The 72,089-nt window shown below is 43.1% G+C and overlaps 4 protein-coding genes across 7 annotated transcripts in view; 2 read left to right on the forward strand and 2 right to left on the reverse strand.

Moving 5' to 3' along the window:
• Window positions 1-11,346: 11,346 nt before the first annotated feature.
• On the reverse strand, window positions 11,347-16,215 carry LOC120023762 (cell division cycle-associated protein 4-like). Of its 2 annotated transcripts, XM_038967858.1 has the most exons (3): window positions 16,092-16,215; window positions 13,035-13,813; window positions 11,347-12,728 (listed from the first exon to the last, which is right to left on the reverse strand). In XM_038967858.1, the coding sequence occupies exon 3, from the start codon at window positions 12,717-12,719 to the stop codon at window positions 11,820-11,822; it is 900 nt and encodes a 299-aa protein (XP_038823786.1). In that variant the 5' UTR covers window positions 12,720-12,728; window positions 13,035-13,813; window positions 16,092-16,215; the 3' UTR covers window positions 11,347-11,819. The 2 variants fall into 2 exon arrangements, with proteins under 2 accessions (XP_038823786.1, XP_038823785.1); XM_038967857.1 differs by lacking the exon at window positions 13,035-13,813.
• Window positions 16,216-30,282: 14,067 nt separating this feature from the next.
• Window positions 30,283-54,898, reverse strand: LOC120023250 (1-phosphatidylinositol 4,5-bisphosphate phosphodiesterase beta-1-like). Its single transcript, XM_038967295.1, is given in 32 exon segments — window positions 30,283-30,453; window positions 30,578-30,664; window positions 31,419-31,476; window positions 32,308-32,397; window positions 32,517-32,593; window positions 32,666-32,825; window positions 33,012-33,237; window positions 33,349-33,402; window positions 33,566-33,704; window positions 33,815-33,927; window positions 34,167-34,271; window positions 34,397-34,496; window positions 34,755-34,919; window positions 35,021-35,175; window positions 35,330-35,454; window positions 35,705-35,789; window positions 35,877-35,976; window positions 36,113-36,195; window positions 36,361-36,547; window positions 36,702-36,786; window positions 36,872-36,954; window positions 37,889-38,046; window positions 47,039-47,185; window positions 47,295-47,458; window positions 47,612-47,712; window positions 47,887-47,962; window positions 48,430-48,483; window positions 48,876-48,955; window positions 49,034-49,174; window positions 49,414-49,482; window positions 49,897-49,974; window positions 54,800-54,898. Coding segments are annotated over 32 exon segments (3,615 nt in total).
• An 8,175-nt stretch (window positions 54,899-63,073) lies between these two features.
• Window positions 63,074-71,213, forward strand: LOC120023526 (thioredoxin-related transmembrane protein 1-like). Of its 3 annotated transcripts, XM_038967552.1 has the most exons (8): window positions 63,074-63,329; window positions 63,843-63,958; window positions 64,117-64,162; window positions 64,261-64,389; window positions 68,914-68,959; window positions 69,078-69,179; window positions 69,802-69,865; window positions 69,959-71,213. In XM_038967552.1, exons 1-8 carry the CDS (start codon window positions 63,112-63,114, stop codon window positions 70,078-70,080), a joined length of 843 nt encoding a protein of 280 aa, XP_038823480.1. In that variant the 5' UTR covers window positions 63,074-63,111; the 3' UTR covers window positions 70,081-71,213. The 3 variants fall into 3 exon arrangements, with proteins under 3 accessions (XP_038823480.1, XP_038823481.1, XP_038823482.1); XM_038967553.1 differs by lacking the exon at window positions 69,078-69,179; XM_038967554.1 differs by lacking the exon at window positions 64,261-64,389.
• A 214-nt stretch (window positions 71,214-71,427) lies between these two features.
• Window positions 71,428-72,089, forward strand: part of hao1 (hydroxyacid oxidase (glycolate oxidase) 1) — a 2,725-nt gene continuing 2,063 nt past the window's right edge. The window contains exon 1 of the mRNA XM_038967644.1: window positions 71,428-71,700. Within this exon, the coding sequence (XP_038823572.1) occupies window positions 71,564-71,700 (137 nt within the window). The 5' untranslated portion in view covers window positions 71,428-71,563. The remainder of the gene's footprint in view (window positions 71,701-72,089) is intronic.

The raw sequence follows: 72,089 nt of genomic DNA on the forward strand, positions 1-72,089 counted from the left end.
ACTCACGTTCATCCCAGACACCATATAGAAAATAATTCTGGACTGCACTAATTTGGAGGGATGTCTATGGAAAACTTCCACATTATTTCCAGGATTATCTGCTTCGATAACCGAGACACCAGACCAGCTTGGTGGCAGAGAGACAAGCTAGCTGCATTCAGGTCAGTGTGGGACAAGTGGGTGGACCGCCTTCCCCTGTTTTACAACCCTGGGCCCAACGTTACTGTTGATGAGCAGCTTATGCCATTTAGGGGCCGCTGCACCTTCAGGCAGTACATACTAGAGGTCGACCGATTAATCGGAATGGCCGATTAATTAGGGCCGATTTCAAGTTTTCATAAATAAATGATTTCCGATTGTTATTTTTTTACACCTATATTTAACTAGGCAAGTCAGTTAAGAACACATTCTTATTTTCAATGACGGCCTAGGAACGGTGGGTTAACTGCCTTGTTCTGCCTCTGAACGGCAGATTTTTACCTTGTCAGCTCAGGGATTCAATCTTGCAACCTTACGGTTAACTAGTCCAACGCTCTAACCACCTGCCTCACGAGGAGCCCGCCTGTTACACAAATGCAGTAAGAAGCCAAGGTAAGTTGCTAGCTAGCATTAAACCTATCTTATAAAAAACAATCAATCAATCATAATCACTAGTTATAACTACACATGGTTGATGATATTACTAGTTTATCTAGCGTGTCCTGCGTTGCATATAATCGATGCGGTGCGCATTTGCGAAAAAGGACTGTCGTTGCTCCAATGTGTACCTAACCATAAACATCAATGCCTGTCTTACAATCAATACACAGAAGTATATATTTTTAAACCTGCATATTTAGCTAAAAGAAATCCAGGTTAGCAGGCAATATTAACCAGGTGAAATTGTGTCACTTCTCTTGCGTTCATTGCACGCAGAGTCAGGGTATATGCGACAGTTTGGGCCTCCTGGCTCGTTGCGAACTAATTTGCCAGAATTTTACGTAATTATGACATAACATTGAAGGTTGTGCAATGTAACAGGAATATTTAGACTTATGGATGCCACCCGTTAGATAAAATCCGTAACGGTTCCGTATTTCACTGAAAGAATAAACGTTTTGTTTTTGAGATGATAGTTTCCGGATTCGTCCATATTAATGACCTAAGGCTCGTATTTCTCTGTGTTATTATGTTATAATTAAGTCTATGATTTGATAGAGCAGTCTGACTGAGCGATGGTAGGCACCAGCAGGCTCGTAAGCATTCATTCAAAGAGCACTTTCCTGCGTTTTTCCAGCAGCTCTTCGCAATGCTTCAAGCATTGCTCTGTTTATGACTTCAAGCCTATCAACTCCTGAGATTAGGCTGGTGTAACCGATGTGAAATGGCTAGCTAGTTAGCGGGGTATGCGCTAATAGCGTTTCAAACGTCACTCGCTCTGAGACTTGGAGTAGTTGTTCCCCTTGCTCTGCATGGGTAACGCTGCTTCGAGGGTGGCTGTTGTCGATGTGTTTCTGGTTCGAGCCCAGGTAGCGGCGAGGAGAGGGATGGAAGCTATACTGTTACACTGGCAATACTAAAGTGCCTATAAGAACATCCAATAGTCAAAGGTATATGAAATACAAATCGTATAGAGAGAAATTGTCCTATAATAACTACAACCTAAAACTTCTTACCTGGGAATATTGAAGACTCATGTTAAAAGGAACCACCAGCTTTCATATGTTCTCATGTTCTGAGCAAGGAACTTAAACGTTAGCTTTCTTACATGGCAAATATTGCACTTTTACTTTCTTCTCCAACAATTTGTTTTTGCATTATTTAAACCAAATTTAACATGTTTCATTATTTATTTGAGGCTAAATTGATTTTATTGATGTATTATATTAAGTTAAAATAAGTGTTCATTCAGTATTGTTGTAATTGTCATTATTACAATTTTTTTTTAGATTAAATCGTCCGATTTAATCGGTATCGGCTTTTTTTGGTCCTCCAATAATCGGTATCGGTATCGAAAAATCATAATCGGTAAACCTCTCGTACATACATTCTAAACCCGCTAAATATGGAATCAAGATCTGGGCTGCCTGTGATGCTGTTTCATCATATGTGTGGAACTTGCAAGTGTATATGGGGAAGCCAGATGGAGGAGCCCCTGAGAAGAACCAAGGGATGTGGGTTGTCCTGGACGTGACACAGGGACTCCGTGGCTACAACATCACATGCAATAACTTTTACTTCGCAAAAGCTGGGACAGGAGCTCCTTAAGACGAAGCTGACGGTTGTAGGAACAGTACTAAAAAAACAAGCAAGAGCTCCCAACTCAGGGCCTCCCGAGTGGCGTGGTGGTCTAAGGCACTGCATCACAGTGCTAGCTGTGTCACTAGAGATCCTGGTTCGAGTCCAGGCTCTGTCGCAGCTGGCCGCGACCGGGAGACCAATGGGGCCACGCACAATTGGCCCAGTGTTGTCCAGGTTAGGGGAGAGTTTGGCCGGCAGGGATGTTCGGGCGCAATGCACGCTGACACGGTCGCCAGGTGTACGGTGTTTCCTCTGACACATTGGTGCGGCTGGATTCCAGGTTAAGATTCCTGGTGCAGCTGGAATTGGAGTTAAGCACTGTCAAGAAGCAGTGTGGCTTGGCTGGGTTGTGTTTCGGAGGACGCACGGCTCTCGACCTTCTCCTCTCCCGAGTCCGTACGGGAGTTGCAGCGATGGGACAAGACTAACTACCAATTGAATACCACGAAAAAGGGGTAAAAAAATTTAATAAAAAAGAGCTCCCACCTCAGCTGTTGAATAGATGGAACAGGCCTATCAATTCCTCTAAGTTTGTGTTCACGGCCGACACGTCCCGTGTCCTATGTGCCAAAGGCAAAAATGTGGTACTCATGAGTATGCTGCATAGGGATGGGAGAATCTGCGGCCAGGAACATCAAAAACCAGAAACCATAATGGATAACAATGCCACAAAAGGAGGGGTGTACAATTTAGACAAGCTGGTGACTGGCTACAGCTGCAAAAGAAGAACCCTATGCTGGCCACTTCTGATATTCTTCAACATCTTGGACATCTCGGCGTACAACGCGTTTGTCATCTGGATGGCGTTGAACCCAGATTGGAACAGAGGGAAGCTCCAGAGGAGACGGCTATTTCTCGAGGAGCTGGTCAAAGCATTAGTAAGACCTCAAATCCAGAGGAGGCAACATATGTCAAGGACCCCAGCTTCTGCAGCCATCGTGAGGAGGATTCAGGAGGAGGATGCTGCTGCCCCATCCGCCTGACCCACAGAACCAACTCCAATACTGAAAGTAAGTGTGAGTGATGTTGTTGCATGTGTGTCTGACCTTGGCCTGCTGTAACTATATATGTGAGTGAGATGTTAGAAAAATACCTGAACTAAGTGTTTTCATCATTCTAGATTGCAGCCGGTAGCAACAAGAAGAAATGCTGCAATGTGTGTGGACCCTAGGACAGGAAGACACAGTACACATCAAGTGCAAGAAATACATTTGCAACACAATTCGTCCTTCCAATTTGTTCAGTTCAAAGAAATAAACATCAATAGTGATGAAAACCCTGTTTCATTTGTATAGCTTCAAGATAAACATGATTTATTCCACCCATGTCTTGATTGTAATTGATTTTTGTTTACAAAAATCACATTATCAAAAAACAAATGGTGCTTTTATTGATAAATGTGATCTAGCAGAGGTAAATGGCTAATATTAACCATGTATGCTGTCTATATTTATTGTAACTGATATAAGTCAACATCTAAGTATTAAGTATTTTTTACGTAAATTGTTATGGCTGTATTGTTTTAAAAACCCAATCATGTTGTGGGTCCATCAGACTTGCAAACATTGGGTTAATAACAAAAATATGAAAACCACACAAGGGTTAATATTCATTAACAAAAATCAAGAGGCAAATCTCTGTATTACTTTTACTCATTATTTGTGGGTCAGGTGATTATGTTAAAACAGAATTAAACACAGAAATTGCAATGGGAAGACATCCACTGACGCAAAGCATTGTATAGTTTAAAATGTTATTAAACATAATTTAATTTCAATGTACGTATAAAACAAATACTGACATCTGACTACATGAACCAGGATAATGGCAGAATCTTTTCCAAGTTGATTCATTCCATATCATCATTATTTACAAATCTAAAAAGTTGATATTGCACTTAAAAGCCAGTGAACACATTGACTAGTAGTATTTGATACAGCAGATGTACAAGCCAAAGTTACTATCAGCCTCCTAACAAAACATGAATGAGCTGGAGGAAGACCTGTAACTTGCTAATAAGAGGAGTCATTCTCATGACCAATTGATCTATTTTTGCTACACCTCAAAACAATTATGATCTCGAGAAACATAAAAGCTTACAAAAATGTATGACTGTCCCATTTGTCCATATATTTTGTAAAATACCCATCTCTAAGACTGCGTTTACACACGCAGCCCAATTTGGATCTATTTTCCACTAATTGGTCTTTTAACCAATCACATCAGATATTTTTCTGAGATTTGATCTGAATAGTCAAAAGACCAGTTAGTGAAAAAAATATCAGAATTGGGCTGCCTGTGTAAACGCAGCCTTAGTCTCACTGTAGAAACCTGGCTTGACATCTAGGAGTGCATGGTCCAAATAGAAAAATAAGTAATGATTGGGTGTGTCTTCTTACTGTGGATAGGTGTTGTGGAAAACTGGATTGTTTGTGCTTTAACTAATTATGGAATCACATTATTGGTGTCTTCCATCTCTATCTTTCCCCCATTGTGTTCCTCTGTGTTTTGTTAAACTGCCTAAATACTCTAAACCACAGACATTTTTCATGTGATTGGTCAATGGGGTATGATGGAGCTAATCAGCACAAAGCAGCGTAACAGAGAGGTTATTACATGTGTACAACTCCATCTGAGCCAGTTCTCTTCCATTTCAACCACCAGGATTTGCTTTTCCAGACAGAGAAAATGAGGGGTTGGTGGATGAGAACGCTCCTCCCACATGTCATTTGATTGGCTGGCGGGTTGAGTCTATGAATAGAAATGTAATACTGAGAGCAAAACAATCACCTTTTCACAAGTAGGCCCGTCCTACATGACAAGATATGTAGTCCTACATTTTCCTCCCCCCTCTTATTTCCATCTCTCTCTCATCTCCTCCCAGCTAGTGCACTGGTGGGATGTCAGAGTGAATTAAGATTACATCCCATTGCAGTGCAGGGGCTGAAGAGAGACAAAGGGACATGGAGGAAGGGAGGATGATCCTGGGTTGTATTGAGCCTTTACATGACACTCACATGTGGAGGAAGGCACTCACTGCTCAGCTCTCCACTGGATATATTCTTAACTTTCCTCATTGAAACTCAAATACTACATTTCTACAGAATTATTTTAAGTCTTTAAGGCACTGTTTTTTAAAAGGGAAAAGTGGCTGCTGTAATTTGATTAAATGCAAAGATAATGTACAATTTCAAGAAGAGGCATTATATAATAGCACAAGCACTAAAGGTACAAGTATTTTTTCTTGCATTCTGCTGACTCCCTCAAACTGAACATTGTGTTCTCAGTAGATACACCGTCAAGTCTCTGTCACCTTAATAAAACCGTTATCGTATGACAAAAATACTGATGATGTCCAAATCCTTAACAACCAGGTCATGACCCCTTGATGTGAACAACATGTTTCACGAGTTGACTAGGATCTCCATAATGTGGTCCAGATTATTGAGGTCGGTCAGACACTGCTGTAACGTGCTGGCTGAGGTATAACTAGAGCACATCTTTAGTCCCTTGTCCCCCCAGGACGACACCCCGCACACCCAGGATGGGTAGCCGGCCAAGGCCGAGGGGATATCAGGGTCGTACATGGAGGTGTCAATGTCCTCAAAGATGTCATCCAGGGCAAGGTCCGTGAGGTAGCCCAGGGAGTTTGTCATCTCGCCCTCAAAAGAGCGAAGGTGTGCGGAAGGGCTTTGTGCGCTGGGGTGCCCAGAGGAGCTGTCCTGTGAGGAAGATGTAGGCAACAAAGGGTGGGGCGGCGAGGGCGAAGAGACACCCAGTGTGTTTCCTTCAGCACACCCTGGGCAGGTGAGTGGGCCATCCTCCTCCCAAATACCATCTCTGAGAGAGTCATGGTGGACAGCATTTAAAGGCAAGTCTGAGAGGTCAGTTGTGTGGGTAGGTGCATCAGGGTGAGGGGAGAGTGAGTGAGTGGGCTGACAGGTCAAGACTACCTGGCAAATCCCTCTGCATGTCCTGTTGAATCTGCCTCAGGGTATTCACCAGCAGCACTGAGCGGTGCAGGCTTAGTTCTGCTCCTGTTCGACTGCGCTGTAGCTTGTCCAGGTATAGGCTGAGCACCAGCTGCTGCTGCTGCAGATGAGGCAGGTAAGAAGACCCACCCTGAGCCTGGACCTCAGCCTTCTCTGGCAAATAGATCTTGAGCCCCTCTGCCTCATTACAACTCTTTCCGCTTCATGCCACGACCCAACATAGATCTAGACAGGAAAGACATTGATCACTTTCACTGATCAACATTTGACTATGAAATATACACATCATTTGAGTCTTGTCTTCATATCGTTTTAAATCTAGTTTGTAATGTAAGGCTCTTGTTCAGTGAGTTGATAGGCTACTGTATTGGCCAGGTCTACATGTGCAACATTAGCCTAGACAGCAGATAGTGGGCGCTAATGAATGATGCTTTATGTACAAGCCGGTCCAATGGGGACACTTGAGTGTATTACCGGCTGGGCACATCAATCCTGGACGACAATGCAGCTCTAGCGCCCAATATCGGCTGCCTAGGCTAGTGCAACTTCTGACTCGCTGTTGACAGTGCTCTAATTAACTACTGTATTTATGCATATTTTCATGTGTAAGAAAGCAATAAATATGAGCTTGAGTTCAGGATGAATAATGCATCCCGATATTTTTTACCATTATATTTACAATTTATGAAGTGCTGTTGAGACACGACTATCTAGAAAACGCAAACACAACATGCTCGTAATACTACCAATACAAATCACATAGGCTACTCTACCTGTATTATGGAGCTACTGCATTTGATTCCAACTCCTCGGTTTATAAAATATCCTGCGCATTGTCGATGAGTCGTTGCTCTCTCAGAAGACCGTCATTTACACAATTGAGTTTTCACTGCATCTTATTGAAATGTGAGGAAGGCAAGATCGTACAAATGTTTCGTTCAAAGGCCGTGTCTTTTTTCGTTATGGCTATCCCCCTTCGCTGACCGCTGATAAACGTGTCTGTTTTGCTTGGAGGAGGGCTGACGTCCACTGAAGATGGCGGGACTACAGTGTAAAAGGAAACATGGAAAGGCAGAGACAGTTGCCGGATAGACCCATTATGAAAGCAGTTGGTCGGCGAGACCAAGCCTCCACTAATTGTCATTGGGTGGTCTTTACCACTCACGGGGCTGGGAAATGTGCAACACATTTGAGGCTTGTAACTTTTTACATGCGTTGAAATTCACAGTACCCAGGCTACATCGCAGCGCATCTGACTGCACATCAGAGTTATGTTACTGTTAAAACCATCGAACACGGTTACAGACGCATGGAGTACGAAGTTATATTCATACAATGTAAAGATTACATTTTCCTTATGAGAAAATAACTATTGTGGTGGATTGGCCCATGTACATCCATGCAAGGTCAAAAGTATATTGTAATTGTAAAAGGTGTGTGTGCACATTACAAAAGTAAATTATTACCTTGGGAGGAACAAATTAATTGGAACAAATTTGGAGATCAATGTGTCTTTTTGAATGAGTCGTTCAATATGTTTTGGTCATTTCAATGAGGATTTCGAAGAATATTAATTCTTATAATGGTCTCACTTCATAATATAGTAAAATGTAAGTACCTAATTACTCCATTGTTAATATTTTTGTTACCATGAAAATAGTCAAAAAATAATGTAGTTTCAAATCCTGTGTTAAGAAATGCAATGTTAGTAGTCTCATGGAATACAATTTCTTGAGCACTACAGAAATCAATTGATATTATGGTGTGCATTTACATTTTTGTTGGTTGTACACTGATTGGTATGCACATTACACAGCTTACACTACAAATCAACCACAATACTTTAACTTACCTTTATACTAGCGGTCTAGCGGTTAGGATTCCTGGTTTTCACTCAGGCGGCCCGGGTTCGACTCCCGGTATGGGAACAACTGTTTTGGGGCGACAGGTAGTCTAGTGGTTAGAGCATTGGGCCAGTAATCAAAAGGTTGCTGAATCGAATCGCCGAACTGACAAGGTAAAAATCTGTCGTTCTGCCCCTGAACAAGGGGCAGGCTGTCATTGTAAGAAAGAATTTGTTCTACACTGACTTGCCTAGTTAAAAAAATATTTACAAAAAGGTCCTTAAATAAAAGGATCAATTTCATAAAAAAATATATATATATTTATACTAAGATTAATTTGATCAAATTAATTAAAATTTTAAAAATGACAAGATTTGCACCTTTTATTATAAAAAATATTTACAAAGGTCCTAAAATGTTTTCTTAATATAAAAATGCATATACTTTACAATTGTTAAGGTCTTTGAAATTCTAGCTGCTGTTTGAAGCAGTGACATCATTCAGAGGAGTGTTGTGGTAGTAATGACCAGAGTAATACTGTCAGATTTTACTGGTACGGTTTGCCTGAGTAATCTTTTCATCATGATAAGGAGACATTATGAAAAGAAATCTTTAGAGAAAGAGCTGCTTGTAAAAAATAATAGTTGAATTCTGTACAAAATATATTTTCGCAAATGAAATGCATAGTGAATAGGGGGGGTATTGAGTTGTAATTAAGCAATAAGGCAAAAGGGGGGGTGGTATATGCCCAATATATACCACGGCTAAGGTGTGCCTGGATACAGCCCTTAGCCATGGTATATTGGCCATATACCACAAACACCCGAGGTGTCTTATTTCTATTATAAATTGGTTACCAACATAATTAGAGCAGTAAAAATGTTGTCATACCCATGGTATATGGTCTGATATACCACAGCTTTCAGCCAATCAGCATTCAGGGCTCGAACCACCCGGTTTATAATATATCACATGGGTCTACACGGCTCAGTTTAAAATTCTATGTGGCATGTTTGTATCTGTATTTAATAAATTAAATAAATTAAAAGGAATAACTTAATGGGTCAACCAATAATTCTTAATTTGTAGTAATACAAATATCAGAAAATAAGGCTTCTTAATGCTGATATCAAGCAAGAGTTTCTCTAAATACTTTAACAAATCTAGTCTAGGTTTAAGGGATGGATTCAAATCAAGTTGGGGGGGGAAAAAACTGTGCCCATCTTGAGACCAACTGTGCCCAATGCTTAAAACCAAACCATAGGAAGACATTGGGTGACTCTGGCTACATTAAAATGTATCATATTAAAAATATGGGGGGAAATTATATTAAACCATACTGGTCAATTTCCCAAACTGTATATTGCAAAAAAATATATTTCTATATACATACATACAGTTGAAGTCGGAAGTTTACATATACTTTGGAATCATTAAAACTAGTTTTTCCACCACTCCACAAATTTCTTGTTAACAAACTATAGTTTTGGCAAGTCGGTTAGGACATCTACTTTGTGCATGACACAAGTCATTTTTCCAACAATTGTTTACAGACAGATTATTTCACCTATAACTCACTGTGTCACAATTCCAGTGGGACAGAAGTTTACATACACTAAGCTGACTGTGCCTTTAAACAGCATGGAAAAGTCCAGAAAATTATGTCATGGCTTTAGAAGCTTCTGATAGGCCAATTGACATAATTTGAGTCAATTGGAGATGTACCTGTGGATGTATTTCAAGGCCTAACTTCAACCTCAGTGCCTCTTTGTTTGACATCATGAGAAAATCTAAAGAAATCAGCCAAGACCTCAGAAAATAAATTGTAGACCTCCACAAGTCTGGTTCATCCTTAGGAGCAATTTCCAAACGCCTGAAGGTACCACGTTCATCTGTACAAACAATAGTACACAAGTATAAACACCATGGGACCACGCAGCCGTCATACCGCTGAGGAAGGAGATGCGTTCTGTCCCCTAGAGATGAGCATACTTTGGTGCGGAAAGTGCAAATCAATCACAAAACAACAGCAAAGGACCTTGTGAAGATGCTGGAGGAAACAGGTACAAAAGTATCTATATCCATAGTAAAACGTGTCCTATATCGACATAACCTGGAAGGCCGCTCAGCAAGGAAGAAGCCACTGCTCCAAAACCGCCATAAAAAAGCCAGACTACGGTTTGCAACTGCAAATGGGGTCAAAGATCGTACTTTTTTTGGGGAGAAATGTTCTCTGGTCTGATGAAACAAAAATATAACTGTTTGGCCATAATGACCATTGTTATGTTTGGAGGAAAAAGGGGGATGCTTGCAAGCCGAAGAACACCATCCCAACCGTGAAGCACGGGGTGGCAGCATCATGCTGTGGGGGTGCTTTGCTGCAGGAGGGACTGGTGCACGTCACAAAATAGATGGCATCATGAGGGAGGAAAAGTATGTGGATATATTGAAGCAACATCTCAAGACATCAGTCAGGAAGTTAAAGCTTGGTCGCAAATGGATCTTCCAAACGGACAATGACCTCAAGCATACTTCCAAAGTTGTGGCAAAATGGCTTAAGGACAACACAGTCAACACGCAGTGGTCTAGGGCACTACATCGCAGTGCTAGCTGCACCACCAGAGTCTCTAGGTTCGCACCCAGGCTGGGCTGGGTTCGCGCCCAGGCTCTGTCGCAGCCGGCCGCAACCGGGAGGTCCGTGGGGCGACGCACAATTGGCATAGCGTCGTCCGGGTTAGGGAGGGTTTGGCCGGTAGGGATATCCTTGTCTCAGTATGTAAAAATGTAATAAAATGTATGCACTCTACTGTAAGTCGCTCTGGATAAGAGCGTCTGCTAAATGACTAAAATGTAAATGTATTGGAGTGGCCATCACAAAGCCCTGACCTCAATCCCATAGAAAATTTGTGGGCAGAACTGAAAAAGCGTGTGCGAGCAAGGAGGCCTACAAATCTGACTCAGTTACACCAGCTCCGTCAGGAGGAATGGGCCAACATTCACCCAACTTATTGTGGGAAGCTTGTGGAAGGCTACCCGAAACGTCTGACCCAAGGTAAACAATTTAAAGGCAATGCTACCAAATACTAATTGAGTGTATGTAAACTTCTGACCCACTGGGAATGTGATGAAAGAAATAAAAGCTGAAATAAATCATTCTCTCAGCTATTATTTTGACATTTCACATTATTAAAATAAAGTGGTGATCCTAACTGACCTAAGACAGTGAATTTTTACTAGAATTAAATGTCAGGAATTGTGAAAAACTGAGTTTAAATGTATTTGGCTAAGGTGTATGTAAACTTCCAACTTCAACTGTACGTACATGTTTCACTAATATTTGTTTTACTCTTTAGGAAAATATGCATCTCTTCAGAAGTTTGGATGTTCGGGTCTATGTGTGTAGTGTAATGACATTGTTCTTCAGTCCATACATATTACAATAAATAAAAACAAAACTGGAAAAATAGATTGTATGACAAAAAGAAATATAGAAAAGTATGTAAAATAAGAAAAATCGTAATGGTATAGGTTGTAATCTCTGCCCACTTAGAGATGCACAGCTGCATGTCGTAACACTGAATATGTTCTTGATTTCATAAACCCTCAACATCTGAACATATAATAACACCATATCCATGTACGCACCACGTGCACAGTCTGTAAAGAGTCTGCAAAGTAAGTATGCAATGAAGTGTGTTGTTTCTCAGGAGCCCACTATGATCTCCATGATGTGGTCCAGTTCATTGAGGTCTGATCGGCAGCTGGTGCTGGAACTGAGGGGTGAGGGCCCATGGGAGGACAGGCTCTCCAGGAGGTCATAGGGCCCCATCTTAGGAACACTCTGCATTCCTGTCAGCACTGTATCAAGGTCGTAGTAAGACGCATCCACGTCTGAAAACAGTTCCTCCAGAGCAGGGTCGGGGCTGGGCGCAGGGTTTTTGATCTCGAACGTGCCAAAGACCTGCTCTGCTGTCCTGGTGTCCTCCACCAGGCTGTCACGCTCCCTCTCCTCCCCCTCTGAGCCAGACCCACACTCCTCACTGTCCTCCTCATCATCATCATCTTCACCTGTCTCCTCTTCCCAGCAGGGGTCCATGCCAAAGGTGCCTGGCAGGTAGGAGGTTGGGGCTTGGGGGGAGACAGTGGACATAGTCATTCCCACCTCTGCCGCCGCCACCTCCTCCGCAGGGCAGCCCTCTGACCCCACCACTGGGAAGGGCTTGGGGACCTGCTCCCCCTGGGCTGCCTCTGTCTGCCGACACAGCACCTCGGTGGCCACCAGGCGGTCTGCAGAGCCCTGGGCAGCAGCGTTGGCAGCACTCAGGGCCTGGGTCATGATCTGCCAGGTGCCGTCCTGGGTCATCTCCTCCTGGATCTGCCTCACCGTGTTGGCAATCAGCACCGAACGGCACAGATTAGGCTCCACCAGCATGTGGCACAGCTGCAGTTTGATCAGGGACATGTCCAGCAGGGACTGCCGCTGCAGGCTGTAGGACGACAGCATCCTCACAGCTGCCAAATTCGACTGATTCACATCCTCACCGCCTGCCACAGGTTCCTCCCTGGAGTCGGAAAACTTGCGCTTCGTGCCCTTCGGGAACATTTTGGCTCTCTGGGGTGAAGGGAAACGGAAAGAGTGTTATTGGTGACAAACCGGCCACAAAAACTTCACATTCTAACAAACACACATGATATCATGAAATACTGTGTTGTCTTGATGAATTTTAGTTATCAAAACTACATTCAAAAAATGTATGAATTTATAATGTGTGGTGTTATGTTTGAAGTGTGTGGAATAAGGACAAACTTTTCATTGGTAAGAGAATTTCATGAAGAAGAATCTCTACAGGTTAGCTAAATATTAATGTAATGTGCTACAGTATAAATAGCTTGTTGTTTTTCTGAAAGTTTGCTATACCTTTCCTGTTGAGAGGCACAGGCATTAGCATAGCAGCTTGGTCCCGGCTGCAGCGCTTCAGTACTTTTGTACAAGCAACAAGCAGCTTTTGTTCTGCACCCTTTCTGCCCATTTTAGGCCAGTCTGAAGCAAGGCTCCTGCTGGGCGGAACAACCACACTTTTAACAGACCCACTGAACCACCGAAAATACAGCATGTTACCAACCAACTACCATCACTGCGGTCAAAATCAGGACAGGTCAGGCTTCTCTCAACAACAAAAAACACAATCAGCTCATGTACATACACTATCCCACCCCACTGCCACCTGTCGTCAAACATCTAAATATTGGCAAAAGTTAGTTCACTTCTGTACTACCGGAGTGAAGTTAATAGGACACATACTGGGTGAGAAAAGTCAAAAGAATACCACACAGGTTTAAATGTGATATGTTTGAGATATACACACCATGCTCCAAAAAATATAACTGCTAGAATGTCATTAAAGGGAAAGGAGGAACAGTGAAAATGAACCTTCCTGAAGCAGTATCTCTGTCTGAATGAGAAGATATCAGAAGACTTGCCTCAAAACAACAGGGGACGGCTGTTGACTCCAAGGGACCAACAAGCAGGGAAGAGCAGAGTAGGAAGAGAACACAGGACAGGAGCCTGTGTGACATCACACTACATTTTCCATCAGACTTAAACAAAGGAACTTCTGTCAGGGTGTGCATCTCCTCAGAGAGAGCAGTGGGTGGGGCAGTAATTGGAGTTACTACTCTGCTACATGGATCAACCATCTACGAAGCAAGAAATTATATCAAACAGGAGGCAAGTATGAAATAAAGTAACCTAATACAGTAACATTTTGGTTCAAAACAGCAAACATTTGCACTTAATAGATTATTTTAACACTATACTAGCTTATGGCAAAAAAAAGCACAGTTGATAATAGCAACTTAAGCAATGTTCCTAATAAGCAAATGTCTTGTATCTATCTATTCTAAGGCTGCAGGGATAGACTGTGGACATCACAGGGGCACAATCTATCAGTCTGCCAAGCAAAGGACATTGAGCTTTGGTCCTACCTGAGAAGACATCTCAGCACTGGAGCAACAAATAGCATCACAAGTGACACTGTCGCATTTACTGTATGTTTTCACCATTGGAAGCAATCAGGAGAGTGCTTTTTAGTGTGTTAATGAACCTAACTTGAATGCAGACTTTATGGCCGACCACTTAGCCTAACCATTGCTTTCACTAGAGGGTGGTTATGTGCTTCTAATGTCATTAGCCATCAATAAACCATGATGAAAAACAATCTGTCACATAATTGGACTGGTGCCCTTACTGAAATCTAAGATCATGTTAGCTGCAAGAACTGAAGACTGCAAATGGACCTGCCTCAGACCACAGATAAAATGCACAAACAGTCTGATACAATCCTCTGGGGTACAAGACAACTGTCAAATTCAGCAAATGTTGTGTTCTAAATAGCTAGAACCCAAATAATAATTCCATATTTTCTAGTCCAATTCATGAGTAGCGTTGCCAGGTACCCTATTCAAAATACAAAATGTGAGGCTGACACATGAATGTACTTTCTCTGTTTCTCCTTTGTTACCTTAGTGGTAACTGTAAAAAATAATGGAGAATTTCTAGCTAAGAAGCATAATACTACACAAGTAACAAAAACACAGGGTTCATATTAATTCACCATTCCACCCACAAACAATAGGTGTCTACTATGGGAGTATAGCTGATTGGATATCTGAAAACAAGGAAAAAAGGAGGCGCAATCATTTTGATGAGACAAAAACTAGTTACTGGTGCCGGGCAGGGGACTTTTTGCTCTTTATGAACACTGCAAACCTAAAAGGCCTGTTCAATACAAATCTGTTAGGTTGTAATCCATTGACAAATAGGATCTAATAGGTTAATGTGGCTATAATAAAACAAAACATAGGTCAAGCCAACATACACCCCTTCAAATTAGGACAGCAGGTAGCCTAGTGGTTAGGGCGTTGGGCCAGTAACCAAAAGGTTGCTGGATTGAATCCCTGAATTGACAAGGTAAAAAATCTGTCGTTCTGCCCCTGAACAGGCGGTTAACCCACTGTTCCCCAGTAGGCCGTCATTGTAAATAAGAATTTGTTCTTTACTGACTTGCCTAGTTAAATAAAGGTTAAATGAAAAAAAAAAAAAAACATCTTTAAAGTTGAATCATTGTTTTGATGAATCAAGGTTTTTTACTCCAAACAATTAATCTGTCAGTACCAAATGTAAGGAGGGAACCTCATTCATGTATGCTGTGCTTGTTGTACTCTGTGTTATGCCTCAGTTATATTACACCGTTCTAAACGTCAAAGAGCAGCAAGGCTTAATACATAAAATAGCATTAACACCCACAGCTCCACCAGAGATCCTCCTCCTCGTCTCTGGCTCCACCTAGGAATTGTCTCCCCTCCCCCACAATACTGACGTTGACAGTATTTCCGCTGCCGCTTATGCTTATTTGAATGGAGAAATTAGCTGACTACGCAACAGTGCGAGTGTGTATCCTGCAATTCATAATAGGTTAATACAAAAATATGTACATAATGAAATGAGTTATTTATTTTGCACTCGCTGCAATAGCGCATGTCCTTCTCTGGTAGCTGTACCGCATGCTTTGTCTAGCTCGAGCAACAGGGACGCTGGGGCGACAACGGAGATGAGGCCATTTTGAAATAACTAGCTACGTTACCTACTGTAGCTAGCTAATTCCCACTCTGCGATATAATTGTTTAACTATAAAATAACGGATATAATTGGGGTAGATTATTACAACACTGTTTTAAAATGACGAGCTTCCCTTTTCCAACTACATTTCTCCACTCCCTAACTGGCATGGATACTCCCGCATGAAAATTGTTTAGCTACCTAACTAACGTTACCTAGCTAAATGTGTAGCTAGCGCGCACCCCCCCCCCCCTCACCAGACTAACATTTGACAAGAGTTTCGGAGATAAACATTTCAATAAATGCCCCATATCAATCCTAACAAATAAATACAGTCGGTTAATTCATTTGTCGTACCTTTATTTTTACTTTATTCCGGTGTTGGTCATAGGATCCTCTGTAGAAAGCGGAGATCAGGCTGAGATGAGATCATTTATGCCACGGCTTCAAAACTAGCTACCTCGTCTTCACTGCTCCCTGCTTGCTACGGCCAGGGAGCAGGAGGGGTGAATGGGGCGGGTTCCATGCATCTTGATAGACAGGCTGTCATTGTCACTTGAACGAGAGCACCAGAACAAAAGGTACACTCCACACTCTCAAAATGCAAAGAAATGGCACAGTAACAACAGCGCATGTAAATCAAAGCTCGCGTGCGTTTTCCCCCACAACTGCAGACTAATCAGTGCATAGCGCGGAAATTGTTATTTCAAAGCAAAACATTTTTGTTTTTAAATCAACAATAAATAAAATACAACTACGATGAGTTATACAGAATATAATGACATTGGAGCTTTTGACTTAAAAAAAATATTATTTCATTGTTCAAATTTGGCTTACCAAGGATTTTTGTTATCCCCTCTTTTGACAAATTACTCTTCCAATCTTACTCTGAGTTTGTAGTTCGTGGGTATGAAATTGGATGTGTTTGGCCAAAAACGTAGTGACGGTACAACACCGTAACACGATCGGAAATGGCGGCGAGTAGTGCGGACGAAAATGAGAAATGTAGAAAAAGTTGGTGAAGCAGCTTCTGTGCTGGAACGCGAACAATATGGGTGTCAGTTCTGAGGGTATGTAATGGGAGGATGAGCATCAAGGACCGGAATGGTCAGTAGTGGAAAGACATAGGAAGAAGAGAGATCATGATACAGAAAGCAGTAGTGATGTGTTGGAGTGGAAAGTTGTAATCAGTGGTGGGAAAAGTACTCAATTGTCATATTTGAGTAAAAGTAAAGATACCTTCATAGAAAATGATTCAAATAAAAGTGAAAGTCACCCAATAAAATAATACTCTAAAAGTATTTGGTTTTAAATATACTTAACTATTAAAAGTAAATAGAATTACTCAAATGTACTTGAGTATTAAAAGTAAAAGATATAAACAATTTCAAATAACTTATTTTAAGCTAACCAGACTGCACAATTATCTTGTTTTTTTACATTTACGAATAGCCAGGGTCACACTCCAACACTCAAGACATAATTTGCAAACGAAGCATTTGTGTTTAGTGAGTCCGCCAGATCAGAGGCAGTAGGGATGACCAGGTGATCTTCTCTTGATAAGTCTGGGAATTGGACCATTTTCCTGTAAAAATGTAACGAGTACTTTTGGGTGTCAGAGAAAATGTATGGAATAAAAAGTACATTATTTTCTTTAGGAATTAAGTAAAAGTAAAAGTTGGCAAAAATATAAATGGAAAAGTAAAGTAGAAATACCCCAAAAAACTACTTAATAACAATAAGTACTTTAAAGTATTTTTACATTAGAACTTTACACCACTGGTTGTGATAGTGTTTAATGAGACCACAGGGCCTCACTTACACCCTATCCGACTAACTAATTTCATTGAGATAGAGGGACAGTTGGAAGTTTACATACACCTTAGCCAAATACATTTAAACTCCTGACATTTAGTCCTAGTAAAAATTCCCTGTCTTAGGTCAGTTAGGATCACCACTTTATTTTAATAATGTAAAATGTCAGAATAATAGTAGAGAGAATGATTTATTTCAGCTTTTATTTCTTTCATCACATTCTCAGTGGGTCAGAAGTTTACATACACTCAATTAGTATTTGGTAGCATTGCCTTTAAATTGTTTAACTTGGGTCAAATGTTTCGGGTAGCCTTCCACAAGCTTCCCACAATAAGTTGGGTGAATTTTCCTCCTGACAGAGCTGGTGTAACTGAGTCAGGTTTGTAGGCCTCCTTGCTCGCACACGCTTTTTCAGTTCTGCCCACAATTTGTCTATGGGATTGAGGTCAGGGCTTTGTGATGGCCACTCCAATACCTTGACTTTGTTGTCCTTAAGCCATTTTTCCACAACTTTGTGGAAGTATGCTTGGGCTCATTGTCCATTTGGAAGATCCATTTGCGACCAAGCTTTAACTTCCTGACTGATGTCTTGAGATGTTGCTTCAATATATCCACATAATTTCCCTCCCTCACAATGTCATCTATTTTGTGACGTGCACCAGTCCCTCCTGCAGCAAAGCATCCCCACAACATGATGCTGCCAACCCCGTGCTTCACGGTTGGGATGGTGTTCTTTGGCTTGCAAGCCTCCCCCTTTTTCCTCCAAACATAACGATGATCATTATGGCCAAACAGTTCTATTTTTGTTTCATCAGACCACATGACATTTCTTTGTTCCCATGTGCAGTTGCAAACCGTAGTCTGGCTTTTTTATGGCGGGTTTGGAACAGTGGCTTCTTCCTTGCTGAGCAGCCTTTCAGGTTATGTCGATACAGGACTCGTTTTACTGTGGATATAGATATTTTTGTACCTGTTTCCTCCAGCATCTTCACAAGGTCCTTTGCTGTTGTTCTGTGATTGATTTGCACTTTTCGCACCAAAGTACGCTCATCTCTAGGGGACAGAACGCATCTCCTTCCTGAGCGGTATGACGGCTGCGTGGTCCCATGGTGTTTATACTTGTGTACTATTGTTTGTACAGATGAACGTGGTACCTTCAGGCGTTTGGAAATTGCTCCTAAGGATGAACCAGACTTGTGGAGGTCTACAATTTCTTTTCTGAGGTCTTGGCTGATTTCTTTAGATTTTCTCATGATGTCAAACAAAGAGGCACTGAGGTTGAAGTTAGGCCTTGAAATACATCCACAGGTACATCTCCAATTGACTCAAATTATGTCAATTGGCCTATCAGAAGCTTCTAATGCCATGACATAATTTTCTGGAATTTTCCAAGCTGTTTAAAGGCACAGTCAGTTTAGTGTATGTAAACTTCTGACCCACTGGAATTGTGACACAGTGAATTATAAGTGAAATAATCTGTCTGTAAACAATTGTTGGAAAAATAACTTGCATCATGCACAAAGTAGATGTCCTAACCGACTTGCCAAAACTATAGTTTGTTAACAAGAAATTTGTGGAGAGGTTGAAAAACTAGTTTTAATGACTCCAACCTAAGTGTATGTAAACTTCCGACTTCAACTGTAGGTGAAGTGAAATTAGCTTGGTTCATTGGAAATGGTAGATTGTTAATATTGTGTGGTAGTCAGGCTCAACAAGAGAAGATTCTGAAAATGGAAAAGCTTAATGGGAAGAAGATTAAAAGCTGTGTCCTTTGTTCTTATGCTAGATTGAGGGGAGTCATCACTGGGGTCCCAATATCTAAAGTACAAAAGTTTGGACACACCTACTCATTCCAGGGTTTTTCTTTATTTTTACTATTTTCTACATTGTAGAATAATAGTGAAGACATCAAAACTATGAAATAACACATATGGAATCATGTAGTAACCAAACAAGTGTTAAACAAATCAAAATATATTTTATACTTGAGATTCTTCAAAGTAGCCACCCTTTGCCTTGATAACTTTTGACTGGTACTGTACGTCCACAGATGATATTAAAGAAAATGTGAAGGGAGGCAGAGTGATTGAGGTCAAAAGGTTGATCAGTAGGAAAGAGGGTCAAAGAAGTCAAAGCTTATCAGTGATGTTGAGGTCTGAGCAAGTCTTGCTGGGGAAAGTACACGTAGGATTTCTTATTTCGAATGTTAGAGAACTTGTCCCATATGCACTGCAGTGTTTTAAAAGCCAAAGAATGGGACATGTAGCTGCTCAGTGTAAAGGAAAGAAAGGAAGTGTGGAGGGGCACATGAGTATGGTGAATGTGGAAGCAATGTGAAGGTTAAGTGCTGTAATTATGGGGGATAACACAGTGCTGCATTTGGTGGATGCCAGGTACAGAGAGAGGCTAGAGAGGCTCAGAGAAATGGAATCAGTCATGATGTATCGTATGCAGAGGCCGTAAAACAAATTGGTAGAACTACAGTGAAGACTGATGGAGCTTACATGGATGTACCTGTAGTAAGTGGACCAACTGTTGGGGCTGGTGCTTCTGATGGTCTTGGCATGGTTTCGAGGCCTGTTCAGAAATCTTGTGCTCATGAATGTGTGGTGTCAAAGGACACGTTGATAATGAATAAAGTTCACTTCATAGTTTTTATTGGTAAGGTTATCAATACGACTCGGTTTGTAGAAAGCAGAAATGCCAGGTTGAAGTTTTTTTTGGAGATGGCAAAATACATTTTGGGTGTAACAGATATTACTGTTGAAATGGTTGTTGACATAATGAACAATCCAAAGGGTGGAGTGTCTCAGCATGATATAGATAAAGTTTAATGGGGTTTTGGGGGAGGGTGTGGTAGAAGTTAGGGATTTATTTGTTTTTTTATTTTATTTTCATGGTAGTACAGAATTGGGCAGACCATGATTGATCATACATTCCAGCACAGTAGGTGGCAGCATGTACTTAAACGATTGTTTGCGTACCGCCATGATATCATAGAAGCAGCAGCAGCAGCAGCAGCAGCAGCAGCAGCAGCAGCAGCAGCAGCAGCAGCAGCAGCAGCAGCAGCAGCAGCAGCAGCAGCAGCAGCAGCAGCAGCAGCAGCAGCAGCAGCAGCAGCAGCAGCAGCAGCAGCAGCAGCAGCAGCAGCAGCAGCAGCAAAACAAGAAGACGACAGCGACCACGTTTGTCAAGCGTTTGTCCTGCAGGGAGAGCTGTTGCTAATTCAAGTAATGACTGGCAGATGTTATAAGGTTTTGTATGGCTGTTATAATAACCTTTTGTGTTTGGTTTCAGTTGAGTGTATGTACTTATGTCATGTTTGCATTTGTGCGTACCAGTTAGATTGTGTGAATGTACAGTTGAAGTCAGAAGTTTACATACACCTTAGCCAAATACATTTAAACTCAGTTTTTCCACAATTCCTGATATTTAATCCGAGTAAAATTCCCTGTCTTAGGTCAGTTAGGATCACCATTTTACTTTAAGAATGTGAAATGTCAGAATAATAGTAGAGAGAATTATTTATTTCAGCTTTTATTTCTTTCATCACATTCCCAGTGGGTCAGAAGTTTACATACACTCAATTAGTATTTGGTAGCATTGCCTTTAAATTGTTTAACTTGGGTCAAACATTTCGGGGTAGCCTTCCACAAGCTTCCCACAATAAGTTGGGTGAATTTTGGCCCATTCCTCCTGACAGAGCTGGTGTAACTGAGTCAGGTTTGTAGGCCTCCTTGCTCGCACACGCTTTTTCAGTTCTGCCCACAAATGTTCTATATCCACAGGTACACCTCCAATTGACTCAAATGATGTCAATCAGAAGCTTCTAAAGCCATGACATCATTTTCTGGAATTTTCCAAGCTGTTTAAATGCACAGTCAACTTAGTGTATGTAAACTTCTGACCCACTGGAATTGTGATACAATGAATTATAAGTGAAATAATCTGTCTGTAAACAATTGTTGGAAAAATGACTTGTGTCATGCACAAAGTATTTGTCCTAACCGACTTGCCAAAACTATAGTTTGTTAACAAGACATTTTTGAAGTGGTTGAAAAATGAGTTTTTGTCACGTTCTGACCTTTATTTCCTTTGTTTTGTCTTTATTTAGTATGGTCAGGGCGTGAGTTGGGGTGGGCAGTCTATGTTTGTATTTCTATGTTTTCCTATTTCTGTGTTTGGCCTGATATGGTTCTCAATCAGAGGCAGGTGTTTTGTGTTGTCTCTGATTGGGAACCATATTTAGGTTGCCTGTTTTGTGTTGGGTTTTGTGGGTGGTTGTTTTCAGTCTTTGTGTGTCTGCACCAGATAGAACTGTTTCGGTTGTCACTTTTGTTGTTTTGTATTTTGAGTGTTCACCTTTATTAAAACAAGATGAACAATTACCACGCTGCGCATTGGTCCTCCGATCCTTCTAACTTATCCTCCTCAGACGAGGAAGACGACAGCCGTTACACTTAGGTTGGAGTCATTAAAACTGTATGTAAACTTCTGACTTCAACTGTATTCTTTTAAACGTTAGAAAATACACACATCTAATTTCATAATAAATATTTTAGTCAAATGTGGTTCAAGTAATCACAAAAACAAGGGGCAAATCATTACTGAGAGCAAAGGCTCCATACAAGTTAGAACTTTGTAAATTAAATAAATAATTCTAGTAACATTCTTACTATTAACACCCAACTTATCTTTGACTTTTCTTATTATTATTCAATATAATACTGCACCCAAACAAATACAACTATATACAAATAAATCCAATACAATTATATACTTCAGAAACATTCAAATAACTACCAGAATCCTATTCAATAAGCGAGTTAAACACAGTTTGGAATTTCATAACATGTTTACATATGTAAAAAGTTTAAAAAAAAACAGCAACAAGAAAAACATACTTTGCCAGTTGCAACACATTGTTGCAGGTCCCATGTGAAACCGCTACAAAATCTTTGTTGGATCTGACATTTTGGGGGGTTATTTTACACTACATCAGGAGTTGGAAATGATGATAAAGAATTGGGATATAATTGTATTAAATATCCAAAAGGAAACTAATTAAATAACATGAAACTAAGTCATTAATTATGATTGAACCAGTACATCCATGTTATTAATGTCATGCCCTGACCGTAGAGATCCTTTTTATGTCTCTATTTTGGTTGGTCAGGGCGTGAGTTTGGGTGGGCATCTATGTCTGGTGTTCTATGTTGTCCTTGTTTTGTATTTCTGTGTGTTTGGCCTGGTATGGTTCTCAATCAGAGGCAGCTGTCTATCGTTGTCTCTGATTGAGAATCATACTTAGGTAGCCTGTTCCCCCCTGTGTTTGTGGGTGGTTGTTTCCTGTTTAGTGTTTGTTTCACCTTTCAGGACTGTTCGTTTGTCGTGTTTGTTGTTTTGTCAAGTGTTGCATATTTTATTAAAATATATATACACTTACCACGCTGCACCTTTGTCCTCTTCTCCTTCTCCCGACGACGTGCATTACAGAACCACCCACCAACAAAGGACCAAGCAGCGTGGGAACATGGACTCCTGGACATGGGAGGAAATTTTGGGCGGCAAAGGACCATGGGCACAGCCGGGAGAGTATCGCCGTCCGAAAAAGGAGCTGGAGGCAGCAGAAGCGGAGCGGCGACACTACGAGGAATTGGCGCGAGGTAACGGGCACGAGAGGCAGCGACAGATTTTTTTGGGGCGGGGGAACACGGGGAGATTGGCGGACTCAGGTAGGAGACCTGAGCCAACTCCCCGTGCTTACCGTGGTGGGAGAGTGACTGGGCAGGCACCATGTTATGCGGGGAAGCGCAAGGTGTCCCCAGTGCGCACGCATAGCCCGGTGCGCTACATCGCTCCTCGAATCGGCCGGGCTAGAGTGGGCATCGAGCCAGGAGGGATGATGCCGGCTCAGCGCATCTGGTCTCCAGTGCGTCTCCTCGGCCCGGGGTATACTGCACCAGCCCTACGCAAGGTGTCCCCAGTTCGCCAGCACAGCCCAGTGCGGCCTGTTCCAACTCCCCGCACTTGCCGGGCTACAGGGGGGATCCAGCCAGAACGGGAGCAGCCAGATCTGCGTTCGAGACCGCCAGTGCGCCTCCACGGCCCAGTGTATCCGGTGCCTCGGCCAAGGACAAGGCCTCCTGCATGTCTCCCCAGCCTGGTGAGTCCTATGCCTGCGCCGAGAATTAACTTTCCTATATGTCTCCCCAGCCTGGTGAGTCCTGTGCCTTCTCCCAGAGCCAGGCCTCCTGTGTGTCTCTCCACTCCAGTGGTGATCCATGGCACGAAGCCTCCAGTGGTGATCCATGGCACGAAGCCTCCAGTGGTGATCCATGGCACGAAGCCTCCAGTGGTGATCCATGGCACGAAGCCTCCAGTGGTGATCCATGGCACGAAGCCTCCAGTGGTGATCCATGGCACGAAGCCTCCAGTGGTGATCCATGGCACGAAGCCTCCAGTGGTGATCCATGGCACGAAGCCTCCAGTGGTGATCCATGGTAAGAAGCCTCCAGTGATGATCCATGGCAAGAAGCCTCCAGTGATGATCCATGGCACGAAGCCTCCAGTGATGATCCATGGCACGAAGCCTCCTGTGATGATCCATGGCATGAAGCCTCCTGTGATGATCCATGGCACGAAGCCTCCAGTGATGATCCATGGCACGAAGCCTCCTGTGATGATCCATGGCACGAAACCTCCAGTGAGGAGTTATGGCACGAGGCCTCCAACGAAGGAAGCTAGTCCGGAGCCTCCAGCGTCGCCCTCTAGTCCGGAGCCTCCAGCGACGCCCTCTAGTCCGGAGCCTCCAGCGACGCCCTCTAGTCCGGAGCCTCCAGCGACGGGCTTCAGTCAGGAGCAGCCAGAGTCTCCCTCCTGTCCGGAGCAGCCAGAGTCTCCCTCCTGTCCGGAGCAGCCAGAGTCTCCCTCCTGTCCGGAGCAGCCAGAGTCTCCCTCCTGTCCGGGGCCCGCTGCGAAGGTCCCTGGTCCGGGGTCGGCGGTAAGGGTCCCCGCTCCAGAGACGCCATAGGGGAGGGTCTGGGTGGGCATTTCACTGCGGTGGACCCCGCTCCACCTTAGTCTTGGCCCACTTAGGTGGCGCCTCTGGAGCGGGGTCCACGTCCCGCACCAGAGCCGCCACCGCAGTGAAATGCCCACCCAGACCCTCCCCTATAGGTTAAGGTTTTGCGGCCGGAGTCCGCACCTTTGGGGGGGGGGGGGGGGGGTACTGTCACGCCCTGACCGTAGAGATCCTTTTTATGTCTCTATTTTGGTTGGTCAGGGCGTGAGTTTGGGTGGGCATTCTATGTCTGGTGTTCTATGTTGTCCTTGTTTTGTATTTCTGTGTGTTTGGCCTGGTATGGTTCTCAATCAGAGGCAGCTGTCTATCGTTGTCTCTGATTGAGAATCATACTTAGGTAGCCTGTTCCCACCTGGGTTTGTGGGTGGTTGTTTCCTGTTTAGTGTTTGTTTCACCTTTCAGGACTGTTCGTTTGTCGTGTTGTTTTGTCAAGTGTTGCGTATTTTATTAAAATATATGAACACTTACAACGCTGCACCTTGGTCCTCTTCTCCTTCTCCTGACGACGTGCGTTACAATTAAGCATATAATAGTACATTTTAAACATTCAACAAAAATGCTGCATAAAGTCATGCAACCCTGAAAGTGTATGGAACCAAACAATCAACAGCTCATCATTTGTAAATAACAGATCAATGTCGTTTGCAAAACGTATGCATATAAAACTCTAAAAGCATTAATACCAAGTAGAAAACAACGATTAGGTGCTTTCAACACTGCAACTTAGCCCAGGGCTAAGAGCCTCCTTAGCCCTGGTCTAAGGGAGATTTTAGCTCGGGACTAAGCAAATGTTCATACTTGCACATTAAAAAGTGGGCTAGCACCAACTCTAGCCCCAGAAACACGGTGTGTGTGAAATAGCCAGTGTGAAACGCAGAATTCTCACTGTCCAATCACAAAAGCTGCACATTCACTTAATTGGCATATGCTTGTGATGCGTTCTGCATGGTATTTTAAGTAAATGTATACTACTTCATCTTCCCATCTGAGTTTAAAAAATCCTACAAAAAAACGAAATACTTTCATTTAATCCGTGCAAAAACATTGTTGCTATGGCTAACAAAAACAGTTGCTATATAGGCTGGTAAACGTGTTCTCACTTAGCTAGCTAGTCAACTGAAGAAGCCACAAACTCTACTGCAGGAAGGGCAGCTAACGTTGCATTTTTATCTGTTTTATAGATTTTCTATTGACATTTAATTGGATATAGCTATTCTTTTTTTAAAATTTTTTTTTAAATTTTATCCCATTTTCTCCCCAATTTTCGTGGTATCCAATCGCTAGTAATTACTACCTTGTCTCATCGCTACAACTCCCGTACGGGCTCGGGAGAGACGAAGGTCGAAAGCCATGCGTCCTCCGAAGCACAACCCAACCAGCCGTACTGCTTCTTAACACAGCGAGCCTCCAACCCGGAAGCCAGCCGCACCAATGTGTCGGAGGAAACACCGTGTACCTGGCCCCCTTGGTTGGCGCGCACTGCGCCCGGCCCGCCACAGGAGTCGCTGGAGCGCGATGAGACAAGGATATCCCTACCGGCCAAACCCTCCCTAACCCGGACGACGCTATGCCAATTGTGCGTCGCCCCACGGACCTCCCGGTCGCGGCCGGCTGCGACAGAGCCTGGGCGCGAACCCAGAGACTCTGGTGGCGCAGTTAGCACTGCGATGCAGTGCCCTAGACCACTGCGCCACCCGGGAGGCCCTGGATATAGCTATTCTTGATAATAATATTGTTGCATGATTTTGCTTGGATCAGAAAAGTTGATGTCCGTGTACTGCATTCACTGTACAGGGCTATATCGCATGTCAAAAGTTTAACATTGTTTATAGGGTTTCCAACTGTCCCGTATTAGCCGGGATGTCCCTTATATTAGGCTAAATTGATTTGTCCCATACGGGACCTCCCTTGTCCCGTATATTCATCCAATCACAGTATAGTGTAAACGGCCAATTACTGCAAAGTAATTTCTGTTATTGTTCGGTCGGTTTGGCATATCAAGGAAATATGGATAAACATGCAAAAAAGACTGTGCAGCTACAACAAACAATGTGAAACAAAAAAGACGTGGGTTAAGCCGCCAGTGGTGACTCGACGAAAGCTTTCTGTACTTTATGCGTCGGGAATTATCAATTGGCCATGAAGGGGAGAATGACCTAACTCAGCATGCATCCACAGAAATGCACAGGCCACGCTAGCAATATCGGTGCATTCTTCATGACGTCTACTGCGGAAACTGACATAATTGGAAACACCTCTCCGTTTATCAGTTATTGAGCAGTGCCAACAATCGCATTCTTAAAGCTAATTGCCCAGCTCACATAGCTCATAATGCTTTCAAGCACTTCTGCGGTCAGTGGATATTGAGACAATTGTTTTACAGATCTACAGCCACTTATCAGTATCTGCTTCCCTAAGAGAGGACCTGCGTGCATTGTTTTTTGCCTTTGTTGACACTGAGTGGCGTGAAATTCTGCAACATGTTTGCACACAATGGCTCTCTCTTCATCTAGCTGCCGATCGTCTCCAGCAAAGCTGGCCAGCTCTTACATCACACTACAGGTCCCTTAGGGAGACCTGTCCTGTGGCAATTAATAGTATTTTTGAGTATGAAGAAAAAACGGAAGCTGCTGAGATTTATCTGTGCTTTTTCCACAAAGTGGGTGTGTTTTTGACCAACTTGTAAAACAGCTGGACGAACAACGCTCTGCATCACAGATGTTTACGAGGAAGTCCAAAAGTTCAACATTTAAGATGCTTCAGCTGAAACAGGACAGTTTTTTTCTGAGTAGACCAAGCAGCTGATGGACAAACAATTGTCAGCACAAAGGTCCAAGCAGCAACAGGACTTTGAAGTTCTATGACACTGTCATTACATACATTGACAGGTGGTTTGATTTCTCACCAGAAAATGTAATGGTGAAACTGATCGGCCTCTATGAGGAGCTCTCCTTCACTGACCTGGAGCAGGTGGTGGTTGCCCTCAAAATGACAGCGACAGTCAGTATGGACCAACTCTATGAAGAGTTTTGTGCTAGCCGGGAGGAAATACAGAAAGCCAGAGAGGATACCACAAAATCCACCAGTGAGAAGTAGGTGGCAATTTTCCAAAACCTAGAGAAAGCCAACTTGATCAACATGTTCAGGATTGTCTCATTTGTCCTCAGTGTGCCAGACTCAAATGCCTTTGTAGAGAGGATTTTCTGTCTGATGACCATTAAATGGTCACTCAAGAAACCGATGTAGCACAGAGCTGATCAAAAATGAACTTCAAATATCTGGGAACTGTGATTTGTGTATGTAATGACTTCTCTCTGGCTATGCAAGAGGAGAAAGGACTGCTTGAATCAGTCAAGAGCAGCAAAAAAATATGTAGACTTGGTGAGTGACTCATGCCCCACTTTTCCTCTTTTGCTTTTGAAAAGTTGTTTTTTTTTGCTGTAAAGGTCCAAATTGTAATTTCTTTGATAATTTCTTTTGAGGTTTATTCACATAAGTTTACATAATGATACAATTTTAGTAAAACTATAGGCTAAATGGAATATACAAATGTTCTGCCTTTCCAATTGAATAAGAATATGAATATACACTGTATATTCATTCACACAACACCATACCCATACCACCGTGGCACCGTGCACTGGCACGCAACCTTTTGTCCCTTATTTGGTAGTGAAAAAGTTGGCAACCCTAATTGTTTACCAGGTCCTACAGGCAGACAGCAAGGTTTATACAAACCATCACTGTTGGAAATAAAATGCTAGACTAAAAGCAAGAGGAAATAATTTGTTAATAAAAAAAATGCCTTATTGCTTAACATTGGTTGAGTGGCAGAGATAGAATGTTGGTCCATGTGTGTTTGTACAAGTGTGAATCCTCAGCCCAGGGCTAAAGCTAAGCCCACCCTTATTCTGCAATTACAGCATCCAAAATTCCACAGTCAACTGCAGTTACTGCACTTTTACTGCAGTTTCAAAACTGCAATCTTTTTTTATAAGGGCAGGGTTAACAAATGCTTGTGCAAACAGGATAAGCTAGCCCAGGACCAGTCTTTGCCTGGGGCTAAGAACAATGCAGTGTGAAAAGGCCTAAAGAAACCTTTTCAGTAGCAATGTATTTTAAGAGAAAAGCACAGACAGCCAGCAGTGGTGCAAACAGATGCAAATTATCCACATTTTAGTGCAAAAAGGCGCTCTCTCGCCCACTGACAACACCAACACTATGACTAGATAAGAACCACATGTGGTCAGAACAACAGAACCGTGCCTGAAGTCAAGATATAGTCAGTAGAATAAGAACACGTTCTTTGCTTGGCCTCATGCAACACACTGTTCAGCCACTAGACCAGCGTTTCCAAAACCCGGTCCTCGGGACCCCAAAGGGTTCAGTTTGGGGTTTAGCCCTAACACTACACAACTGATTCAAATTATCAACGCTTGATGATTAGCTGATTATTTGAATCAAACCCCACACTAGACCAAGTGACGTAGCAAGAATTTTGTTGGCTTTTTGAATGGTTTTCAATCGGCAAAACGTAGTGAATGGTCTTAGGGCAAAAAACGTAGTGAATGGTCTTAGGGCAAAAACTAAATGAAAGTCATTTGGCAGTAGTAAATACATTAACAAACATTCCTTCATATATCTTAAATGAACATGTTTTCATGAATTTGATGATTTAATCGCCAATTCAAAATAACAAGGACATAAACACGGAAGTATAACGTAGGTGTCACGTCCTGACCATAGTTCTTATGTGTTTTGCTTGTTTTAGTGTTGGTCAGGACGTGAGCTGGGTGGGCATTCTATGTTGTGTGTCTAGTTTGTCTGTTTCTGTGTTCGGCCTAATATGGTTCTCAATCAGAGGCAGCTGTCAATCGTTGTCCCTGATTGAGAATCATATATAGGTGGCTTGTTTTGTGTTGGGGATTTGTGGGTGGTTGTTTCCTGTCTTTGTGTTTTGTCTGCACCAGAAAGGACTGTATCGGTTTTGCCACATTTGTTATTTTGTAGTTTTGTAAGTGTTCACGTTTTCGTTCGTATTAAACATGTTGAGCACTGGCTACGCTGCGTGTTGGTCCGATCCCTGTTACACTCTCTCTTCTCGTGAAGAGAGGGAAGGCTGCCGTTACAGTAGGAATGCGTCGCTTGCACGGGTTACATGCCGTGTTCACATGCTAGTCGGAACTAGGAAACTCTGACATGTCTGACTTGCTAACTGGTTGTAGTTATACACGTGCCGCGTTCAACGAATCAGCAAGTCTCTCCGACTTCAATGCGTTCAGACACCTGGGAACTCAAATTTGTTTTGCTCCAACTGGGAAAATAGTTTTGAACAGTTATCCCACTCAGAATTCCAACTCGAAACTCTGGCATCTTTCTATAGCTCCGACCGGAAAGTCACTGACATCATGAATTGACCTCGTTATTTTCTTCAGAGTTCCCAGTTGTCTTGGAAGCGCCAATAAAGGCAGGCAAGAGTACAATGTAGCAGTAGGAGTATATATCAAATCTCAACTCTCAAAAAGTTTACAATATGCTACAGATAACATAACAATACAAATTCTCCAGGACTACCTTTAGAGTGCAGTAGTAAACCAGCATCTATTAAGAAGAAAAGCTCTCTTTCCATCTCCTCTCTTTCTCTCTTTCTCACTTCCTCCGGTCCTCTAGTTCCTCCTCAGAGAGTATGTCATGGGGGGTGGAGGGCCGAGGCACGACGTGACCTTTGACCCCCCCTTTCCTGTTCTGCAGGAAGTCCTGGATCTCCCCCGGCAACAGACAGAAATTCTCCTGGTACTCCGCCTCCACTGCACCCTGCAGCTGGGGTCAGAGGTCAGAGTTAGGAGAAAGGGGTAGAGGTCAGGGGTTATAGTTAGATGCTAGAGGTTTAGGGTTAGGGTTACGGATTTAAAGGTAAGAGGTCATGGGTTAGTTGGTATGTCACCTTTGGTTTCTCATCAAGAATTTGCTGCTGGATGTCTTTGTGCTGCTTCACCAGTCTCTCTTGGCGTTTTGCCTGAGCATCCTCCAGCTAGAGCAGGGAAGAGAGAGGTTACCTTCAGTGATTGGACTGCTCCATCTTGGAAGCGCTATCACTTCACAGGAAAATAACAGTACCAGACGTCACGCCGTTGATTCTCCAACAAGAGTACAGAGTGATGTCTGGCCACGAGCAGTGGAGGAAAAAGTACCCAATCATCATACTTGAGTAAAAGTAAAGATACCTTAATAAAAAAAAATACTCAAGTAAAAGTGAAAGTCACCCAGTAAAATACTAGAGTAAAAGTCTCAAGTAGTATTGGGTTTTAAATATACTTAAGTTAAATATATATATGCTACAATATGCTTAAGTATCAAAAGTAAAAGCACAAGTAATTTCAAATTACTTATGTTAAGCAAACCAGACAGCACAGTTTTCTTGTTTTGTTTAATTTACAGATAGCCAGGGGCACACTCCAACACTCAGACATCATTTACAAATGTTTAGTGAGTCCACCAGATTAGAGGCAGTAGAGGTGACCAGGGATGTTCTCTTGATAAGTATGTGAATTGGACCATTTTCCTGTCACCCTCCACCTCTCAAAATGTATTTTGGGTGTCAGGGAAAATGTATGGAGTAAAAATTACATAATTTTCTTCAGGAATGTAGTGAAGTAAAAGTGAAAGTAGTCAAAAATATAAATAGTGAAGTACAGATACCCCCCAAAAATGACTTAAGTAGTACTTAAGTACTTTACACCACTATCCACGAGAGACTATCTGACCCCCAATCCTTCCATCCTTACCCTTTTGATGTTCTGTACCACTTCATTCACATATGATTTGTTGATCTCCAACTTCCCCCTAACAACAGAATAATAAATAGTCATACATACAGAAATCCAGCCTCTCTTTCTGTCACACACACAAACATAGAGTTCTCTTTGCTGGAGCTTCTTCCCTATGCACTGGAGTCTCCGCTCCTCCTCTTCTCGCCGGCATGCACGCCTGGTCAGGGGCATGGCATGCGGTGTGAACTGCATCCCATCGCTACTGGTAGTCCAGCACAATTGTACCTATCCATGAAAAAGAGCACCACCTGTTGGTCGTGGTTTCCGAAAGATGTGCCGGTTTAGTATAGATTCATCTGTCCCAGAGTCCTGGTAAGAGGACTGATAATGACCAGCAGGAGACAGGGATACAATTCACACTTTATTTCACACCCAAGACAGGCACACATGACTTTACAGAGGAGAAAACTAGTTGTAGTGTATAGTGGTTTTATGGTCATGAATGCGCTAACACTAGTGATGGAATGTCCAGAGAATAAGCAGCCAAGAAGTGAGGACCATAGGTGAGTCCTTGAATGTTTGTGCAGCCAGGTTAGTCAACTTGTTGTTAATTCCTGGAGCTGTAGTGAGAGACTGAGGTACTGATAGAAGGGGGGGGGGGGCTGTTACCCCACCAGATAGGGTCTGTGATTGGCTGACCAGGTTCCCTGATTGACTGAGTTCCCTGTAAACCTGGTCGTACCCTGACACAGAGGGGTATGAAGTGATCTCTGCCACTGGACAATGGGGTCAGGTTGAGGCGGGGGATAGTACCCTACCTCAGCAGTAAAATGCTACAAAGTTTGTCTCTTCAGAGCCAGGGAGAGGGTTTAATGATTGAAGTTATAGGGTTTGGTACACTTACTCTTCTACCAAGTGCTTCTCTTTTGTCATAGCTTCTTTGATTTTCTCTGTTCTCCTTTTGTCCATTTTCTTTTTCAGGTCTTTCTTTTCTCTGCAAAGGTGAAGCATCACAAATTATATATTTGATAGAATTATATCCAATTATATCTCTATAGTACACTAACTTCGCATCTCTGTTAAACTGATGTCTCACAGTCATATCAAACTCACTTGTCACAGATGTCTTTTAATTTCTTCATCTGGTTGTTCTGGCTTTCCTCAGTCACTGTAGTCAGTTTCTCACTCATCTGCAATAGTGGTGATATACAGTATTGGAATGTACAATTATGTAATATATAATCTGTGTGTGTGCGTGTTACCTGTTTGATGTGTTCTCGTTTGAGGTATTTCTCGCTGTAGTATTGTTCCTGTCTCAACTCCAGTAGCTGTTGCTGTTGTTGTTCTCTCAGCTCCCTCAGTTGCCCCTCTCCATCCTCATCAAACTGCTTCGGTTCAGCCTTCCCTCCGGGTGACAAACTTCTAACACACGCACACACACACACACACACGCACACACACACACACACACACACACACACACACACACACACACACACACACACACACACACACACACACACACACACACTTGACATGAGTCAGGGGTTAGGGACAACACACATACACACACAACCCTACACTCTACCAGATCTGCCTACCCTCCACCCTACCTACCTTGTCTTACCATGTTGTTTAGTCTTCAGGAGAGCGTTGTGTCTGCGTGTGTGTTGGTTCTGAGCCTGGTTGTACTTGGTGGTCTGTTCCTTCACCATCTCCAAAGTCTTCTTCTGGTGTCTCTTTACCACATCCTTCATCTCCCTGTAGTGTCTCTTCTGCTCCAGCACTATCAGCTTGTGTTGCCTGAGCTCCTCTAGTGTGGCCGCTTCCATATCTGAAAAGGCAGAGACCACACAGTGGAACACATAGACTACACACCATCTTATACTGACAACACACCACCACCACACACACACACAACCCCTCCCCCCTTTCTCCCTCTGACCTATCAGAACGCTCTGCACCATGTTTTCAGTCTTCGCCGCTGGTTTGGTTGGTTCTGAAACAACTAGAAAATGATGATTGGTTGGCGTGACTGATTGGTTGGCGTGCTCCGTTCCTAATGAGAAAATCATTCATGTCAATACATCTGCAGTGACATTGTAGCAGTCTTGGGTGTGGCAATAGCAGATAGAAGTTAGTGGGTCAGGGTCAGGGGTTACCTGTAGCTGCAGACTGGGGTGTATTAGTCAGAGTTCTGGGTGTGACGGTAGGGCTGGGGCTGAGACCGTTCTCCAAAGGAGCAGATCGTAGGTTGGCTTTTGGCTCAGCAAGCCCGGGTTGATCAGCATTAGCCTCAATCTTTAATACAATAACACAACAACAATAGCAATGTAACGGTACTTCTAAATACGTACATTGTTTTTACTGTCCATAATTTTCAACCACAAAACCCTAGTTTGACCACAAACCTCTTTGCTGGTCTCCTCCTCCCCTTCCTCCAGAGTGAGAGCAGCCAGCTGTTGGGACCGCTGCTCCAAGAGATTCACATACCGGATGGGGTTAGACAGCGCCTCAATTACATCTACACACACACACACACACCCACACACACACACCCACACACACACACACACACACACACACACACACACACACACACACACACACACACACACACACACACACACACACACACACACACACACACACACACATTAGGGATTAGCCTTGATACCATGTGGACAAACTGAACTCTAAACTGGTACTAAGCTTACATAGAGACCTCCAGGTCTAATAGGCATTGTCGTATACCAGACCTACCTGCAAAGGTGTCTGGGACATAGTCCTTCACTTCAATGTAGACAAACACAGCAGGCAGAATCAAAGACTGGTTCTTCTCATTCCTCAGGCCGATGTAGCGATAACCTGAGATAGATAAAACACAGTTAATAACCTGAGAACAACAGAGGACAATAGGGACTATAGAGAAAGAGATGACAAACTCATTGCAGAGGCAGTGTTTACTGTTTATAGGTAAATAGAATGTTTACCGGGCAGTATGACTGGCACAGGGATAATACGGTGACCTATGAACTTTCCTCCTTCCTCAAACGCAGTGATTCTCAGAGAGGCCAATGTGGGGAGAACCACCTGCAACAACACAATTATGCACAGTCATACATGGATATACTTTAACATTATACACAATTATACAGTTAAAATAATACAGTTTTACGCAGTTATACAGTTATACTGTTACACTTCAATATTATACACTTGCGTTCTATGGTTATACAGCTTGTTGAGACCTGAAGAATTCCCTAGGTTTTAGCTCAGAGGGCTAACACAGTCCCATTTTATGGCGTGCAGGAGACCTGGTTTCAAACCCAGTTGGTCACTGTTTCTCACCTTCTTGAAGATAATTGGTTCTTCGTCCCAGACTGGGTTTATAGCGTTGCTCTGGGACGTCTTGGTCTTCAGGGCTTTTCTCCTGGTGTCCACAGGAAGACCAAACATGTCCAGGTCTATGTACACACCTACCTTCTTGTCGCTCAGAAACTGGCCTGAGATTATCTGTAGGAGAGAAGCTCATTTCATAACACCAGTTTAGTCTAAACTAACTGGTTAATTAGTTAACCACAGTGTGTTGTGTTATGGTATTTTGTAACTCTTACCTTGACCTTGACAGTGTTGGCCACTATGCCGTCCACGGTGCTCTCAGCGAACGGGTCAAAGTGTTTGTCTGGTCTTCTCATGAACTCTGGTTTCAGTCTGTAGCCGTTCTTCCCATTGTACTCATACATGCCCAGGTTCAACTGCATAGACAGGTCTGGGAGAGAGAGCGAGAGAGAGGTCAGGGGGAGGTCAGAGGTTAAGAGAGGTCAATGGTTATAGGTAAAGTAAGCAGTGCTGCCTCACCTATAGTTTGTGAACAATTGCTTTTATTAGATCACATCGAGGGCAACACAATCAAAATGTCTCACCTATCGTTTGGAAGTTGAGTGCCACCAGCTGGCAGCCAGCATTCCAGAAGAGTTGTGGCATGTAGTTGGAGGAGTCCACCCTCGTGCCTTTAGGGTAGATACGACTCAACTGCTGCTTGTTATATCTGAGAGGACAGGTTAAAGACATTTACATGACATGACATTACATTACGGTGAGTAGAGTAGAGCCTTTGTATAGTCACCTGCTTTGATGAGACTAAACTGCAGCTATTCTTTAATGGAATAAGCTAAGATAGAGCAACGTGACCCTTGAGAGGAAAGTAATCAACAACACGACAAACTAATACTGGAGTTGAGTTCGGGTTCAGGGTTGTAGTTGGGGTTATTTACAGGTCAGCTGAATCTTAAGGATACTCCACAAACTCCACGGGCGACTTGGTGAGGTGCTCCAGAGCTTTAGTCTCCACAAATGATGACATTTGATAGCTACGATTAACCTCTGGGGAAAGAACATAATGGTTTATTATGTGTTTGTGTGTGTTTGTTTGTGCGTGCGTCTTTGTGTATTTGCAGTGAGCCAGCATACTTTTGGAAGCCTCGAAGGAGTTGAACTTGGTGGGCTGGATGTAGTTGACCAGAGTGGACATCTCCTCTGTAGCTACGGCCTCCGGTTCCTCTGCTGTCCCCTGGAGACAAAGTCATCACATAACAGGCAGCCATGTTACCCCAACCCTGACCCTTCACCTCTAACCTACAGTACATCACCAGTGTTAAAGGGTAACCAAGTAACCATGGTAGCAGAGTGCAAGCTACTGAACTCACTTCATCTGAAGTCTTCTTACAGTCATCATCATCATCATCGTCATCGTCTTCAGCCTCTATTTCCCCCGAAAGAAGAGAAGAATCTGTTTACATTTTCATGAACTCAAAAAGAGACAAATGTTCGCCGACTCTTATAAAAGGCTTCTAGAGACCTTCACCAGCTCTAATGATAGTGGTGAAAATGATGAATATGATTTTATTATTATCATAATTTTTATACATTAGAGCACACTTGCAGTCAGGCTCACCGGCTGTGATGTTGCTAGGAGATGAGGGTTCATCTGTTGCCTGTTCCTCTGCTGCGTCCTGGTTGGCTGGATGCTCTGCCAGTTGCTTGTTGCCATGGGCAGCCGGGGGCTTGTGGGATTTCTTGTTCTTGATGAGGATCTTACCCATCAGCTCCTGAGGACTTGGCAAGGGTACCCCAGACTCCAGCTAACAGACGAACACACACACACACACACACACCAACCCACCCCCCACCGCACACACACACATATCAGAGCGCGTGTGCATGCGTACATGTTTGTGGGTATCGGTGTGGATGTGGATGGGTGTGTGAGTGTGTGTGAGTGTGCTAAAAACGTACAGGATATTTCTCCAGTGGGTCTATCAGTAGTGCATCTCCAAAAATTGACCTACAGTATTCTGCCATCTTGGCTTGTTGCTTTGGCCTGTTAGGATTAGAGGTCATGGGTCAGGAGCAGTTCACCAAAGATGTTCTAGTATATTCGCCTATTCATCTCTATGTTTACTCACGAGTCCACATGGTTTTCAAAGGACAGGATGACAGGAAAAGGAGAGGTTTTAAAAGCACACTCAGCGATGGCCTCAATCACCTCCTGTAGAGCAAAAGGAGAGGTTTTAAAAGCACACTCAGCGATGGCCTCAATCACCTCCTGTAGAGCAAAAGGAGAGGTTTTAAAAGCACACTCAGCGATGGCCTCAATCACCTCCTGTAGAGCAAAAGGAGAGGTTTTAAAAGCACACTCAGCGATGGCCTCAATCACCTCCTGTAGAGCAAAAGGAGAGGTTTTAAAAGCACACTCAGCGATGGCCTCAATCACCTCCTGTAGAGCAAAAGGAGAGGTTTTAAAAGCACACTCAGCGATGGCCTCAATCACCTCCTGTAGAGCAAAAGGAGAGGTTTTAAAAGCACACTCAGCGATGGCCTCAATCACCTCCTGTAGAGCAAAAGGAGAGGTTTTAAAAGCACACTCAGCGATGGCCTCAATCACCTCCTGTAGAGCAAAAGGAGAGGTTTTAAAAGCACACTCAGCGATGGCCTCAATCACCTCCTGTAGAGCAAAAGGAGAGGTTTTAAAAGCACACTCAGCGATGGCCTCAATCACCTCCTGTAGAGCAAAAGGAGAGGTTTTAAAAGCACACTCAGCGATGGCCTCAATCACCTCCTGTAGAGCAAAAGGAGAGGTTTTAAAAGCACACTCAGCGATGGCCTCAATCACCTCCTGTAGAGCAAAAGGAGAGGTTTTAAAAGCACACTCAGCGATGGCCTCAATCACCTCCTGTAGAGCAAAAGGAGATGTTGTAGTAGTTGGTTATTTTATGTACATGTATAGAAGTTATCAGTTATAGACTATATTAGTATAAAATGCAACGTTTTAGAAGCACGTGGACAAGGCAAGCAGGATTTTTTTTTAAATTTGTTGCAAAGACTATTCTAGCCTTAGATTAGGAATGGAGTTAGCTTTGACGCAGGAGTTTTCAGAGCATGCATATGTTTGTGTGTGTGTGTGTGTGGTTGCGTATGTGTACCTTAAAGCAGATCTCTGAGGTCATGGTGAAGCCGTGCGTGATGACTGGTTCCTCCTCTGCGGTCCGTCCTTTCCAACAGTCCAACTCCACACAGCGACAGCCTGCCAACATCACCTGACGGTACATCTCCACTGATGAACTTCCTGCCAGCTGCCCCGCTACACACACACAGACACACACATCACATTTATAAATATACATACACACAGATATACACACACCACATTTATAAATATACATACACACAGATACACAGACACACACATTTATAAATATACATACACACAGATACACACACATTTATATATATACATATGGAAAGAAAATGGCGCAGGAAGAAATGGCAGCAGTTTTACGGGCGCCCAGCCAATTGTGCTATTATGTGGTTTTTTTCGCATTATTTGTAACTTATTTTGTACATAATGTTTCTGCAACCGTATCTTACGGCAGAAAATAGCTTCTGGATATCAGTACAGCGATCACTACCTCGGATTAGACAAAGAGTTTTTCAACAACAAGCAAGACTCACACGATATTCTCCAAACACCCGGCAGGGTCGACATCCCAGTTATTCGCAAGAGGAAGCGACGCAGGTACAGAGGACGAAGAGCCGGATGCCTGGTCAGGACCCGGCGAAGGCGACTGGGAAAGCTGCCGTTACCGTCAATATTACTCGCCAACATGCAATCATTGGACAATAAATTAGACGAGGTACGATCACGAATATCCTACCAACGGGACATCAAAACTGTAATATCCTATGTTTCACAGAATCGTGGCTGAATGACGACATGGATATTCAGCTAGCGGGATATACGCTGCACCAGCAGGATAGAACAGCACACTCCGGTAAGACGAGGGGGGGCGGTCTGTGCATATTTGAAAACAATAGCTGGTGCACGAAATCTAAGGATGTCTCTAGATTTTGCTCGCCTGAAGTAGAGTATATTGTGATAAATTGCAGGCCACACTACTTGCCTAGAGAGTTCTCAGCTATACTTCTCGTGGCTGTTTATTTACCACCACAAACAGATGCTGGCACTAAGACTGCACTCAGCTGTATAAGGAAATAAGCAAACAGGAAACCACTCACCCAGAGGTGGCGCTCCTAGTGGCCGGAGACTTTAATGCAGGGAAACTTAAATCAGTTCTACCAAATCTCTATCAACATGTTAAATGTGCAACCAGAGGGGAAAAAATTCTAGATCACCTGTACTCCACACACAGAGACGCGTACAAAGCTCTCCCTCGCCCTCCATTTGGTAAATCCGGCCACAAAAATTAAAGCAGGAAGCACCAGTGACTCGGTCTATAAAAAAGTGGTCAGATGAAGCAGATGCTAAACGACAGGACTGTTTTGCTATCACAGACTGGAACATGTTCCGGGATTCTTCCGATGACATTGAGGAATACACCACATCAGTCACTGGCTTTATCAATAAGTGCATCGAGGATGTCGTCCCCACAGTGACTGTAGGTACATACCCCAACCAGAAGCCATGGATTACAGGCAACATTCGCACTGAGCTAAAGGGTAGAGCTGCCGCTTTCAAGGTGCGGGACTCTAACCCGGAAGCTTACAAGAAATCCCGCTATGCCCTGCGACGTACCATCAAACAGGCAAAGCGTCAATACTGGGCTAAGATTGAATCATACTACACCGGCTCTGACGCTCGTCGGATGTGGCAGGGCTTGCAAACTATTACAGACTACAAAAGGGAAGCACAGCCGTGAGCTGCCCAGTGACACGAGCCTACCAGACGAGCTAAATCACTTCTATGCTCGCTTCGAGGCAAGCAACACTGAGGCATGCATGAGACCATCAGCTGTTCCGGGCGACTGTGTGATCACGCTCTCCATAGCCGACGTGAGTAAGACCTTTAAACAGTTCAACATACACAAGGCTGCGGGGCCAGATGGATTACCAGGACGTGTGCTCCGGGCATGTGCTGACCAACTGGCAGGTGTCTTCACTGACATTTTCAACATGTCCCTGATTGAGTCTGTAATACCAACATGTTTCAAGCAGACCACCATAGTCCCTGTGCCCAAGAACACAAAGGCAACCTGCCTAAATGACTATAGACCCGTAGCACTCACGTCCGTAGCCATGAAGTTCTTTGAAAGGCTGGTAATGGCTCACATCAACACCATTATCCCAGAAACCCTAGACCCAGTCCAATTTGCATACTGCCCAAACAGATCCACAGATGATGCAATCTCTATTGCACTCCACACTGCCCTTTCCCACCTGGACAAAAGGAACAGCTATATGAGAATGTTATTCATCGACTACAGCTCATCGTTCAACACCATAGTACCCTCAAAGCTCATCACTAAGCTAAGGAACCTGGGACTAAACACCTCCCTCTGCGACTGGATCCTGGACTTCCTGACGGGCCGCCCCTAGGTGTTGAGGGTAGGTAGCAACACATCTGCCATGCTGATCCTCAACACTGTAGATCCCCAGGGGTGCGTGCTCAGTCCCCTCCTGTACTCCCTGTTCACCCACGACTGCATGGCCAGGCACGACTCCAACACCATCATTAAGTTTGCAGACAACACAACAGTGGTAGGCCTGATCACCGACAACGACGAGACAGCCTATAAGGAGGAGGTCAGAGACCTGGCCGGGTGGTGCCAGAAAAACAACGTATCCCTCAAAGTAACCAACACTAAGGAGATGATTGTGGACTACAGGAAAAGGAGCACCGAGCACGCCCACATTCTCATCCACGGGGCTGTAGTGGAGCAGGTTGAGAGCTTCAAGTTCCTTGGTGTCCACATCACCAAAAAACTAGAATGGTCCAAACACCAAGACAGTCGTGAAGAGGGCACGACAAAGCCCATTCCCCCTCAGGAAACTAAAAAGATTTGGCATGGGTCCTGAGATCCTCAAAAGGTTCTACAGCTGCAACAACGAGAGCATCCTGACCGGTTGCATCACTCCCTGGTACGGCAATTGCTCGGCCTCCGACCGCAAGGCACTTCAGAGGGTAGTGCGTACGGCCCAGTACATCCCTGGGGCAAACCTGCCTACCATCCAGGACCTCTACAACAGGCGGTGTCAGAGGAAGGCCCTAAAAATTGTCAAAGACCCCAGCCACCCCAGTCATAGACTGTTCTCTCTACTACCGCATGGCAAGCGGTACCGGAGTGCCAAGTCTAGGACAAAAAGGCTTCTCAACAGTTTTTACCCCCAAGCCATAAGACTCCTGAACAGGTAACCAAATGGTTACCCGGACTATTTGCATTGTGTGCCCCCCCCACCCAACCACTCTTTTACGCTGCTGCTACTCTCTGTTTATCATATATGCATAGTCACTTTAACTATACATTCATGTACATACTACCTCAATTGGCCCGACCCACCAGTGCTCCCGCACATTGGCTAACCGGGCTATCTGCATTGTGTCCCACCACCCGCCAACCCCTCTTTTTACGCTACTGCTACTCTCTGTTTATCATATATGCATATAGTCATGTACATGTACCTACATGTACATACTACCTCAATAAGCCTGACTAACCGGTGTCTGTATATAGCCTTGCTACTATTATTTTCAAATGTCTTTTTACTGTTGTTTTATTTCTTTACTTACCTACACACACACATACCTTTTTTTTCGCACTATTGGTTAGAGCCTGTAAGTAAGCATTTCACTGTAAGGTCTACACCTGCTGTATTCGGCACACGTGACAAATAAACTTTGATTTGATAAATATACATACACACAGAGACACACACACATTTATAAATATACATATACACAGATACACACACACACATTTATAAATATACATACACAGATACAAACACACATTTGTAAATATACAGGTGAAGTCGGAAGTTTACATACTCTTAGGTTGGAGTCATTAAAACTTGTTTTTCAACCACTCCACAAATTTCTTGTTAAAACCTTTCAGTGATACCCATCCCGGATCCGGGAGCATCCTCATCAAAAAAGCTGACTAGCATAGCCTAGCCTAACGGGACAGGGATATCATATAATATAATTTTCATGAAATCACAAGTCCAATACAGCAAATTAAAGATAAACATCTTGTGAATCCAGCCATCATTTCCGATTTTTAAAATGTTTTACAGCGAAAACACAATATGTATTTATATTAGCTAACCACAATAGCCAAAGACTCAACCGCATATTTTCACCATGTTTCTACCGCATAGGTAGCTATCACAAAACCGACCAAATAGAGATATAATTAGTCACTAACCAAGAAACAACTTCATCAGATGACAGTCTTATAACATGTTATCCTTTTCTCAATAGGGGGTGCTGTTTTCACTTTGTAAAAATTTCGTTCACAAATTAAACTGCCTCGTACTCAATTCTTGCTCGTACAATATGCATATTATTATTACTATTGGATAGAAAACACTCTCTAGTTTCTAAAACCGTTTGAATTATATATGTGAGTAAAACAGAACTCAAGTTGGAGCAATTTTCCTGTGAGGAAGTGAGAAATCTGAATTCAGGCAGGCTGTTCTGAGGTCAGTTTATTAATTTGCATGTCTTCTATTGGTCGAGATGCACTGCATACGCCTTCCCCTAGATGTCAGCAAATATTGAGAATTGGAATGGAGTTGCTAGGCAGATCTGAGGCCATATAAATGGGCTTAGAACATGTGGTGCAGTCTTTTCTTCATTCGCCATGACGCAAGACAGACCTCAGGATTGCGTTCTGGGAAGCTCCCGTTATAGGCCTTAGATATATCCGGCTCTGATTTTATTCGATATAGGTGTTAACTTCTACTTGCACACAATCCCGGATCCGGGAGCACCCCCATCAGTAAAAAAGCTGACTAGCATAGCCTAGCATAGCGTCACAAGTAAATACTAGCATCTAAATATCATTAAATCACAAGTCCAAGACACCAGATGAAAGATACACATCTTGTGAATCCAGCCATCATTTCTGATTTTTAAAATGTTTTACAGGGAAGACACAATATGTAAATCTATTAGCTAACCACGATAGCAAAAGACACAACTTTTTTTTTCCACCATTTTTTTCCTGCATAGGTAGCTATCACAATTTCGACCAAATAAAGATATAAATAGCCACTAACCAAGAAACAACTTCATCAGATGACAGTCTGATAACATATTTATTGTATAGCATATGTTTTGTTAGAAAAATGTGCATATTTCAGGTATAAATCATAGTTTACCATTGCAGCCACCATCACAACTCTCACCAAAGCAACTAGAATAACTACAGAGACCAACGTGAATTACCTAAATACTCATCATAAAACATTTATGAAAAATACACAGCGTACAGCAAATGAAAGACAAAGATCTTGTGAATCCAGCCAATATTTCAGATTTTTTAAGTGTTTTACAGCGAAAACACAATATAGCATTATATTAGCTTACTACAATAGCCAACCACACAACAGCATTGATTCAAGCCAACAATAGCGATAACGAATAAACCAGCAAAAGATATTAATTTTTTCACTAACCTTCTCAAACTTCTTCAGATGACAGTCCTATAACATCATATTACACAATACATATAGAGTTTGTTCGAAAATGTGCATATTTAGCGGCACAAATCTAACAAAACATATGCTATACAATAAATATGTTATCAGACTGTCATCCGATGAAGTTGTTTCTTGGTTAGTGACTATTTATATCTTTATTTGGTCGAAATTGTGATAGCTACCTATGCAGGAAAAAAATGGTGGGAAAAAAAAGTTGTGTCTTTTGCTATCGTGGTTAGCTAATAGAAATACATATTATGTCTTCCCTGTAAAACATTTTAAAAATCAGAAATGATGGCTGGATTCACAAGATGTGTATCTTTCATCTGGTGTCTTGGACTTGTGATTGAATGATATTTAGATGCTAGTATTTACTTGTGACGCTATGCTAGGCTATGCTAGTCAGCTTTTTTACTGATGGGGGTGCTCCCGGATCCGGGATTGTGATGAAGTAGAAGTTAAACAATACATTTATGTTTTGTTCGAAAAATGTGCATATTTGAGGTATAAATTATAGTTTTACATTGCAGCTACCATCACAAATAGCACCGAAGCAGCCAGAATAATTACAGAGAGCAACGTGAAATACATAAATACTCATCATAAAACATTTATGAAAAATACATGGTGTACAGCAAATGAAAGATAAACATCTTGTGAATCCAGCCAATATTTCCGATTTTTTAAGTGTTTTACAGCGAAAACACAATATAGAATTATATTAGCTTACCACAATAACCAAACACACAAATGCATTTATTCACCGCAAAAGGAAGCTATCGCAAAAACCAGCAAAAGATATAAAATTAATCACTAACCTTGAACAACTTCATCAGATGACAGTCTTATAACATCAGGTTATACGATACACTTATGTTTTGTTAAAAAATGTGCATATTTAGAGCTGCAAACCGTGGTTATACATTGTGAATATGTAGCAACATTTCCCCAGAATGTCCGGAGCTATTTTGGACACTCACCTAATTTGACCAAAGAACTCATCATAAACTTTACATAAAAATACTTGTTGTATGGCAAATGAAAGATACACTGGTTCTTAATGCAACCACCATGTTAGATTTTTAAAAATAACTTTACCATAACATACAGCTTGCGTTATTACGAGACAGCGCTCACCAAAACGGCGGAGAATAGGAATCAACATTTTCCACAGAAATACGAAATAACATCATAAATTGTTCTTACTTTTGCTGAGCTTCCATCAGAATCTTGTACAAGGAGTCCTTGGTCCAGAATAAATCGTTGTTTGGTTTTAGAATGTCCTTTTCTTCTGTCGAATTCGCGCCACAATGCTAGCCAAGGTTGATAACGTTCCCACCCTCTCGTGAGGCAAAGAATGGAAAACTCCAAAAGTCCCAATAAACGTTGAATATACTGATAAAACTCGGTTGAAAAAAACAACTTTACGATGTTATTATCACATGTATCAAATCAAATCAGAGCCGGAGATATTCGCCATGTAAACCGAAAGCTTTTCAGAAGCTAATGTCGAGCTCCGCCTCGCGCCTTGGTAGACAAAGGAAATTCCTGACCTGCCACTCCAAAAGCTCTCATTCGACCTCAGATCAAGCTAGACACCCCATTCCACCTTCCACTGCCTGTTGACATCTAGTGGAAGGCGTATGAAGTGCATGTATATCGATAAATATAAGCCAGTTGAATAGGCAGGCCCTGAAACAGAGCCCATTTTCAGAATTTTCACTTCCTGTCTGGAAGTTTGCTGCCAAATGAGTTATGTTTTACTCACAGATATAATTCAAACAGTTTTAGAAACTTGAGAGTGTTTTCTATCCAATAGTAATAATAATATGCATATTGTATGATCTAGAATAGAGTACGAGGCTGTTTAAATTGGGAACGATTTTTTCCAAAGTGAAAACAGCGCCCCCCTATTGACAAGAAGTTTTAACAAACTATAGTTTTGGCAAGTCGGTTAGGACAAATACTACTTTTTTTCCAACAATTGTTTACAGACAGATTATTTCACTTATAATTCACTGTATAACAATTCCAGTGGGTCAGAAGTTTACATACACTAAGTTGACTGCATTTAAACAGCTTGGAAAATTCCATAAAATGATGTCATGGCTTTAGAAGCTTCTGATTGACATCATTTGAGTCAATTGGAGGTGTACCTGTGGATGTATTTCAAGGCCTACCTTCAAACTCAGTGCCTCTTTGCTTGACATCATGAGAAAATCAAAAGAAATCAGCCAAGACCTCAGAAAAAAATTGTAGACCTCCACAAGTCTGGTTTATCCTTGGGAGCAATTTCCAAACGCCTGAAGGTACCACGTTCATCTGTACAAACAATAGTACGCAAGTATAAACACCATGGGACCACGCAGCCATCATACCACTCATGAATGTACTTTGGCGCGAAAAGTGCAAATCAATCACAGAACAACAGCAAAGGACCGTGTGAAGATGCTGGAGGAAACACGTACAAAAGTATCTATATCCACAGTAAAATGAGTCCTATATCGGCATAACCTGAAAGTCCGCTCAGCATGGAAGAAGCCACTGCTCCAAAACCGCCATAAAAAAGCCAGACTACCGTTTGCAACTGCACATGGGGACAAAGATCGTACTTTTTGGAGAAATGTCCTCTGGTCTGATGAAACAAAAATACAACTGTTAGGCCATAATGCCCATTGTTATGTTTGGAGGAAAAAGGGGGACGCTTGCAAGCCGAAGAACATCATCCCAACCGTGAAGCACGAGGGTGGCAGCATCATGTTGTGGGGGTGCTTTGCTGCAGGAGGGACTGGTGCACTTCACAAAATAGATGGCATCATGAGGCAGGAAAATGATGTGGATATATTGAAGCAACATCTCAAGACATCAGTCAGGAAGTTAAAGCTTGGTCGCTAATGGGTATTCCAAATGGACATTGACCTCAAGCATACTTCCAAAGTTGTGGCAAAATGGCTTAAGGACAACAAAGTCAAGGTATTTCAGTGGCCATCACAAAGCCCTGACCTCAATCCTATAGAAAATTTGTGGGCAGAACTGAAAATAGAGTGTGCGAGAAAGGAGGCCTACAAACCTGACTCATTTACACCAGCTCTGTCAGGAGGAATGGGCCAAAATTCACCCAACTTATTGTGGGAAGCTTGTGAATGGCTACCCAAAGTGTTTGACCCAAGTTAAACAATTTAAAGGCAATGCTACCAAATACTAATTGAGTGTATGTAAACTTCTGACCCACTGGGAATGTGATGAAAGAAATAAAAGCTGAAATAAATAATTCTCTCTACTATTATTCTGACATTTCACATTCTTAAAATAAACTGGTGATCCTAACTGACCTAAGAGAGGGACTTTTTTACTAGGATTAAATGTCAGGAATTGTGAAAAACGGAGTTAAAATGTATTTGGCTAAGGTGTATATAAACTTCCGACTTCAACTGTACACAGACACACACATTTATAAATATACATACACACAGATACACACACATTTATAAATATACATACACACACACACCACATTTATAAATATACATACACACAGATGAAGTAGATTTGTCATCAGCTTCCAAGTGCGGTTGTGTGCGAGTCAAATCATAGGTGTGTGCGTGTGCTCATGTGTGCACGTTTGTGTGTACCTGTGAGGTAGGTGTTGTGTGAGGAGTTGATGAAGTAGTGAGACAGAGGGAAGGTCATGTCTTCAGACTGGTCTAGCTTCTCAGGAGGAATCACTCCATTCTCATCAGACACCAGGTATCTGCTGAACCCCTCCAATGTGATCAGCCCTACAGGACACACACACCCACACAAAGGAGGGTTATACACACTCACACAATCATGCACACACTCAAGTTTACACCCAGGCACAAATGCATGCACACAAAACACACACACCTTGTTTGAGCAGGCTCTGGTTGAATTCATATTTCTCCATCAGGGTCTGTGTCTGAGAGGGTCTGAGAGGAGGATACAGAATCTCATTCAGACGAGGATCTCTCTGCCTCTCGTTAATAAACTCTGTCATCTGATCCACAGACAGGTAAGCACCCTTAGCACCCCTGCAGAAAGAGAGAGCGAGAGAGAGTCAGGAATTAGTGACAGTACATACTGTTGAGAGAAGACAGCTGAGTTCTGGCCGAGGACAGATGTGGGAAAGGGTCAGAAAGGGTCAGGGTTTAGAGTTGAGGCCAGGAGGTACTGATAGTACTTACTGCTGAGAGAAGACTGAGCTGAGTTCTGGCTGAGGACATAGGTGGGAGAGGAAAGATCTGTAAACGTCAGGGGTGAAGTCCTCAAGGGGAATAGAGTTGCTCTGCAAAGGAACACAAATACCACTGATATGAGTCATGTCTCAAGAAGTTATGATTTTAATAGTTGGCTTGAATGTGGGAGGAAAGAACTACCACTTAAAATACCACCAGTACTTCCAGTTTCAATATTGTATAGTTTGTTATATTGTATAATATTCCATAGTTATAATGTATACCCGTCCAAAGGGTAAGTTGCAGTGTTCCAAGGCCGTCTCCACTCTCTTTTTGTCTGCTGAGAACATGCGGACAATGCTGGGTAAAAGGGGCGGGACATGCGTAATATCGATCAATCACATCCTACAGGATTCAGCAGACACGGGAGTGATGATCAGTGTTCGAAGGGATGGGCCCTGAGCAAAGTGCTGCCATAGAGAATGATAGAGGCCTCTAGTGGCCAAAAGGCCATTTTGGCATTGGCAGCGCCATTCAGGGCTTCCCCCATGCGTCCACCATTTAAAGTAGTCAAAGTAGTTAACTGGGTGGGGATTCCTATGGGTTATAGCTCCATTGGCGCTGCCCATGCTGTCACAGACGCTATAATGGCACAGATATAAAGATGAGTCCTTTATCTCTGAGCGCTGCACAGATTCACAAAACTTGATCCCATAATTAGTGGTTATTTAGGATACAAGGTGATTTATATAGATCAATGATTCTGCACAACGCCTTGCTCAGGACGACCCCCTAAATATATTGAGGAACCAATGGGATTTACTCACTTCTTCACTGGGATCCGCCCCTCTGAGTTTGGCTGCAAGGTCAGTCTGACGTACCTGTTAGAAAAAGATTGGGAAAAAGGGAGCGAGAAACTGAAGAATAAACACACCTCTGTCACGCCTACATTTCCAGTGATCTCCATCGCTATCACAAATCAGGCTGACACCAACGTTTCCCTTTAAAGCTGGAATCCGTAGCGATGAAACTGCCACTTCCGTTTACGATATTACAACAAAAAAGACGTTGCTTAAAACAACGAACACTGTTATTTCTCATTTGGACAACATTGCACCTCATTGCATGATAGAACAGAGAGGTTACCATGACACTGGATGCTCCTTTCCTCCTTTCATGAACAAAACCAAAACAATAACAAATATGCCTGGGAGGACCACTGTTTAACCTACTGCAGATTCAGCTCCAAAAATAATTTTCCTGATAGACTCACGCTTTCTCCAGACTGGTTTCTCTGTTCATGTTGTGACTCAGCAGGTTGGAGGCCAGGGAGAACAGCTCCTCAGCCCACTTCTATACAACACAAAGAGAGAAGGAGGAACATTCTGTGTGTGTGTGTGTGTGTGTGTGTGAATATGTATGTGTGTGTACCGTGGCCTCTTCCTCTTGCAGGGCCATGAAGTTGAGGTATGTGATGTTGACCATGTCCGCTCCTGTGACTACGGTCAACAGACGGTTCTCTATACGACCGACCAGGTTCCCCACATCAAGCAGCTCACGCAGCTTCGCCTCCTAGGGAGGACAGCAGGTCAGGGTTAGAGGTCAGGTTCAAAGGTTAGACCATGGGTGTCGTCTCCAGTCCTCAAGGGCAAAAAAAATATCATTTCCACCTGGTGTTTAATTTATCAGTGTTACTGATTTGTATTGTTAATTGGCTGAATCAGACTGAATCAAAGGTAATGATGTAAACCAAAAGGAGCTCGATTTGACACACCTGGGTCAAGGGTTTGGATGTCATGGGGGTTAAGTACCTTTGGTGTTTTGGTGCTCTTCCCTGTTCTGGCATCCTTTATATGGGTGATGTCTAACAACTCTGTCTCCTACAGGAGAGATAGAGGCAAAGAGAGCGAGAGAGTAAAGACATGAGAAAAGGAGTGAGAGGGATGTTATAATATTCATCACTCACTCTAATCAATACACACACACACAGGGGGACACACACAGGCGCTAATCAACACACACACACACACACACACACACACACACACACACACACACACACACACACACACACACACACACACACACACACACACACACACACACACACACACACACACACACACACACACACACACACACACACACACAGGGTGACTAAGCCCCAGCAAGAAGAAGCAGGATACACAGTAGGAGTCCCAACGTGTGAGAGAGCATGGTGTCATCTCCTCTGTGTGTCTATATCTGTGTGTGTGTGTGTGTGCATCTGTGTGTGTGCATGTGCATGTGTGTACCTTGTTCTGATCAGTCCAGTGAAGAAAGTATCCGTGTGGATCCACAGTCAGGGTGATGGGAGTCACTGTCGAGAGATCCTGACCACATGGAGACAGATATTAGCACACACACACGCTTGACGTTGGTGGTTGTGATAACATATGTAATGTGCATTTTAATATATTGTATTGTGATTTCAGTGTGTGTGTGTATGTTTGAAGCTGAGTTGGGTTTGAATAAGCCATTGCATAAGCATGAATGACTGGTCCCGAATGACCTTTCTACTAAGAAATATATAGCGACCCACGCACAATGCATATAAGGCCCTCCCCCGCCCTCCATTCAGCAAATCGGACCACGATTCCATCTTGCTCCTCCCCTCCTATAGACAGAAGCTCAAACACGAAGCACCCATGGTGAGGACTATTCAACGCTAGTCTGACCAATCGGAATCCACGCTTCAAGATTATTTTGATCACGCGGACTGGGATATGTTCAAAGTAGCTTCAGAAAATAATATCGACACATATACCGATACGGTGAATGAGTTTATCAGGAAGTGCATAGGAGATGTTGTACCCACTGTGACTATTAAAACCTACCCCAACCAGAAACCGTGGATAGATGGGAGTATTCGCGCAAAACTGAAAGCGCAAACCACTGCATTTAACCAGGGCAAAAAGACTGGGAATATGGAAGAATACACACAGTGTAGTTATTCCCTCCGCAAAGCAATCAAGCAGGCTAAACGTCGGTATAGGGACAAAGTTGAGTCCCAGTTCAACGGCTCAGACACCAGACGTATGTGGCAGGGTCTACAGACAATCACGGATTATAAAAGGAAAACCAGCCACCGACGTCTTGCTTCCGGACAGGCTGAACACCTTCTTCGCTTGCTTTGAGGATAATACAGTGCCACTGACGCGGCCCGCTATCAAGGACTTTGGGCTTTCCTTCTCCGTGGCTGACGTGAGTAAGACATTTAAGCATGTTAACCCTCGCAAGGCTGCTGGCCCAGATGGTATCCCTAGCCATGTCTTCAGAGCATGCGCAGACCAGCTGGCTGGTGTGTTCACAGATATATTCACTCTCTCCCTATCCCAGTCTATTGTCCCCACATGCTTCAAGATGGCCACCATTGTCCCTGTACCTAAGAAAACAAAGGTAATTGAACTAAATGACTATCGCCCCGTTGCACTCACCTCTGTCATCATGAAGTGTTTTGATAGACTAGTCAAGGATCATATCACCTCCACCTTACCTGCCACCCTAGACCCACTTCAATTTGCTTACCTCACCAATAGATCCACAGACGATGCAATCGCCACCACACTGTACACTGCCCTGTCCCATCTGGACAAGAGGAATACCTATGTAAGAATGCTGTTCATTGACTAGAGCTCAGCATTCAACACCATAGTACCCTCCAAGCTCATCATCAAGCTGGAGGCCCTGGGTCTCAACCCCGCCCTGTGCAATTGGGTTCTGGATTTCCTGACGGGCCGCTCCCAGGTGATGAAGGTAGGAAACAACACCTCCTCTTTGCTGATCTTCAACACTGGGGCCCCACAAGGGTGCGTGCTCAGCCCCCTCCTGTACTCCCTGTTCACCCATGATTGCGTGGCCAAGCACACCTCCAACTCAATCATCAAGTTTGCAGACGACACAACAGTAGTAGGCTTGATTACCAACAACGACGAGAGAGCCTACAGGGAGGAGGTGAGGGCTCTATGAGTGTGGTGCCAGTAAAATAACCTCTCACTCAACATCAACAGAACTAAGGAGATGATCGTGGACTTCAGGAAACAGCAGAGGGAGCACCCTCCTATCCACATTGATGGGACCTCGGCTCACTGACAAACTGAAATGGTCCACCCACATAGACAGTGTGGTGAAGAAGGCGCAACAGCGCCTCTTCAACCTCAGGAGGCTAAAAAAATGTGACTTAACACCTAAAACCCTCACAAACTTTTACAGATGCACAATTGAGAGCATCCTGTCGGGCTGTATCACCGCCTGGTACGGCAACTGCACCGCCCACAACCGCAAAGCTCTCCAGAGGGTGGTGCAGTCTGCCCAACGCATTACCGGCGGCAAACTTCCCGCCCTCCTGGACACCTACAGATCATCAATGACATCAACCACCCGAGCCACTGCCTGTTCACCCTGCTATCATCCAGAAGGCAAGGTCAGTTACAGGTGCATCAAAGCTGGGACCGAGAGACTGAAAAACAGCTTCTATCTTAGGGCCATCAGACTGATAAACAGCCATCTCTAGCACATCAGAGGTGGCTGCCTATAGACATAGATTAGGAATCACTGGCCACTTTTAGAAATGGATCACTAGCCACTTTAATATTGTTCCGTATCTAGCATTACTCATCTCATATGTATAAACTGCTCTCCACACTATTCTACGGTATCTTAGTCACTTTTAAATTGTGTTTACATATTGCATCACCCATTTCATATGTATATACTGTATTGTATTCTATACTACACCACTGACTGTTAAACAGCCATCTCCAGCACATCAGAGGATGCTGCCTATAGACATAGATTAGGAATCACTGGCCACTTTAAGGAAATGAAACACTAGCCACTTTAATAATGTATCCGTATCTTGCATTACTCATCTCATATGTGTAAACTGTACTCTGTACTATTCTGCGGTATCTTAGTCACTTTAATTGTTTGTAAATATTGCATCACCCATCTCATATGTATATACTGTACTCTATACTATGCCACTGTATCTTAGTCCAATGCCGCTCTGACATACACTACCGTTCAAAAGTTTGGGGTCACTTAGAAATGTCATTGTTTTTGAAAGAAAAGCAATTTTTTTGTCCATTAAAATAACATCAAATTTATCAGAAATACAATGTAGACATTGTTAATGTTGTAAATTAATATTGTAGCTGGAAATGGCAGACTTTTAGGGAATATCTACTATACATAGGCGTACAGAGGCCCATTATCAGCAACCATCACTCCCGTGTTCCAATGGCACGTTGTGTTAGTTAATCCAAGTTTATCATTTTCAAAAGGCTAATTGATCATGAGAAAACCCTTTTGCAATTATGTTATCACAGCTGAAAACTGTAGTGCTGATTAAATAAGCAATAAAACTGGCCTTCTTTAGACTAGTTGAGTATCTAGAGCATCAGCATTTGTGGGTTCGATTAGAGGCTTAAAATGGCCAGAAACAAAGACATTTCATCTGAAACTCGTCAGTCTATTCTTGTTCTGAGAAATGAATGCTATTCCATGCGAGAAATTGCCAAGAAACTGAAGATCTCGTACAACGCTGTGTACTACTCCCTTCACAGAAGCGCAAACTGGCTCTAACCAGAATAGGAGTGGGAAGCCCCAGTGCACAACTGAGCAAAAGGACAAGTACATTAGAGTGTCTAGTTTGAGAAACAGATGCCTCACAAGTCCTCAACTGGCAGCTTCATTAAATAGTACCCGCAAAACACCAGTCTCAATGTCAACAGTGAAGAGGCGACTCCGGGATGCTGGCCTTCTAGGCAGAGTTGCAAAGAAAAAGCCATATCTCAGGCTGGCCAATAAAAATAAAAGATTCAGATGGGGAAAAGAACATAGACACTGGACAGAGGAACTCTGCCTGGAAGGCCAGCATCCCGGAGTCGCCTCTTCAGTGTTGACGTTGAGACTGGTGTTTTGCGGGTACTATTTAATATAGCTGCAAGTTGAGGACTTGTATTTGTATTTATTATGGATCCCCATTAGCTGCTGCCAAAGCAGTAGCTACTCTTCCTGGGGTCCAGGAAGTCTGTTTCTCATACTAGACACTCTAATGTACTTGTCCTCTTGCTCAGTTATTCTGGCCATTTTGAGCCTCTAATCGAACCCACAAATGCTGATGCTCTATATACTCACCTAGTCTAAAGAAGGGCAGTTTTATTGCTTATTTAATCAGAACAACAGTTTTCAGCTGTTCTAATCTAACTGCAAAAGGGTTTTCTAATGATCAATTAGCCTTTTAAAATGATCAACTTGGATTAGCTAACACAACGTGCCATTGGAACACAGGAGTGATGGTTGCTGATAATGGGCCTCTGTACACCTATGTAGATATTCTATAAAAAATCTGCCGTTTCCAGCTAAAATAGTCATTTACAACATTATCAATGTCTACACTGTATTTCTGATAAATTTGATGTTATTTCAATGGACAAAGAATTTGCTTGTCTTTCAAAAACAAGGACATTTCTAAGTGACCCCAAACTTTGGAATGGTAGTGTATATGTATATGTATTCTTAATCCATTCCTTACTTAGATGTATGTGTATATTGGGTATATGTTGTGGAACTGTTAGATATTACTTATTGCTGCACTGTCGGAGCTAAAAGAACATGCGTTTCGCTACACCCGCAATAACGTCTGCTAAACACGTGTATGTGACCAATACATTTTTATTTGATTTGACACACACACACACACACACACACACACACACACACACACACACACACACACACACACACACACACACACACACACACACACACACACACACACACACACACACACACACACACACACACACACACACACTCTCTCTTTTTTAGGTGGTGGAACATCTTGGCTAATTGAGGAGGGATTTAAACCATGGCAGTTACCATGGCAACTTGCCAGCACATTTCTCTGTATCCATGCTCTGTGCTTAAAACTCTCAACATACCAACACACTTAGACACACTCTTGCAAACGCACACACACACAGCAACTACGTTAAAACATATTTGCAGCCAACATTACATGAGCAATCACAACCACAAATGTCAAGTGTGTGCACATTTTTATCTTAAATGTCTGACACTTCTCGCTGCTAAAATCAGCACAAACTACGCACATACACAGAGACACACAGACACACACCCACTGATACTCACATCGTCCCATTTCATGAAGCAGCTGCCATTCTTCAGAGTGTCGGGGACTGTCAGCGGTTTGAGCTTCAGAGCATGTGTCCCTGGCTGAGCCCCTGCCATGGTACACACACACCTCCAACCTGCTGTGCCGGAAGTCCTCTTTAACCTGCCTTCTAGTCTTTCTCCTCTCCTGTCTTGCTCTCCTCTTCTCTCCTCTTTAGTCAGTAGACTGAGAGGGTTGGATGATAGTGATCTAGTAGTTACATCACTGAAACAAGCTGCATATCTGTCTACAATCAACAGTCTCCTTTGTCCTGTCTAGTCAGCTCTTCTATAGAATCAACAGTATACTCCTCTCTTTAGTATAATGTGTCCTACTGTACTAGCTGAATAATGTCTTAGGGTTATCCTTCTAGCATCTCTGTCCTCTTGCATACCTAGTGTATATCTGGATAATATAGTACTAGCTGCATAATGCCTTGTTCTATCTGTCTGCTCGCTCTCTTTGAGACAGAACTGCTACTGCCTCCCCACACTGACTCACTCTGACATGCTTATTGAGCCTACACACCCACACACACACAAAGACACAGAGAGAGAGAGAGAGAGAGAGAGAGAGAGAGAGAGAGAGAGAGAGAGAGAGAGAGAGAATATAAAACCAAATAGACTATTTTTGGATCCATAATAAGTCTATTTTCATGTATCTACATTTCTGATCAAATAATCATCAAAGACAGTAGAGGGTTTGGGCTCACACGTACAGGACCACACCATAAGACCATACATACCTGTACAGGTTTTCCAGCATGGGTGGTTGAAAGGGTTTGAATCCTAAACAACTTGACCTGTGGTTAGTGTGTGTGTGCAGGACTACTGCAGGAGCTATTTCAGCTCTAACTCTCCCACTCCCTCCTCACGTGGTGAAGAGCCGTGAGTGTGTGGGCGAGCTACAGCATGTATGTAGTTGATATGGTATGTGTGTGTGTGGTTGATATGGTGTGTGTGTGTGTGTGTGGTTGATATGGTGTGTGTGTATGTAGTTGATATGGTGTGTGTGTGGTTGATATGGTGTGTATGTAGTTGATATGGTATGTGTGTGTGTGTGTGTGGTTGATATGGTGTGTATGTAGTTTTAATATGGTATGTGTGTGTGTGGTTGATATGGTGTGTGCGGTTGATATGGTGTGTATGTAGTTGATATGGTATGTGTGTGTGTGGTTGATATGGTGTGTATGTAGTTTTAATATGGTATGTGTGTGTGTGGTTGATATGGTGTGTGTGTGTGTGTGTGTGTAGTTGATATGGTGTGTGTGTGGTTGATATGGTGTGTATGTAGTTGATATGGTATGTGTGTGTGGGGTTGATATGGTGTGTGTGTGTGTGTGGTTGATATGGTGTGTATGTAGTTGATATGGTATGTGTGTGTGTGTGGTTGATATGGTTGATATGGTGTGTATGTGTGTGGTTGATATGGAATGTGTGTGTGTGGTTGATATGGTGTGTGTGTGTGTGGTTGATATGGTTGATATGGTGTGTGTGTGTGTGGTTGATATGGTGTGTATGTAGTTGATATGGTGTGTGTGTGTGTGTGTGGTTGATATGGTGTGTATGTGTGTGGTTGATATGGAATGTGTGTGTGTGGTTGATATGGTGTGTGTGTGTGTGTGGTTGATATGGTTGATATGGTGTGTATGTGTGTGGTTGATATGGAATGTGTGTGTGTGGTTGATATGGTGTGTATGCGTTGGGGGATGGGGAGCAAGAAGCAGGTGATACACTACATGGCTCGTCGAACATTTCATTGGTCACCCTTTTGCTGGTCCCCCCTTTGCTGCTATGGACCTCGCTTTGTGCACAGGGTCTTTGTCATGCTGAAACAGGAAAGGACCTTCCCCAAATTGTTGCCACAAAGTTGGAAGCACAGACTCGTCTAGAATGTCATTGTATGCTGTAGCGTGAAGATTTCCCTTCACTGGAACTGAGGTGCCTAGCCCGAACCATGAAAACAGCCCCAGACCATTATTCCTCCGCCACCAAACTTTACAGTTGGCACTATACATTCGGGCAGGTAGCGTTTTCCTGGCATCCGCCAAACCCAGGTTCATCTGTCGGATTGATAGATGTGGAAGCATGATTCATCATTCCAGAAAACGCATATCCACTGTTCCAGAGTCCAATGGTCTTGAGCTTTACACTACTCCAGCCAATGCTTGGCATTGCGCATGGTGATCTTAGGATTGTGCGGCTGCTAGGCCATGGAAATCCATTTCATGAAGCTTCCGACAAACAGTTATTGTGCTGACGTTGCTTCCAGGGGCAGTTTGGAACTCAGTAGTGAGTGTTGCAAGCGAGGACAGACAATTTTTACGCGCTACACGCTTCAGCACTCGGCAGTCCCATTCTGTGAGCTTGTGTGGCCTACCACTTCGCAGCTGAGCCGTTGATGCTCCTAAACGTTTCCACTTCACCATAGCAACACTAACCAGTTGACCGGGGCAGCTCTAGCAGGGAAGAAATTTGACGAACTGACTTGGATAGGTGGCATCCTATGACGGTGCCACGTTGAAAGTCACTGAGCTCTTTAGTACAAGCCATTCTACTGCCAATGTTTGTACATGGAGATTGCATAGATGTGTGCTCAATTTAATACACCTGTCAGCAACATGTATGGCTGAACTAGCCGAATCCACTAATTTGAAGGAGTGTCCACATACTTTTGACCACGTAGTGTATGAGGATACAGCTATGAGTGTCCAAAAGAGCGAAGGAATGTGAGGGAATGTTTGTGTGTATGTATACAGAAACCATAGGTCTATGCATACCCTCTTCTCTCAGCCAGTGCTAAATAGAGAATAGTGTTGTTACAATGTGGATGCAATGATAGACTGCAGAGGAGATGTGAGGACACACAAACAGGCAGAAAGATTGCCCCTCAGAGCCAAACTGGCAGCCGGCCCAGTAGCTGGGCCTGAGACTCCTGCTGTCCATAAGACACCAAAAAGTGTCGGCTGGCTCAGCTGGGTCTTTGGTGGAAAAAGAAAACGATGCATCTACCTGATAACAAAGACAAATTGGTAAGGAACATGTTATTTATTCATTCTATAGAGAAACTTCATTCTATAGAGAAACTAGTGGATTCATCTTTTTCTCTGTGGCTTAATTTACGTTGCTGTTATATTCTTCCTCAGATTGTCTGCGTTCAAAACTGAGGGCAAGGCTAATGTATTCACTTTAATTAATGTCAATTTAAAGTAGTGGATGACCTTTGTATTTTAACTGTGATAATCTTACTAATATACTGTATTAATCATATAAATATGATTATGGGAATGCAGTACTTAGGGGGCTTCTTGCAAACTCAATTAATAAATTACAGTGCTGCAAGGATTCTGACACAAACACAAACATCTGCCCACATCCCCCACTTCCTGTCACGCCCTGACCATAGAGAGCTTTTGTTTTTCTATGGTATAGTAGGTCAGGGCGTGACTGGGGGGTTTTCTAGTTATTATTTTTTATGTGGGATTCTAGTTTAGTTTTTCTATGTTGGTGTTTAGTATGATTCCCAATTAGAGGCAGCTGGCTATCGTTGTCTCTAATTGGGGATCATATTTAAGTAGCATTTTTTCCACCTGTGTTTTATGGGATATTGTTTTGAGTTAGTGCACGTAGCACCTCTGTAGTCACGGTTCGTTGTTAGTTTATTGTTTATTTTGTTTTGCTAAGTTTCACTTTCTAATAAATTATGTGGAACTCAACATCCACTGCGCCTTGGTCCAATAATTATTCCAGCAAACGTGACAGAATATCCCATCAAACCAGGACCAAGCAGCGTGCCCAAAGAGGGAAAGATTTCTGGACATGGGAAGAAGTGATGGGGAGATGCGAAACCTTTCCTTGGTGACAGACGGAAGGAGATTATGGAGGACAGCGACGACGACAGCGTTCGCGGCTACAGAAAGCCAAAGGACAACCCCAAGTTTTTTTTGGGGGGGGGCACATGGGGGGCACATGGAGCTGGCGGCTGAGCAGAGGGAAGAGCCAGAGACTGTCAGGGAGGCAATGGCGAAGTTGGGAGAGAGTGAGATGAGAGAGATGTTGTGCAAGTGTGTTCTGCTCAACATCCGACCAGAGGATCCGGTTAGCAGTCTGGTGCAACCTGTGCCGGTTCCACGCTTCTGGCCTAAAGTGCACCTCTCCAGTCCAGTACGTCATGTGTCTCCTCCTCGCACTCTCCCTGAAGTGCGTGTCCCCAGTCCGGTACGTCTTGTGCCTGCTCCTCGCACTCTCCCTCAAGTGCGCCTTCCCAGTCCGGTACGTCTTGTGCCTGCTCCTCGCACTCTCCCTCAAGTGAGCCTTCCCAGTCCGGTACGTCTTGTGCCTGCTCCTCGCACTCTCCCTCAAGTGCGCCTTCCCAGTCAGGTACGTCCTGTGCCTGCTCCTCGCACTCTCCCTCCAGTGCGCCTTCCCAGTCCGATGCGTCCTGTGCCTGCTCCTCGCACTCGCCCTGAGGTGCGTGTCACCAGTCCGGTGCCACCTGTGCCTGCTCCTCGCACTCTCCCTCAAGTGCGCCTTCCCAGTCCGGTACGTCTTGTGCCTGCTCCTCGCACTCTCCCTCAAGTGCGCCTTCCCAGTCAGGTACGTCCTGTGCCTGCTCCTCGCACTCTCCCTCCAGTGCGCCTTCCCAGTCCGATGCGTCCTGTGCCTGCTCCTCGCACTCGCCCTGAGGTGCGTGTCACCAGTCCGGTGCCACCTGTGCCGGCCCCACGCATCAGGCCTCCAGTGCCAGGCGACGGTCCCCGGTCCGGAGCTTCCGGCGACCTGCGCCGATGCCCAGTCTAAGCACGGCGTCCAGTCCAGCTCCAAGGCCAGAGTCTTCTTCTGCGTTGGTGTCCAGGCACAGCGTCCAGTCCCGCTCCATGGCGGGAGCCTTCCCCTGCGCCGATGCCCAGTCCAGGCACGGCTTCCGGTCCAGCTCCATGGCTGGAGCCTTCTCCTGCGCCGATGCCCAGTCCAGGCACGGCTTCCAGTCCAGCTCCATGGCCGGAGCCTTCTCCTGCGCCGGTGCTCAGTCCAGATACGGCGTCCAGTCCTGCTCCATGGCAGGAGCCTTCCTCTGCACTGATGTCCAGTCCAGATCTGGTGTCCAACCCGCTCCATGGCAGGAGCCTTCCTTGATAACGAGGTCCAGTCCAGGCACAGTGTTCAGCCCGGGTCCATGGCTGGATCCACGGAAAGAGCGGGTTCTTCGGCCCGCACCAGAGCCGCCACCAAAGATGGTGGATCCGCGAGTTGAGCGGGTTCTTCGTCCCGCACCAGAGCCGCCACCAAAGATGGTGGATCCGCGAGTTGAGCGGGTTCTTCGTCCCGCACCAGAGCCGCCGATGCTGGCGGATCCGCCAGCTGAGTGGGGGCTATGACCTGCACCAGAGCCGCCACCGACACTAATCAACCCCCCTACCCTCCCCATTTGTTTCAGGTTTTGTGGCCGGAGTCCGCACCTTTGGGGGAGGGGAGGTACTGTCACGCCCTGACCATAGAGAGCGTTTGTTTTTCTATGGTAAAGTAGGTCAGGGTGTGACTGGGGGGTTTTCTAGTTATTCTTTTCTATGTGGGGTTCTAGTTTAGTTTTTCTATGTTGGTGTTTGGTATGATTCCCAATTAGAGGCAGCTGGCTATCATTGTCTCTTATTGGGGATCATATTTAAGTAGCATTTTTCCACCTGTATTTTATGGGATATTGTTTTGAGTTAGTGCACGTAGCACCTCTGTAGTCACGGTTCGTTGTTAGTTTATTGTTTATTTTGTTTTGCTAAGTTTCACTTTCTAATAAATTGTGGAACTCAACATCCGCTGCGCCTTGGTCTGATAATTATTCCAGTGAACGTGACACTTCCTTGCTGATCTTCAATGGCTACCTGTCCGTCAAAGCCCTAAATGGCATCAGACCTACCTACCTGTCAGATCTACTCTCCCCCTATGAACCTCCACGCATACGTCAAGGCATGCCAAATTGTTTCATGAACTCAAGACCCGATGCCGAACAATGTAGGACCGTGCCTTTTCCTCTCACGACCCACATCTTTGGAACTCCCTTCCTGACATTCTCAGGGCTGTTCAGACTGTTGGGGCTTTTAAAGCAGTCCTTAAGACTCATCTTTATCGGCTGAACTATACTTCCTCCTAGACTTTGATTGTTATTTTTATGATATGGTTATACACTGAGTATAGCAAACAAACATTAGGAAGACCTTCCTAATATTGAGTTGTACCCACCCCCCTTTTGCTCTCAGAACAGCCTCAATTCATCAGGGCATGGACTCTACAAGGTGTCGAAAGCATTCCACAGGGATGCTGGCCCATGTTGACTCCAATGCTTCCCACAGTTGTGTCAAGTTGGCTGGATGTCCTTTAAGTGGTGGACCATTCTTGATACACACAGGAAACTGTTGAGCATGAAAAATCCAGCAGCGTTGTAGTTCTTTACATAAACCGGTGCACCTGGCACCAACTACCATACCCGATCAAAGGCACTTAAATCTTTTGTCTTGCACATTCACCCTCTGAATGGCACATATACACAATCCATGTCTCAATTATCTCAAGGCTTAAAAATCCTTTAACCTGTCTCCTCTCCTTCATCTACACGGATGGAAGTAGATTTAACAAGTGACATCAATAAGGGATCATAGCATTCACCTGGTTAGTCTTCTTCCAATAACAGCAAGTATATTGGGCAGATGCTCTACAAAATGCACTCTGATTTGACCATCACAACAGCTCCAACTCAGATGCCTAGGCCACTCCCTGGCCAACTACCTCCCACACACTCAGACCTCATGGCACCAATGGCTGTTTAATTTGATTGTGTTGGCACTCTACCCTACTGAGGTATGTTTCTGTACAATCCTTCTAAGTACATACATTTTATTAGCTGTTCTTTTACTTAGTATAACACATGGCTAAAGTAGCAGTGATATAAATAATTGTATTTTTGTCCCGCAGGCCATTTGTCCAGAGTGGATTTTCCCACATCCATAAATGGATTTTTCAGCATTTTAAAAGACAAAAAAATAAGAATATTTCAGAACATTGCCTAAGGCGGATGCCGTGCAGGTGTTTGTACACATGCATATACACACACTCTCATTCAAATGCACATATGTGCACGTACACACACACACATGTAAATAGTGCCATACATGCACTCAAACAAATTCAGTTGGCCTTGCTGTTATGATTTTTGTTGTCCTTGATGTCTTTTGTTTTTTGCATTGTTGTTTTCTGTTTTCCTTTGTCTTTTTTCTCTTTAGTTCATTTTGTTGGTTGTTGGTGCATGGGGGGGCGGGTGGGGAATGGAATTATTTAATTTATAAATTTTTCTCGGGGGGGTCTCGGATGGTTGAGGGGCAGCTCTTGGGGAACTGTGGGGGGGGGGGATCTTGGAGTGCTGGTGGCCTGGCGTTTGGGAGCTTGGGCCGGTGGCTGATGGATTGCTGGTTCGTGTCCCCGTTTTTGATCTTGTGGGAGATCTGTCGACATGCCCTTGAGCAGGGCATTGACCCTGGTTGCTTCTGTGTGTCGCCCTCGAGGGAGTCTGTTAGATGACTAATGTGATGTAGTTGTTGAGAGGCTTCACTGCAAGTATATTGTATGTTTTAAATATTCAAAAAAAAAATTTAAAGAACATTTCAGAATTTAAAAAATTATTTGGTGACAGTGAATAAAAAAACTCAAGCATATCCCTCTCTCTGTCATGTTCACATTGTTTTGATATGTGTTCTATCATAATTTACATGCCCATTGCGTGTGCATTACTATACATTACATACTGTACAGATCAGTGTATTTTATACATATCTTTCAAAAATATATTTAAAAACAACTAGCACTTCCCAAATGTAAACATTATTTTTTGTTTGGGGACAGACAGGCAGACACTGTAACTTTTTGCTCATAGAAATTATAAAGTTACAAACCATACTAATTTGTATTAAGGCCTTCTCATTCAGATTCCCATTAACTAACAGAGGGAGACCTAAATTTAATTTCACAATTTTCCATGTGTGTGGTCATTGCTTTTTTCCCTTTCAGAATAGAGACACCAATAAATAATTTTTCACTACTTTTAGATCGATCTGTCTGTGGTATAGCAGACCACCTTAAAAAACACACACACACACACACACACGCACGCACGCACAAACACACGCAACATTGACACACGCACACACTTCAGGTTGTTAGATGCGCCGGTCGACCTTAAAAAAAATCCCTGTTTCTGTTACTTCCGTGTTTAGCGTTCTAGACAGTTTTCGTTTCGGAACAGCAACATGGCGCAGCTGAAAACAAAACGTTCCTGTAAACTGTTATGTCAAACAAATTCACCTTCATGTAAATTATCATGTAGTCAGCTTTTCCAACCCCTCCTCTCAATAATATTAGTTAGCTCCATCGCAAGTTCTGCTGTAGCAGAAACAGAGACAGGCGTCCTGACAATAACAGATGCTAACTGGACGGTCACTATGGATGGCGAGTGGATGATAAAGTTGTGAGTACAGTACGAAGTCGGAGTGATGATCTGATGTATGCATGTTCGGCAGAAGAAGAAAACGGGAGGGGGGAAGGAGGAGATATATAATTGAAGCTATTAAGTGCCGAATAAGATTTTAGAGTAAAACTTTTTGTCTAGGTCAAGAGTGAGCGTATTCTATTCCAATAATTCAGCTGTTTCATGTTGAAGCTGATGGAACATTGCATGTGAAACTATGCTATATTCAACCTATATAGATCATGCCAACGTATTTTCCTGACGTTGAAACCAGGTTAATTTTCAGTTCTGAACGAAATGCTGGAAGGGGGGCCTGGGTGAAAACATTTGGGAACCCCAACCCCTGCTCTACTGTACTGAACTATACTTTGCTGTCCAAATAGTGAATCATAGACGTCTATGATTGATTCAGATTTGGTCAGATTTGGTTTTTAGAACACCTGACTTGTGCCCTGAACACCACCCACCTGTAGAATGTCCATAATGTCCATAGATAAATGTGTGTGTGTATAGTGTTGCTCCCTGGTGCCCGGCATGTGCCCAGCTGAAGGAGCAGTGGGAGAGATTCTCCAGCCTGGCAGCAGCCATGGGGGTTTCTGTAGGAGAAGTGGACGTCACTGAACAGCCTGGTATGGGAATATTATGAAGTTGATCCTGTTGGCTCTTACTGTCCTCAATATTGTCTTCTCCCCGCTGTGTGAGATTCAATGCCATACCGAGTCTCCTTCTAACCACCCATCTCTCCTTTCTCTCGTGTGTGTGTGTGTGTGTGTTTCTTTTCTTTCAGGTCTCAGTGGACGGTTTTTGGTTACCACACTGCCAACCATTTTCCAGTTAGTATCTCAGTTAACCTCTGACCCTGTCCTTTGATCCATGACCTCTAACCTTTCTAACTCTGTATACAGTATTTATCTGTGTGTGTATTCTACAGTGTAAAGGAGGGTAGCGTGAGGAGGTATGTGTCTGTCCGTGAGGCGGAGGAGTTCCATGCATATGTCTCTAACAGGAGGTGGGAGGAGGTGGAACCACTGCCTTCATGGAAGTCTCCTACTTCTCCTCTGTAAATATACACACCATATACAATACCAAACGAAAGTTTGGACACACCTACTCATTCCAGGGTTTTTACTATTTAAAAAAACAAAACTATTTTCTACATTGTAGAATAATAGTGAAGATATCAAAACTATGAAATAACACATATGGAATTATGTAGAAACCAAAACAGTGTTAAACATATCAAAATATATTTTATATTTGAGATTATTCAAAGTAGCCACCCTTTGCCTTGATGACAACTTTGCACAATCTTGGCATTCTCTCAACCAGCATCATGAGGAAAGCTTTTCCAACAGTCTTGAAGGAGTTCCCACATATGCTGAGCGCTTGTTGGCTGCTTTTCCTTCACTCTGCGGTCCGACTCAACCATCTCAATTGGGTTGAGGTCGGGTGATTGTGGAGGCCAGGTCATCTGATGCAGCACACCATCACTCTCCTTCTTGGTAAAATAGCCCTTACACAGCCTGGAGGTGTGCTTTGGGTCATTTTCCTGTTGAAAAACATATGATAGTCCCACGAAGTGCAAACCAGATGGGATGGGTTATCGCTGCAGAATGCTGTGGTAGCCATGCTGGTTAAGTGTGCCTTGAATTCGAAATAAATCACAGACAGTGTCACCAGCAAAGCACCCCCACACCATCACACCTCCATGTTTCACGGTGGGAACCACACATGCAGAGATCATCCGTTCACCTACTCTGCGTCTCACAAAGACACGGCGGTTGGAACCAAACATCTCAAATTTGGACTCAGACCAAAGGACAGATTTCCACCGGTCTAATGTCCAATCCTCGTGTTTCTTGGCCCGTTTCTTGGTCTTCTCTTCTTATTATTGGTATCCTTTAGTAGTGGTTTCTTTGCAGAAATTTGACCATGAAGGCCTGATTCAATCAGTCTCCTCTGAACAGTTGATGTTGAGATGTGTCTGTTACCAGGGTTGGGTAGGTTACTATCTAAATGTAATCTGTTACAGTTACTAGTTACCTGTCCAAAATTGTAATCAGTAACATAACTTTTGGATTACCCAAACTCAGTAACGTAATCTAATTACATTCCGTTACTTTTAGATTTATTTCCCCTTAAGAGGCATTAGAAGACAAAAATGTATGTTACCAATTGAATGACATCTATTGCAGGATGAATCAATGTTAAAGTTTACATAGCTGGCCATATATGGATGTTAAAATTTACTTTAAGGGTTGGTTTACATTTACAATGTTTACAAACACTGGGATAAAACAAGCTTATATTTTGGGTTCTGATGGAGTATGACAGTTGAACAAAGCTCATGAAGGATTTATAAGTTATACAGTTGAAGTCGGAAGTTTACATACACCTTAGCCAAATACATATAAACTCAGTTTTTCACAATTCCTGACATTTAATCCTAGTAAGAATTCCCTGTCTTAGGTCAGGTAGGATCACCACTTTATTTTAATAATGTGAAATGTCAGAATAATAGTAGAGAGAATGATTTATTTCAGCTTTTATTTCTTTCATCACATTCCCAGTGGGTCAGAAGTTTACATACACTCAATTAGTATTTGATAGCATTGCCTTTAAATTGTTCAACTTGGGTCAAACGTTTCAGGTAGCCTTCCACAAGCTTCCCACAATAAGTTGGGTGAATTTTGGCCCATTCCTCCTGACAGAGCTGGTGTAACTGAGGCAGGTTTGTAGGCCTCCTTGCTCGCACATGCTTTTTCAGTTCTGCCCACAAATGTTCTATGGGATTGAGGTCAGGGCTTTGTGATGGCCACTGCAATACCTTGACTTTGTTGTCCTTAAGCCATTTTGCCACAACTTTGGGGTCATTGTCCATTTGGAAGACCCATTTGCGACCAAGCTTTAACTTCCTGACTGATGTCTTGAGATGTTGCTTCAATATATCCACATACCTTTCCTCCCTCATGATGCCATCTATTTTGTGAAGTGCACCAGTCCCTCCTGCAGCAAAGCACCCCCACAACATGATGCTGCCACCCCCATGCTTCACTGTTGGGATGGTGTTCTTCGGCTTGCAAGCATCCCCATTTTTCCTCCAAACATAACAATGGTCATTATGGCCAAACAGTTCTATTTTTGTTTCATCAGACCAGAGGACATTTCTCCAAAAAGTACTCCCTTTGTCCCCATGTGCAGTTGCAAACTGTAGTCTGGCTTTTTTATGGCTGCTTTGGAGCAGTGGCTTCTTCCTTGTTGAGCGGCCTTTCAGGTTATGTCGATATAGAACTCATTTTACTGTGGATATAGATACTTTTTTACCCGTTTCCTCTAGCATCTTCACAAGGTCATTTGCTGTTGTACTGGGAATGATTTGCACTTTTCGGACCAAAGTACATTCATCTCTAGGAGACAGAACGTGTCTCCTTCCTGAGCGGTATGATGGCTGTGTGGTCCCATGGTGTTTATACTTGCGTACTATTGTTTGTACAGATGAACGTGGTACCTTCAGGCGTTTGGAAATTGCTCCTAAGGATGAACCAGACTTGTGGAGGTCTACAATTTCTTGTGGAGGTCTTGGCTGATTTCTTTTGATTTTCCCATGATGTCAAGCAAAGAGGCACTGAATTTGAAGGTAGGCCTTGAAATACATCCCACACCTCCAATTGACTCAAATTATGTCAATTAGCCTATCAGAAGCTTCTAAAGCCATGACATCATTTTCTGGAATTTTCTAAGCTGTTTAAAGGCACAGTCAACTTAGTGTATGTAAACTTCTGACCCACTGGAATTGTTATATAGTGAATTAAAAGTGAAATAATCTGTCTGTTAACAATTGTTGGAAAAATGTGTCATGCACAAAGTAGATTTCCTAACCGACTTGCCAAAACTATAGTTTGTTGACAAGAAATTTGTGAAGTGGTTGAAAAACAAGTTTTAATGACTCGAACCTAAGTATGTAAACTTCCGACTTCAACTGTATTCTTCAAGAGTCAATGGATATAATTTATAAATCCAGAAATGGATGTAGCAACTACAGATTGCCCCTTTTAAGTCTATCAAAAGTGTGCAAGTTTGAGCATGTGTCCATTAGGTTAGATTGAGCAATAAAAGCCCCACTTTTATTCCATAGGCTGGGATCTGCACTATGCAGCTGTTGCAAGAGTGCTTTTTTCACTGGCTGTCCACTGGTTTCAAAAACAATGATTAATAGGCAGCTTAAACTTCTTGAATTCAACCATTATTGGGTTGAAATACACATTTAGATTTATGAACAGCCATCCACAACAACCGCAAATAGCTAAATGAGAGAGCAGCAGTGTGATTCACATCAATGCGCTATGTAGATATCAATAATAAGTGATATCGGTATCTTCGTAGACTACATCATTACTGTCATCTTTACCTCCAAGCGTGTATTCAAGTTGAATAATCTTTGGATGCCGACAGCAGTCGCACCATTGGAAGACATAGCTTGGACTGTAGCCTACAAAAGCCTATTCCTGCTCTTTTCCTGCGATCCAGCAAACACATTTGGTGTGTCATCACAGTGGTCTCTGACTTGTGGTCAGACTCACTCAGGTGGAACAAACTTAAACTTGTGCCTTTTTTCCATGCTGATTTGAATGTCATTGAGATAACAGAGAAGTGTCTTAGATTTATTTTCACAAACATATTTTCTGAATTTAAAAGTAATCATCTAGTTTTTCAAAAGTATCTATAATCTGATTTGAATATTTTTGCTGGTAGCGTAACAGATTACATGTAATCCGTTACTCCCCAACCCTGTCTGTTACTTGAACTCTGTGAAGCATTTATTTGGGCTGCACTCTGAGGTGCAGATAACTCTAATGAACTTATCCTTTGCAGCAGAGGTAACTCTGGGTCTTCCTTTCCTGTGGCCGTCCTCATGAGAGCCAGTTTCATCATAGCGCTTAATGGTTTTTGCGACTGCACTTGAAGAAACTTTCAAAGTTCTCAACATTTCCCAGATTGACTGACCTTCATGTCTTAAAGTAATGAAGGACTGTCGTTTCTCTTTGCTTATTTGAGCTGTTCTTGCCATAATATGGACTTGGTCTTTTACCAAATAGGGCTATCTTCTGTATACCACCCCTACCTTGTCAAAACACAACTGATTGGCTCAAACGCATTAAGAAGGAAAGAAATTCCACAAATTGACTTTTATTAAGGCACACCTGTTAATTAAAATGCATTCCAGGTGACTACCTCATGAAGCTGGTTGAGATAATGCCAAGAGTGTCCAAAGCTTTCATCAAGGCAAAGGGAGGCTACTTTGAAGAATCTCAAATATAAAATATATTTTGATTTGTTAACACTTTTTTGGTTACTACATGTGTTATTTCTACATGGTTACTACATGTGTTATTTCATCGTTTTGATGTCTTCACTATTATTGTATAATGTAGAAAATAGTAAATATAAAGAAAAACCCTGGAATGAGTAGATGTGTCTAAACTTTTGACTGGTACTCTATATTATACATAAATGTGGAATTTGTCTTCTCTTCTGTAAATATATTCTGACCTTACCTCTGACTTTGTGGATCTCCTCCCTCCAGGATGAGCTGCATGGCCGGACTCTTCAGGCTTTCACTGTGGATCCGGGTAAGACCAAATCTCTCTCTCACACTCACACACACACACACACACACACACACACACACACACACAGAGAAAATGGTGTAAAGGATCCACACTCACTCAGAATCGTGTGCGTGTGTAGTGGACTCATGGGTATCTGACGGGGGATTTGGGCATGCCGGTGTGGGGCTCCTACCTCTCCTTTGCCATGGCAACACTTGTCACTGGGCTGCTGATGGGACTGGTGAGTTACACACTAATAATATAATTTCACTATATTATTGTATTACTACTAAACCATTAATAAACACAAAACACAATTTTTATGTCACACAAATGCTTTTGAAGGGTACTGAACATGTTGAGTATGTCATTGTTCTGAGAAAGATGCCAAATCGTCTCTCTTACAGCCTGCTAGAGTATGTAGACACACAAACACACACACTTCGATGAGTTTCTCTGCAGTGAAATGTGATCTTATGTAAGAGTGGGAGTGGGAGGATGGTTGCTATTTAAGGACTTGGTAGAGGAGACTGGAGAAGCAGCAGAAGGACAGATGTGTGGGATGCACTCAGCTACTCTTGTGTAACCAGCTGCATTCTACTTAAAGTTTGGAACTCAACTCAACTCCTGCCTACACTGACATTAACCTCTTAACTAATTTAAACTACCTTCATTCTAAACTAGATTATTAACTATAGTTGTCTTTATTTTAGTTTGACCCTGTCTAACTTCTCTGATCCTGTCTCAACTCTCCCCTCCACTCAACAGAGCTGCTTTAAACTCTTGTCTCTATCTCATTCTCTCTCTCTCTCTCTGTGTGTGTGTGTGTGTGTGTGTGTGTGTGTGTGTGTGTGTGTGTGTAGGTGCTGGTCCTGGTTGCAGATTGCCTCTGTCCTTCCCGACAGAAGCGGAAAGAGGAGAGAGCAGGTGAGAGGATGATCCCACAGAACAAAGCACGTTTGCACATACACAAAGACAGTGTGTTATTAGTGCTCTACAGCGTGTGTTTGTTTCGAGCAGGAGTGTGTGTGAGTATGGCGGAGAAGAGGCAAGCGTCGGAGGCAGATGAGGGTGAGGGGTCTAACGAGGAGGAGCCAGAGACACTGAGACAGAGGAGAGGACAGGCAAAATGTACCTCCTAACCAGTGGTTGGAACCTAAATTATTTTCCAATCATTTTGTTCTGAACAGAACCATTATTTTTTTCGTTACATTCCACTGTTTTCCGACCAGCAAAATAAAGTTCTGAAACGGTTCGAACCAAATAAAAGTAACAGTTTATATTGTTCCTTTTTAAACCTATGAAATTGTAAAAAAATAAATAAACATTAAATTACTTCACCAATCATGCAGTGCAGATAGAGCAGCTTAATATGGAGCAGGCAAGCTATAGCTCAGTGAGTTGTTTACATGCAGCTGAAATTTTGCGGGTGGAGGAGGAAGCTTGGCTTAAAGCGCTGGGCATCTTGTTATGACATGCATTATCTGAATTAGGCCCACAGAATTATACCTACGGAGGAGCGGCTTCTTTGGAGGAACTTTGAATGTCTTTGAACTTCAGAGATGTCTTAACATTGAACCAGAACTAGCTATAGCTAGCTAATGAGCTTGTGTGTGCAGAGCGGCACCAGAATTAAAAATACATCTTACCTTTTTGTAGTTAATAAATACAATGTGAAATGTGATAACTATAGTATCCTAACTAGCATTGAAAAAGTTAATCCATTCTTCTCTAATTAAAAATCTCTTTCCCTATCTTCTGAATCACGTTTGTAACGTCAGTAGGTTACAGCTATGCTTCGGGGGGTTCTGATTCTGTTCCTTGGAAAATGTAGTTATTTTCTGTTTTTCTGTTCTGTTCCCTGAACCGGTTCCAAGGGAAATGTTCCCTTCAGACAGGATGACAAAGACAACAATTTATGCTGAACAAAAAGAGTGATTTGGCTAATGATGGTCATGTGTTTTTACATGTGTGTATGGGGGGGGTCTGGAAGGTTTCACTTTTCTATTTTCATCCACTTTTGTTTTCATCCATTTTTTTTTATAACATTCTCCAATATTCTATGATTATCACAATATAAACTTTATTTTCTTCGATTTGAAATAGTTTTCTATTGTTAAGACTGCCACATGCACACATACCGTTTGAGCTAGTTATGATTCTATTATTGATGGATGACTATGATAATGACTGAGTGTTGTTGCCATGTGAGGAGGCCCCGCCATCCTTGATAATGGATAATTTAATCACCAAAATAAACATTTTTTATACAAAGGCCTCTTTACTGTCTAGTTATGGTTCCCATCTCCTGTCTGTGCTGTGTGGACAGTGTTATCATATATAACAGTTGTGGGGTGAAGGGTCAGGGTTGTTTAAATTAGTGTGTGTGTGGGGGGGGGGGGGGGGGGGGGATTGAGTGGGAAGCAGGGCTGTGTAAACCTGGGGTTAATGATTGCTGGTGGTCAGATGATCAGAGAGGAGAGACTTGGGGGTGTCTGTGTGTGACAGCAGTCAGAGAGGACTGTGTGTGTGGATCAAGTCGTGTTAGAGTTAGTCAGCCGGTATGTGTTATTGCGTGTGTGGATCAAAGTGTGCATTTGTGTGTTAGTCTGTGTGTGTGTAGTCATGTCTGAGAAGTTAGTGTGTGTGGCTGACTATGAGTCTATGGCCAAGAGAGTTCTACCAAAAGCTGTGTTTGACTACTACTGCTCTGGAGCCGACCAGCAAGAGACCTTGGCAGATAACACTGCTGCTTTCTCCAGGTAACTAGCACATACACTTGCCTATGCGGAGTCTCCAGAAAACGCTAACATCCGGTTTTCAGGGATACAGTATTTTCAGCCTAACTTTCGTTTCCCCTGAAAAACGGAAGTGGGAACTTTTTACGCCTGCTACGTTAGGTTACACATACACAGACACACACTGTTGTTTTCTCCAGGTAACATGAACACGCACGTTCTGTCCTGTAACAACTATTGCAATGTGGAGAATCAAACCTAGTTGTAACATTGCAACCAGACAACAAGGCTTCATAGAACACTAGTGTAGAATACTGCAGCTCACTGCATCACACACACCGTTTACTTAAGATCTGCACAGATTATGTTCTCCATCATCATCTCATAGAATATGTTAGTGAGGTGAGTTAGAA

This window comes from Salvelinus namaycush, chromosome 28 (genome assembly GCF_016432855.1).
Source record: "Salvelinus namaycush isolate Seneca chromosome 28, SaNama_1.0, whole genome shotgun sequence".
Taxonomy (NCBI): domain Eukaryota; kingdom Metazoa; phylum Chordata; class Actinopteri; order Salmoniformes; family Salmonidae; genus Salvelinus; species Salvelinus namaycush.

Coding starts and splice junctions, on each gene's coding strand:
- LOC120023762 (XM_038967857.1), bottom strand. CDS start 12,719: ATGTTCCCGAAGGGCACGAAGCGCAAGTTTTCCGACTCCAGGGAGGAA.
- LOC120023526 (XM_038967552.1), top strand. CDS start 63,112: ATGGCGCAGCTGAAAACAAAACGTTCCTGTAAACTGTTATGTCAAACA. Junction 63,330..63,842: donor GGCGAGTGGATGATAAAGTT/GTGAGTACAGTA, acceptor GTGTGTGTATAG/TGTTGCTCCCTGGTGCCCGG. Junction 69,866..69,958: donor GCGGAAAGAGGAGAGAGCAG/GTGAGAGGATGA, acceptor TGTTTCGAGCAG/GAGTGTGTGTGAGTATGGCG.